This window comes from Paroedura picta, chromosome 5 (assembly GCF_049243985.1).
Source record: "Paroedura picta isolate Pp20150507F chromosome 5, Ppicta_v3.0, whole genome shotgun sequence".
Taxonomy (NCBI): domain Eukaryota; kingdom Metazoa; phylum Chordata; class Lepidosauria; order Squamata; family Gekkonidae; genus Paroedura; species Paroedura picta.
Genome location: NC_135373.1, coordinates 20,126,887 through 20,196,970, shown reverse-complemented (window position 1 = coordinate 20,196,970; position 70,084 = coordinate 20,126,887). Strand labels below are relative to the sequence as shown.

At 47.1% G+C, this 70,084-nt stretch overlaps 4 protein-coding genes across 7 annotated transcripts in view; all 4 read left to right on the top strand.

The window, feature by feature from the left end:
- LOC143837234 (phospholipase A2 inhibitor gamma subunit B-like) overlaps positions 1–2,440 on the top strand; it is a 9,637-nt gene extending 7,197 nt beyond the window's left edge. For both annotated transcript variants that reach the window (XM_077336840.1, XM_077336841.1), the window contains exons 5-6: positions 178–315; positions 2,079–2,440. In XM_077336840.1, the coding sequence (XP_077192955.1) occupies positions 178–315; positions 2,079–2,287 (347 nt within the window). In that variant the 3' untranslated portion in view covers positions 2,288–2,440. The remainder of the gene's footprint in view (positions 1–177; positions 316–2,078) is intronic.
- Positions 2,441–24,711: 22,271 nt separating this feature from the next.
- LOC143837230 (phospholipase A2 inhibitor and Ly6/PLAUR domain-containing protein-like) lies at positions 24,712–42,731 on the top strand. Of its 2 annotated transcripts, none has more exons than XM_077336835.1 (5): positions 24,712–24,775; positions 29,054–29,170; positions 33,174–33,326; positions 37,050–37,193; positions 40,556–42,731. In XM_077336835.1, the coding sequence occupies exons 1-5, from the start codon at positions 24,718–24,720 to the stop codon at positions 40,843–40,845; spliced, it is 762 nt and encodes a 253-aa protein (XP_077192950.1). In that variant the 5' UTR covers positions 24,712–24,717; the 3' UTR covers positions 40,846–42,731. The 2 variants fall into 2 exon arrangements, with proteins under 2 accessions (XP_077192950.1, XP_077192949.1); XM_077336834.1 differs by lacking the exon at positions 24,712–24,775 and adding an exon at positions 26,587–26,709.
- Positions 42,732–48,274: 5,543 nt separating this feature from the next.
- LOC143837229 (phospholipase A2 inhibitor and Ly6/PLAUR domain-containing protein-like) lies at positions 48,275–58,420 on the top strand. The gene is made up of 5 exons (XM_077336833.1): positions 48,275–48,358; positions 50,301–50,417; positions 51,875–52,027; positions 56,479–56,622; positions 57,202–58,420. Exons 1-5 carry the CDS (start codon positions 48,292–48,294, stop codon positions 57,498–57,500), a joined length of 780 nt encoding a protein of 259 aa, XP_077192948.1. The 5' UTR covers positions 48,275–48,291; the 3' UTR covers positions 57,501–58,420.
- A 1,149-nt stretch (positions 58,421–59,569) lies between these two features.
- The window catches only part of LOC143837232 (phospholipase A2 inhibitor and Ly6/PLAUR domain-containing protein-like), a 12,697-nt gene continuing 2,182 nt past the window's right edge, over positions 59,570–70,084 (top strand). Inside the window, exons 1-6 of one of the 2 annotated variants that reach the window (XM_077336836.1) lie at positions 59,570–59,588; positions 61,040–61,147; positions 63,331–63,450; positions 65,685–65,699; positions 66,840–66,884; positions 69,769–69,918. In XM_077336836.1, the coding sequence (XP_077192951.1) occupies positions 61,099–61,147; positions 63,331–63,450; positions 65,685–65,699; positions 66,840–66,884; positions 69,769–69,918 (379 nt within the window). In that variant the 5' untranslated portion in view covers positions 59,570–59,588; positions 61,040–61,098. Of the gene's footprint in view, positions 59,589–61,039; positions 61,188–63,330; positions 63,451–65,684; positions 65,700–66,839; positions 66,885–69,768; positions 69,919–70,084 lie in introns of those variants that run through there. The other variant, XM_077336837.1, reaches the window with a different exon arrangement.

Genomic DNA, 70,084 nt, shown 5'->3' with positions numbered 1-70,084 from the left:
GAATAATGGAATCCTGTGCTTTGTTTAGCCCTCAAGCTTGGCTGTTCAAATGAAGACGGAAGCGCAAAGTGCCAAGAAGAAAGATTCTTGGATTGAAATGTATTGCTCAACACCTCAATACCTCTGCTCCATGTTCTGCACTGCTCATTTTTGCTCCATTTTTCATTCTGCATGCAGTAGCCCCAGCGGAAAACGTCACGAATGGAATACAATGCCCGGCCTGCTTCTCTACCAATGGAACCTGTGATCCCCAAAAGATCAATTGTACTGGAGATGAGGATTTTTGCTTTGAGATGGTCTCATCCACACGTGTTGGTAAGTCTGATTTTGCATGCAATGAATGAGCTTGGGGAGCACTTCCCTCTTTCTTAGTCAGGTTGACTTTTGGGCAATGATTTTTATTTATAGGGACATTTAGATGGCATTTTTTCCCTCCCCGGATCACTTTGCCCCACTTCCATGTTATCTTCACAACAACCTTGTGAGGTTGGTTAGGCTGGGGGTGTGTGAATGGCCTCAGGTCACTCACCCAGTGAACTTCCATGGCAGAATGGGACTTTGAAGTTGTGCTCACAGGTCTTGGGGCTTTCCCACACTCTTGTTTTCATTGCTTGTGAGTCCCTGTTTCTTCAAAGTGGGTTTCTGTTCCACACATGTCTTGCTTCCCCTAATGGAAATTAGATTTTTCACTGCAGGTTTTTATGCTGGACATGCACTGCTCTAACATAGAATTGACCACTAGGGGGAGAAATTGAAGAAGAATGAGAGCCATTCCGCATTCGTCCAAAATAGCACAATGGTTACTAATTGAAATCGCTACAGTTTTGCCATTATGCACGTTGTTGACAATCTGCAACACTCCTGAAACTGATCTGCAAAAAGTGCTTCGTTGTAGCGCTTTCAGGAAAATCCCAAAAAGTGGATTCACCCTCCGGAAAGCGCTACACTCCTGCAACCAATCAGCAACACTAGCGGGAAAGTTCTGTGCGTTACCATTGTTGCGGTTTCTGCAAAGTCCCTCCCCCTGGCTCTCTCCTCTGATCTTCCGGCGAAGCGATCGCCATTTTTTTTCCTCCGAGCGAGTGGAGATCAACGCACCAGTGAGCCTTCGTTTACCCAGTGAGGCTTCCCTGGCTGCAGCCCCTCTGTTTAAAGACACCAAACACAAGCATCAAAGAGGCCCGTTTGCTGGTTTATTTTCACTTTATTTTTCACACTGTTTTTGGCCGAAAATCGCGCAAGTGAGGGGGGGGGGGTTTACCTCGGGGGGAGCGTGGCAACGATGAAACGGCAGCTCAAACACCACCTGCTAGCTGGATGGGTCTCTCTGTTGCAACGAATCAATGCATATTCGTTGCAACGGGTGTGTGTGTGTTTTTAAACTTTCCTTAAAGGGAAAGGGGTTGTTTGGGAGCATGATAACGGCCACTTATTGGCTGCTTGATGGCCAGGGGTGGGACACAGCTTAGCAATAGCGCTTCCTGGCTAGCGATTTTTGCAGAGACCGGAACCCTGTGGGAAACGATAGAAACGCAACTGGATTCCACTACAAAGGCAGGTATGCGTTACGCCTAATTCCACTATTTTAAATGGCGATTTTTCGTTCAGCAAACAATTTGCCACATGGATCCCGGTGCGGAATGGCTCTGAGAATAGGAAAGCCCCTAGCCAGGGGTGGCCAAACTGTGGCTCCCTAGATATTCATGGACTACCATTCCCATGAGCCCCTACCAGTGTTAGCTGCTATTGAATCAACTCTCTAAAAAAATCTACACGGATGATCAAACCACCAGTGGCCAATTAGACACCTTGCTGGGCAAATTCCAAACCAAGTCCCACCCACTTTCTCAGAACATTTGGTAGGTACTAGGAAAGGGTGAGTGGGTGGTTGCTCTGGCTTTCACAGTTGCCATGCTGGGGACCCCTGGACTGGGTTAATGGACTTCAGAATCAGAGCAGACACTCCCCCCCCCCAGTGTGATAGGCCATTCTATTTTCTTATATGTTTATGATCTTCAGGAAGCAGTTCCTGGGAATGGAGGGAGGCCTTGACTTTTCACCTTGTCTTCTGTATCCAGGTGAGAAAATCATTGATACCATCATGAAGGGCTGCGCCACCAGGCATATTTGCTTAGCAATAGAAGAAGGACGGTCTTCCCCTATCCGAGGGGCCGGTCTGGCTTTCAAAGAGGGCAAGTGTAGCCCTAAAGCTTCTAGGGGATTTCAGACCACCGGGCTCCTCTTCCCAACCTTCACTGGACTTCTGCTGATGAAGATTATCTTGTAGGAAGGCGCCTGTCGGAGCTTGTGTCACCTGCTCTCAGTCAGATCTTCCTCCCACCTGCACACGTATCTCTCCAAAGGCAACATCAGCAGTACATGCAACGGCTCTTTTCTTTGTAGTGGCCAGGGAAAATAAACATCTGCTATAAAAAAAGAATGTCAATCTAATCCGTGTCCTGTCTACAGGGAGGGAAATGTGTTTGTGTGCGTGAAGTACAGTCAGGTTGCCTTCAGATTATGGCAACCTGACTGCAGTTCATTACTATTACTATTACTATTACTATTACTATTACTATTACTATTACTATTACTATTACTATTACTATTACTATTACTATTACTATTACTATTACTATTACTATTACTATTACTATTACTATTACTATTACTATTACTAAACTAGAAATTAAGCCCGCTGTAGGGTAAATACAGCGGGCGCTAGCGGGCCTGGTGAGTTGGGTGGGGCATCTCTTGGGTTTTCGCACCCTGCACCTGCACCTGAGGCTGGCCATAGGGGGTCGTGTGAGGCAGCAGCGGCTCCCCCGTCCCCCCCGGCTTGCCTGCGTTGCATGTGCTCTGGAGGCCAGGACACACGCGATGGGCCCGGTCTTCTTTGGCCGGTGTCTCCTCCATTGCTGCGGCTGCGGGAGCTGGCTGCGCCACGGCTAGTCCTTGAGCCGTCGCCGCCGGCCGCACCTGCCAGTGTGGGGCAGTGGGCAATGTGTGGTGTCAGTGGGCGGGGCGGCGGGTGGGGCGGTGGGCAGCAGTGGCGCCGCTGGAGCGTGCATGGCCGCCGGCTGCTGCTGCCGCTCCCAGAGCTGGGGCCGCAGGCCGCTGCTGGCTGTGTGGGGCGGTGGCAAGGTGTCTTGTTGGTGGTCGTGGCCGCACCCGCCGCCGCCGTCGCTGGGTCCTCCAAGCTGGTGACCTGCCCTCTCCAAGACGAGACAGGTAATGGCGGCAGGGGGCCGCATGCGGCCGAACTCGAAGGGGGGGAAGATCAGGAGGCGCTTCATGCCTCCTGATTTGTCAGTCCGGCGGCAAGGGACCAATTATGAGCCGCATGCAATTGGTCCCTTGCCGCCGGACTGACAATCGGAGGGCCCAGTTGGCAGGTGCTTTGCATGTGCTGATTGGGTCCTCCGATTGTCACTCCAGGGGAAGGGGCCTATCGGCACCCTTCCTCATCCCGGACAGGGCCCGCCGACGGAGCCCTTACTGTTTTATTTTATCTGCTCTGCAAGGAGCGATTAAAGATTTGTTACAGATGTCCAGTTAAAATCTCCCATTAAAACCCCATTAAAATGGACAGAAAAATACAGATACAGTAGACCAACAACCCAACAACATGGCGGAGAAACCCCCCTAACCCAAACTCCAAACCCTCCTCCTACCTCTAGAGGGAGGAGGAAGGAGAGACGAGGTAACCAAAGTTGAAGCTTGACATTAGGGTGGCCCCATCAATCTTCCCTCACTGCCCCAGCCTCAACTGTAGACCTGGTGGAAGGGCTCTGTTTTGCAGGTCCTATGGCATGCTGAAAGGTCCCACAGGGCCCACAGCTCACCCGGGAGCTCATTCCACCAGATCAGGCCCAGGACTGATGACTTCCCTTATCATCAACAGACTTGCTCAGTTCTTGCAAACTGGTGGCCATGACTTCTTCAGTGGAGTCAACCCATCTCATGTTAGTCTTTTCCAGCTGCCTTCAACTTTTCCTTGTGTTATTGTCTTTTCCAGACCCGACAGCTTGTCTTCCTATCATATTCCTAAAATATGATAGTCTCAGTTTGGCCCTTTAAGCTGCCAGGGAGGGTCCATGCTCTAGAACCTGCTTATTTGTCTTTCTGGTGGTCCACAGTATCCATAAAACTCTTCCGAAGCCACATTTCAAATGAATCAACTTTCTCCCTGGCAGATTTCTTCATTGTCCATCTTCCACACAGTCATAAGGAATCTCTATTTTTCCCCCCTTGAACGGTTTCTGCACAGCCAATTAGGCTCTGATCGCTATTTATTTGTGTCCATTTTTTTTCTTGGTTCTACATCAAATTGGGCCCCTGCTGGCAGGGTCCCAGAGCTGGCCCAACTTGCCCCCTCGGTTGCTGCACATCAAGGGAACATGGAGAAATCCACATTCCGTTTTCTGCTGTGGGATCCAACGGGGTGTCTGTTGGGACAGGGCTCTCCCCAGTAGTGCTTTCCCACCCTTGCACAGGGCTCTTAAGCCCCTGATTGGTTTGGGGTTCCCTGACCACCCCAGGAGTCTGGCAAGCTCATGCCCAAGTCCCCAGAGGCAGGCGGAATGGAATGGTGAGCGAGAGGTTTCGTTTTCCTAATTCACACAAATAAAATATTTCTATTTATTTGCCAGCTCTCACTTGGAAAATTGCTGGAGATTTTTGAGGAGAGAAAGCTTGTGGAGGGGAGGGACTTTAGCGGGGCATAATGCTGATGGCCTGGTGGTAAATAAAAGGACAGCAACCTTCTGATTGATCATACGGTTATTACGGATTGGCTCTAATTCTACATCCTGTCCTGGTTCAAGTCATTGGTTCTTAGCAGGGAGAGAAAACAGCCTGTTCCTCTCCAGAATGTAGTTTTTGATAAGCTCTCTCACAAGACCAAAGTTTATGTCATAGCCGAGAGAGTCCTTAAGGCTAGAGAAATGGAAGTAGAATGTGCCTCTACCATTTATGTAAAAAATGGAGGCTGTGTGGGGGGCGGGGAGCATGTGAGCATCTTTTTGGACCTGTCAGCAGTTCCTGGAAGGCTGGCGTAAGGGCTGTAGGGTGTTCCCGGGAGGTGGAGTGGGGAGGTAGAGACCCCAGGCTATTGGCTCATCCTGCAAGCTCAACCTCCAAGGGAAAGGTATTTAATATGATGTGATTCTAGTGTTCTCCGCACAGATTTGGGAACTCCCCTGTGTCTATATTTCTTCTGCAGTAAAAATATAAAAAGGTTTTTCTCTCAGTGTGATTCACTGAGGCGGGGCAAAAGAACCTTAATTTAACAAATTGGCTACCAATGCCTTAGAATCCACCTTGCAAAGCTGTTCTTTTTTCCAGGTGAATATTCGAGTTGTAATTCCAGAAAAATGCAAGAGTACACTCCTGGAGATTTCCCCATCACTATGGCCATTTTTCGAAAAAATGTAACATTGAAGAAGAAGAAGAGAATTGGTTCTTCTATGCCACTTTCTCTACCCAAAGGAGGCTCAAAGTGGCTTACAATCACCTTCCCTTTCCTCTCCCCACAACAGACACCCTGTGAGGGAGGTGAGGCTGAGAGAGCCCTGATATTATAGAAGAAGAAATAGAGAATTGGTTCTTATATGCTGCTTTTCTCTACCCGAAGGTGTCTCAAAGCGGCTTACAATCACCTTCCTTTCCTCTCCCCACAACAGACACCCTGTGAGGGAGGTGAGGCCGAGAGAGCCCTGATATTACTGAAGAAGAAGAATTGGTTCTTTCATGCCGCTTTTCTCTACCCAAAGGAATCTCAAAGTGGCTACATTCACTTTCACTTTCCTCTTCCCACAAAAGATACCCTGTGAGGGAGGTGAGGCTGAGAGAGCCCTGATATTACTGAAGAAGAGAATTGGTTCTTATATGCCACTTTTCACTACCCAAAGAAGTCTCAAAGTGGCTTACATTCGCCTTCCCTTTCCTCTCCCCACAACAGACCCCCTGTGAGGGAGGTGAGGCTGAGAGAGAGTCCTGATATTACTGAAGAAGAAGAGAATTGGCTCTTATAGGTTCTTATATGCCACTTTTCTCTACCCAAAGGAGTCTCAAAGTGGCTTACAATCACCTTCCCATTCCTCTCCCCACAACAGACACCCTGTGGGGTGGGTGAGGCTGAGAGAGCCCTGATATCACTGCTCGGTCAGAACAGCTTTATCAGTGCTGTGGTGAGCCCAAGGTCACCCAGCTGGTTGCATGTGGGGGAGTGCAGAATCGAACCCGGCGTGCCAGATTAGAAGTCCGCAATCCTAACCACTACACCAAACTGGCTCTCATTAAAAGAATGTGTTATTTGTTTATATCTGCTGGTTTTGTGTTTAATAATGTAAACTCACTGTATTGATATTTGAAATATTTGAAATATTAGGTAATGACTATTGGATTACTATATATCTCACAGGGTTTGTTTCTTGTTTTATTGGTAAAACAACAGAAAAATAACATTTTTGACATGAGCTTGGTTTGCTATAAGGGGGCTTAAAGAGACATTGGGCTAGTGTTTGCAAATTGCAAATCTCATGAGAACTTTTTATGCAACATAAATTCATAACATGCCTCAGTATATGGATGGCTTATCACAATAATGATCAGCTTCATAGGCAACTGCTCAATTGTAGTGGCATCCGTTTATATGAGTCCCCAATGAAAGCGTGAAGTCAAAAATATACAAATTAAGAAAAATATTTCAAACGTTCTCATGAGATTTATAATTTTATATAGTTAAGATTATATATATTTGCTTTACGATTTGCGGAAGTAATCACTGAGGAAGCTCCTGGAAAATGGGTTTATTATCGGGGACTCAATTTTGCTTGCTCGTGATATTGCTGTAAATCAAACAGGTTTGTACTTTGAGGTTTGTATAATTTATTCATCAGCCTTTCGATTTCCTTTGTTTCTTCGCCTTTGACAATGTGAGAAATCGTTGGTTCTTTTTTAGCTAGCCTGATCTTGACAGACCTTGGAAACTCAGCAGGGTGAACTCTGGCTAGTATTCAGATGGGAGACCAGCAAGGAAGTTTGCCATGCAGAGGCAGGCAAGATCAAACAATCTTTGAATGTCTCTTGGCTTTCAAGCTCTAGAGGAGGGGTGGCCCAGGTGGGTGTGTACACCGCTATGCTTCCCAACCATATTCTGCACAATCATGCCACTTCTGGAATTTCTCAAAGCCGAAAGAATGTTTCAGAGATCTCAATGGTAAAATAACGGAAAAAAGCTGAAAAGAGAGAGAGAGAGAGAGAGAGAGAGAGAAAACTATCTAGGTAGCTGTTGTCTGCAGTCATTCTTTTATTCAACTGCTATTCTGGAGGCAAACAAGGAGGAATTGTGGTCAAGTGAGCAGGAAGTGCCCTGTGGAGCCAATCAGATCACTGGAAGAGATCAATTGAAATAACCAGGAAGTCCTGTTTTATCTATGCTAAATCGGCATCTCCTCTGACACACTTTATATTCTACTTAATTATGCACATTGCAGATTTTGCATATTCCAGCACATTTCCTCTACGGATTATGCATTTTAAATTAGCCAAGATGTCCCCCTCCCCCTTGATGTTACGATTACTGAATTTGGATTGCAGAAAGAGAAGGGCAAAGACCATTTCCTTAAAATGGAAGGAGCTGCAGGCAACGCGAAACTGGATTTCTGCCTGCTCGGTCCGGCGTCCTGTGGACATGAAATATTCTTCTGTAAGGAAGCGCAGAAATTGTATGTAGAGTTGTGAAAAGCTAACAGGGTTTTAGCCAAACTAAATTGTCCTGTGGTGCACAGATGCCAAGTTATTTTCAAACAGGCTCTTTCACATGCTTCAGAGTTAAGGCAGAATATTGGGAATCGGTCTGATTCCAATATCCCTTTCTCAAAAGCAACTATTGTCTTCCCAGGAAAAAAAAAAAAACCTCTCCCCCAGCCCCTCTTCTTGCCAAATATCACATAGAAGCAAGGACGTCGGTGCATTCAGGCTTTCAAACCCAGCTCTGATATTGGCTTTAGGACACATCTGGACTTAGGAAAAGCCTTCTTGACATCTCTTTTTGTGCTTGTGTTGCACTGGAGGTGAGTGTTCTAGGCAGAGGAGAAAGGAGACTTTGGGTTCTAAGAGGGGGAATTGAGGTGTCCCACTTTGAGATTCTAAGAGGAAGGGTGGGATCAAAGTGTAAGAGACAAATATATCTCCTTTCAGGTTATGAAATGCCTTTCCTGTTTTTATAGAATTGCGTCTTTAGTGAAACGAAAAGAGAGAACAACGGAACGTGTGTGTTGTGTTTATCCCCAGCTCACCCTGCCCGGCCTGTCGCCATGCAGACTTTCTTGGCTCTCTTCATCTTTTCCGCACTTCTGGCTCGAGGTAAGAAATGCCTGATAGCTGCTTCAAAGAAGGAAAGGGGAATTGATCCATTAAGACAGGGGTAGTCAACCTGTGGCCCTCCAGATGTTCATGGACTACAATTCCCATGAGCCCCTGCCAGCGTTTGCTGGCAGGGGCTCATGGGAATTGTAGTCCATGAACATCTGGAGGGCCACAGGTTGACTACCCCTGCATTAAGGTCAAGGGGTAGGGTTGCTAATTTGGGGTTGGGAAATAACTAGAGAATTTGGGGGCGGGGGTGAGTCTGGGGGTATGGGAAGGGGAGGGAACTCAGGAGTGTATAATGCCATCAAGTCCTCCCTCTAGAGCCATTTTCTCTGGAAGAACTGTTTTTGGTCACCTGGAGGTCATTGGTAATAGTGGGAAGATCTCCAGGTGCTATCTGGATGTTGGCAACCCATCTATGGGGCTGAGTAGGCTCCAAGCCATTGTTTAGTGATGACTGATGGATGCTTACACAGCTCTTCAAATCCACAGAAAGTCATTTTGTCTCAGGCAGGCAGAGAAGCAGAAGGGATTGACCGGGGAATTCTCAAGGGTCCCATGAAGGGTTCCAATAGAGACAGTGGAATATAGCAGAAAAGAATTTATTTAAGTAGCACGAACTACAAAGGGATCCTGACCAAGACACAACGTTCTCCAGAGTTCTAACAGACACATCATGCATTATATAGTAGGATCTTTAATCTTTAATCTCAAATTACCCTATGCCCTATTCAGAATGCGTCTACCATGTTTTCATGATCATCTACTATGTTGCCCAATTACATTTCTTTAACTCACATTTCAGCAACCTAACCGGCAGATAAGATGCAATTACTCACAGCAGGCAACTGTTCATGGTTTCTCTCTTCGTCATCTAACTTCTGCATCTTGTTTCTGAGGCTAGCTCGGGACAGGCATCACCTGGCAGTTATTTGTCGTATTGAGCACAGCTCTAGATCAGACACCTGCATTCTGAATGTTGTTGTTGTTGTTGTTAGGTGCGAAGTCATGTCCAACCCATTGCGACCCCATGGACAATGATCCTCCAGGCCTTCCTGCCTTCTACCATTCCCTGGAGTCCATTTAAGTTTGTACCGACTGCTTCAGTGATTCCATCCAGTCACCTCATTCTCTGTCGTCCCCTTCTGCTTTTGCCCTCAATCGCTCCCAGCATTAGGCTCTTCTCCAGGGAGTCCTTCCTTCTCATGAGGTGGCCAAGTATTTGAGTTTCATCTTCAGGATCTGGCCTTCTAAGGAGCAGTCAGGGCTGATCTCCTCTAGGACTGACCGGTTTGTTTGCCTTGCAGTCCAAGGGACTCGCAAGAGTCTTCTCCAGCACCAGAGTTCAAAAGCCTCAATTCATTGACGCTCGGCCTTCCTTATGGTCCAACCTTCACAGCCATACATTTCAACTGGGAAGACTATAGCCTTGACTAGACACAATTTAGTTGGCAGGGTGATGTCTCTACTTTTTAGGATGCTGTCTAGATTTTATGGTTGGGTGTTCACCAAAACATGAGGAACTGTATTAAAGGATCATGACATTAGGAAGGTTGAGAACCACTGCCCTAAATGATGCTAACAGCATTTCGGACATTAACAGAATTCAGACGGAGTTCAGGAATTCAAGACATACAAAGATTTGAGGTTTTAAGTTACAGGACATGGATCCTCTTTTGTTCATTTCTCCATCAGGATCAAAGATCCTCTGGTTCTACCCCCGGAAATAAGAAGGAGCCTTGGATTATTTATTGATTTATTGTATGGCATGTGTGTAGTATAGTCGGGAGATCCTAACATTGCCTGGATGCCAGGCAAGAGATGCTCAGAGTAAGAGTGGTTGAAGGATTTGTGGGGCCCATAGCACCAGAGCCAGTTTAAGGATTTGCAGGGCCTAAAGGTAAAGGTAAAGGTATCCCCTGTGCAAGCACTGAGTCATGTCTGACCCTTGGGGTGACGCCCTCTAGCGTTTTCATGGCAGACTCGATACAGGGTGGTTTGCCAGTGCCTTCCCCAGTCATGACCGTTTACCCCCCAGCAAGCTGGGTTCTCATTTTACTGACCTCGGAAGGATGGAAGGCTGAGTCAACCTTGAGCCGGCTGCTGGGATTGAACTCCCAGCCTCATGGGCAAAGCTTTCAGACAGCTGCCTTACCACTCTGCGCCACAAGAGGCTATTATATTTGCAGGGCCTAGCAGAGTGCAATTGCATGAGGATCAACCAGTTTGGGAGTGGAGGTCCCCCAACAGTGGAACAGGGTATCACTCTGAGGGTACTTCCATACCTGATAAATATAGTGAAATGCTTACCTTATGAAGACACCATATTTTTGGCATTTTGCATGACGTCACCAACCTCCTGTGTCCATCCAGCAAACCTCAAGCAACATCTGCCATTTTAAAGCGCTAGTAGGGGAATCGCATAAAGTGGATTCCCAATCCTAAAAAGTGTGAGCTACAGGAGAGCAACCAGCAGGCCACCAGCAAAAGAAATGCATGGAGGCGAAGAAGTGCCATCTCCGCCTCCAATGTCCTGTCCTCACATGTGCCTCCTTCTCCCCTATCCCGGGGAGGTTTTTTTTCTTCTTTTTTTAAAGAGCAAATTGCCTGGAGCAACAAATTGGCATGCAATTGTGCAGGCAAAGCCAAAAAGAATTCTTCCCTAAACTTTTTACACAAATCATGCTTCTCTAAAGTCACTCCCCCCCCAAAAAAAAATCCAGAGCCAGAAGGTGAGGAATGGCCAGAGGCACGATAATTTTTAGCACTTCCCTATTTTGCTGGTGTAACTCTATTTTATTTCAGTGTGTCTATAGACAGGGGGAAAGGAGGGAGTCCACAACCCTGATCCATAGGGGGGAAGGCACTGTGTGGGGCCCTTGGAAACACGGGGCCTGTAGCGTGTGCCAAGTAGATAAACTGGCCCTGATTCAGAGGTGGTTTGCCACTGCCTGTCCCCATGTCATGACCTTGATCTTCTTTGGACGCCACCCTTCCAAATGCTAGCAAGGGACATGGCTGCTTAGCTTCTGAGATCTGTCAGGATCAGACTTGCCTGGGCTTGTTTGGTTTTTAGCATGGGAAATGCTAGTGGTAAAAGAAAAAGAAAAGATCCAGGTAGTTTAAAAGAGAGATCAGGCAGCTTTGGCCCTTTACCCTGCCAGCTGAATTAGAAATCTTTCTCATTCAATATATATTTTGTGATAATCCTATTTCTTTCCTTTGCAGGTTCCTCTTGGAAGTGTGAAACCTGCACCGCTCAAGGCAAGAGCTGCTCCGGCCGGAATGTGACTTGCCTCAGTGGGGAAGATCACTGTGTGAACATAGGGGTGGAGCTCACAGTGGGTGAGTAGAGCAATGAGCCAAATCAGGCCAGTGAATGGGCTGGAGGATTGTTCAAGCGCATACGAAATACCTGAAGCAGCCCAGGCCGACTCCTGAATCAATCTGACCACCAGCAGCCCGAGTCCTAACCAGCAGTTTTGCTACCTTAGAGCTGTTGGATTGCAGCAGGACTGGGATTTAAAAGGAGAGATGAATGTAGAAAGAGGGAGACTCTTTTATTATTATTATTATTATTATTATTATTATTATTATTATTATTATTATTATTATTATTATTATTATTAGATTTATTCTCCGCCACTCCCTTGCGGCTCGTGGTGGGTTACAGCATCTTAAAACCCCATTAAAAGTCCATTAAAACAATAATTACAGTTTGACATTATTAGCTAACTAACTAACTAAGATGGCAAGATCGGCTAATCAACTTCCCCCTCCTACTACTGGCAGGTGGAGAGGGGATAGTGATGGTTCCTAATTCTAGATCCCAATCCCAAGTCCTGAATCCCGAATCCCGGGGGGGGCATAGGTGTCAGCCTTGGCCTCAACCATAAACATGGCAGAAGAGCTTCGTTTTGCAGGCCCTGCGGAACGATGGAAGATCCTGCAAGGCCCGCAGCTCTCCTGGGAGCTCATTCCACCAGGCAGGGGCCAGGACCGAAAAGGCCCTGGCCCTGGCCCTGGCCCTGGTCGAGGCCAGGCATGCTTCCCTAGGGCCGGGAACGACCAACAGATTTTCACCCGCAGAACGCAAGGCCCTGCGGGGGGCATAGGGCGATAGGCGGTCCCTCAGGTATGTGGGTCCCAACTCACGTAAAGCCTTGAAGGTTAGAACCAAAACCTTGAACTGGATCCGGGCAGCAATTGGCAACCAGTGCAGCTGCCTCAGCACTGACTGAATGTGGGCCATCCAAGGTGTATCAGTGAGGACCCTAGCAGCTGCGTTTTGCACTAGCTGAAGTTTCCGGATCAAGGACAAGGGAAGGCCCGCGTAGAGCGAGTTACAGAAATCTGTTCTGGAGGTGACCGTTGCATGGATCACTGTGGCTAAGTGTTCGGGGGACAGGTAGGGCGCTAGTAATAGGGTCTGGCGCAGGTGGAAAAATGCCTGGCCTGCTACTTTTTTGACCTGCGCCTCCAAGGTCAGGGAGGTGTCAATGATCACACCCAGATTCCTGGCCTGGAATGCGATGGTAAGGTGCGTCCCTCCCAGGGTGGGTAAGCGCGCTTCCTGGACCCGCCCCCTACGTCCCAGCCACAGGACCTCCGTCTTGGAAGGGTTGAGTTTCAGGCGACTCTGCTCGAACCATTCTGTCACCGCTTCCAAACATCTGGCAAATGGTTCCGGGGGAGAGTCCAGGCGGCCGTCCATGAGGAGATAGAGCTGGGCGTCATCAGCCCAAAACTCCGCACCAGCTGGGCCAGAGGGCGCATAAAGACGTTGAACAGTGTGGGGGAGAGGACCGCGCCCTGGGGGACTCCACAAGGAAGTCTGTAGGAGCGTGAGAGCTCATCCCCCACTGCTACCCTCTGGGTCCGGTCCTGGAGAAAGGAGCATATCCAGCGTAAAGCTGTGTCCTGTATCCCCGTACCGGCGAGGCGGTGGACCAACAGTTCGTGGTCCACGGTGTCAAAAGCGGCCGACAAGTCCAGAAGAACCAGCACTGCCTACCCACCCCTATCCAGCTGGCGACGGAGGTTGTCCAACAAAGGCGACCAGCACCGTCTCTACCCCATGACCAGGTTGAAAGCCAGACTGATATGGATCGAGTGCCGAAGTTTCTTCCAAGAATGCCAGGAGCTGGTCTGCTGCGGCCCTTTCAACCACCTTGCCCAGGAATGCCAAATGCGATACTGGGCGGTAGCTGGCTGGGTCCTGCGGGTCCAGCATAGATCTTTTCAGAAGAGGGTGAACCACTGCCCCCTTCAGCTGCTCAGGGAACTCCCCGGAATCCAGGGAGAGGTTGATAATGTCCCTGAGCTGGCCTCCTATCCTCTGGCCACCTCCCTTGAGGAGCCATGACGGACAGGAATCAAGGGGGCAAGTGGTTGCCCTAACCGAACCTAGCAACTTGTCCACTTCGGGTAAGGAGAGCCATCTGAAGCCATCGAACATCATCCCCAAAGGTGGCCAACAGGTCTCCAGTTCGTTTACTGTATTAACTGTGGTGGGAAGATCACGGCGGAGTGACGAGACTTTGTCCGCAAAATGGCTCGCTAAAGCCTCACAGCCTAGTTCCAATTTGCTACTATTTTGGCGCCCCTCAAGGGCGGTAAGAGATCTAACTACCCTAAATAGTTGGTCCGGGCGAGAGCTTGCGGACGCGATTTCCGTGGCAAAAAATTCACGTTTTGCCACTTTCACCGCCATCTCATACACCCTCATAAGCATGCGATAAGATGTTCTTGTAGCTTCGTCGCAAGTCTTCTGCCACACTCGCTCCAGTCATCTCACTTCCCTTTCTTCTCCCGAAGCTCCCTGGTGTACCAGGGAGCCCGTTTGAGTCGAGGGCAGAGAGGACGTTTAGGGGCAATCTCATCTATAGCAGCCGATAGACGGGACTGCCAGTCCGCCACCAAGGCTGCTAGTGAGTCGCCAGGAGGCATCGGGTCCTGCAGAGCATTCCAGAATCCAGTTGGATCCATAAGTCTCCGCGGGCGGGCTAAAATGTGCCCGCCGCCCAACTGGGGAGGGGGTGGCATCCTGAGCCGGGCCCGCAGGGCATAGTGGTCTAACCACGGCACAGCTAAAGCTGTATCCAGATCCACTTCTATCCCAGCACCGAAAATCAAGTTGAGCGTGTGGCCGGCGTGATGGGTGGGCCCAGCAACAAATCGCGAAAGTCCTAGTGTCACCATGGATGACACCAGGTCTCCGCCATGGACTGAAGGGGGCACATCTGCGTGGACGTAGAAGTCACCCAGGACCAGAAGCCTGGGGTACTGCAACGCCCAGGCGGCGGCCGCCTCCAGCAGGCGGGGCAGGACATCTGGCGGCGCATTGGGCAGATGGTATACCAACCAGATAGCCACACTCTTGACCGAGTCCCATCCAATACCGACACACTCCACCCCGTCGATTTCCAGCGCCGGGAGAGCCCTGTAGGTGAGAACCTCCCGGACCACGATAGCCACTCCCCCTCCCCTCTTGTGGGTCCGAGATTGGTGGAGGACCGAGTAACCTTGTGGGGCTAGTTCTTTCAGGGCCGCTGACGCACCTTCCCTCACCCAGGGCTCGGTCATGCAAGCAAGGTCCGCCTTCGACTCCGCGATGAAATGTTGCAGGGTCGAGGCCTTGTTCTTAATCGACCTTGCATTGCACAAGACCAATGTTGGACCCTGTACCCTAGCCTCCACCCTCACATTCCTAGGGATGGGCTGGAGGTTAGAAGGGGATTGAGCACACCCAGGGCGCCGGTTGTGTCTCCACGGCCGGGTCCTATACGGGACACCAGTGCTCCCACCCCTTCTCTTGTCCAACCTCCTCCCCCAGCCATAATGCCCCTGGCCAGTGATCGTTGAAATCCCGGCCCCGGTACAAGCCTCCCCCCCTGGTTGGGCCTCCCTCTCCATAATCCTGCTCCCCAGAGAGAACAACCAACTAATCTCCTATCTTCTCCCCCCACCTAGCTGCACTAACCCGCCCTAACCCCACTGCCCTAATTTAGCTATCACCACCCAACCCTCCCTCCCCCCACCCTAATCTGTACTAGCAGCTGGTGAGGTACGGGCTAAGCTGCAAGGGTGAGATCCCACCTATGAGGGGTTCTCTCAACCCTTCCTGTTCGCTCCCCAACACCGCTGAGCTTGCCCTAATGTCTAATCCTCTCTGGGTAAAAAATCCCTATCCACTAACCCACCCTGATACCAAGGAGACAGACAACCACAGGCAAAGGAAAATAAAAAAAATTGGGTGGCAATTCTTCACTTGGCCACCAGATGGTGCTGAAGAGCGATTCTCAAGCAAGACCAACTGTAATCCTTGCAGTTCTTCTGGTCGCCACTAGATGGTGTCCAAGGCCAACTCTTCACTCCAAGTCGAGGTCATAAAGTGGAAGCACCGATGTCTTCGCTTTCCTCAAGGCAGCAGCTTCACTGGTGAAGATGGAAAGGTGGAGAGTGGGCCTCGGAGCGTTGCTGGCAGCAGGGGCCCATAAAAGCCATCCACCACCAGTCGATGGATTTCGGGCTGTAAGACCCGTGTGCCGCTCCAGGGCCATGCGGCAGGGGCTGGGCTTCAGGCGAAGGCTCCCACTGTCGCTGCACTCCGCCGCAACTCGCTGCCTCGGCCGGATCAGCTGCCGTGAGCCCAGGAGACCCCCACAAGCCCAGGGAAGCCTCGCACAATGAGAAACCCCAGCAAGCCGAGCCCAAGGACCTGCGGAGGGCCGGGAAGGGCCGAACGAGGGAACAAAGCCAGCCCCAATGCCCCTCGCTACCGTGCCGAGTCTCCCGGTGAGCCGTCAGTCCTTTTCTCTCCCCTATCGGGGGGGGGGGGGGTGCACTGAAGACATTTGAGCTTCCAGGAGGAGGGTAACAGTCTGAGGGGGGGTCTGAGGGGGGTGGGTCTTCTGCGGGTGTCCCTGCTGCGGCCTCTCTTTGTTGCGCCTCGGGATTCGCGTAGGTTCCCTTTTCCTCCGCCACAATGTCTTCTGCTGGAAGGCTTCCATACGCGAGTCCGGTGGTAAAACCGGCGCCCTGGGCCGTTATTCTCCCCCTCTTTCTGTTGCTTTTTCTTTTGCCCTGTTGTGCTGGAGGTGGTCCAGTCCCATGGTAAAAAGAGGGGAGGGGGATGGAGCTAACTCCCGGTCCCCCCAAACTGTGTTGGGGCAAAAACCCCAAGACTCAGGGGCTCTCATAGCCCAAAGGCCGGGTGGGAGCTCTAAATCCCAGCGTCTGGCTGCGCTGCCATCTTGCCATTAGCTCTCTCTTCCTTGCTTCCTTGCTTCACTGCTGCACTGTACACTGCTTTTAGGAAGGTTAGGAGGCAACGGTACAATGCAAAATTGATAACAATGTATTAAAAAGAGACATTTAATAAGCACAGTGTCGGTTTATACAATCAGTGTCAAGAGACATCAAGTGAGCCATGTTGTGTGTGACGGAACTACAAATCCAGGGACTGGCACATTGTGCCCAACTACCCCTCTTCATCAATCCAGGCTTATGCTGAAGCCAGACACTGCCTCTATGGCCTGCCAAGACCAAGCTTGGCCAGACTCCCTCTTCTCTCTAGCTTGACCCAAGCCATAGTATCAACATGACAGCTGCAGCCTATGACTATGTCCTGCCTCCCCCCCCCCCCCCCGCCCTATCTCAAGTGGCCAGCAGAGTCAAGTTTGCCTAGAGGCTTCTAGGTGATCTCTTTTGTCTACACAACGCTGACTCATCCTAAGGCAATATGCCAGGGGAAATCTCTCTCCCACCCCAAAGATCTAGTCTATAGAAATCCCTGAATACCTATTGAGACATGATGGTTTCCTGTCTTTAAGCCCATTATCATCTATCTTGTCACCCAACCAGGTCATTCCCCCAGCATCTCACTCTTGGAAAATTCCATCATACTCCCATCCTGCTTCCATCACACCCCCATCATGTGCCAAGCATGACCCCCTCCTCTCAGAAGGGTACAAAGACCCTTGCTTTGCCAAGCCAAATTGTGCTTGTGATCCAGGATCTATTCAGATCACCCTTCACGCTGCTGACAGGTTATATTGCCTCTCTGCCTCTCTACTCTCCAGGACTGGTAAATATCTCCCTGATTCACTGAAACTCTTTTCCCTGTTGATTTCCCTATCTAATAGTCTGTTAGTGTGCCTGATATACGTTTGTCTATTTCTTTCACTATTTTCATATAAATAAAGATAGCTCATTATTGCACTACTATTTGTTGCCTGCCTTGAGTTCGTAAGGGTTCAATTACCTCCTAAAACATAAGCATTCGATCCTTTCGCTACGTTACCAACCACTTGCAAGCCATCCCTTACTTTGCACGTGTCCTTGACATGCACAATTTTGGTAACAGAATTGGTGTCGAATACAGGGATCTGAAAGTGTGTGATGCAGACCTGGAGGGAAGGTTCCACTGCACGGGTGGTGTGTGTGTGTGTGTGTGTGTGAGGCTGCAGTTTGTTTGTTTTTTGGGATTGCATTAGAACCAATCCCACCTTCCTGGGAAACCCCCCCAAATGTCCCAGTATGCACTGTGGCGCTGCAAAGCACCATGGAGCTGAGTGGAGCATTTTCTACCCCCCCCAGGCCTCTGTAGGATGGGGAGGCCCATCCATATGGGCCTCTGCCAGGGTAGGCTCCATTGGCTCTAGCAGCACTTCAAGGAACATAGAAAATATCCATGGTCCCATGGCAATGGGAGCCTAACGCACTCTAGGCCCAGTAGAGGGCCAGCCTAGTTGCCATGTCAAGTGGAAGTGAGGATTAGCCCCACTTCTATATGGCTGCCCTCCTGGTGTTTTCCACTCATGCGGAATCTGTCCTTGTGTCATTTATTTGCTATCATTCTTTAGCTTGCATTCTTGGTATTTCAAGGGAAGTTTGCTTTATCACTTCCCTATGGTAGGTTTGTGGCATGGGAATGCTTAATGATAGCATCTTGGTTTTTGGCCCTGAAGGGTGCTTTGGGGAGTCCCTTTGAAGCAGCAGTATAGCCATGTGGACTTGTGCTCATTTTAATTTCAGCAAAGGGCATCAAGTACCTGTTTCATTAACTCTTCAATAAAGAGAACTCTTCAACCCAAAGTCTGTTTATTTGGGAAAAACTGACTGGCACCTGACAGCGATCCCTTACCCTGAAGCTTGTCCATGGAATGATCTGATATAAATCCAAGATGAATGAACCCATTTGGATAATGGTTATTAGAAATGTCAGACTTCCCAGAACTCTCATCTTTGTTTTTCAGCTCCGGAAGGGAGGCCAGCCGAAATCATGACCAAAGGTTGCTCCACAAAGTCTGCCTGTGTTGATATAAAGTCTAAAATGCAAAAGGTCCTTCTGCGCACCGGGTCTGTGATTACCAAGGTGGAATGTCACTTAGTTGATGCAGCATCCAGATCTCGCCTCCCTCCCCTCCAGCTGACCGTCCCTGGGCTCCTTCTCCTGAAGTTACTTTTCGAATGCAGCTTTTGAAGAAAGGAAAGATGCATCCTACTCACCTCCATACAGTCTTCTGTCACTTGATCCTGTCACTTGGCCCTTCAGAGAGAACTGCTGTCCCTCCTATTAGTTCAGTTCCGTTTCACAGAGGGCTGCCAAAATTGGATTGGGAAATTCCAGGAGACTTTGGATGTTAAGCTTGGGGATAAATCTCAGGAGGGTATAATGTTCTAGGGTCCTTCCTCCAAAGTAGTTATTTTGGAGCTGGGGCATCAGTTGTCATATTGAGGGATCTCCAGGCCCCAACCCTCGTTCCATGCACACAGCAGAATTCTGGTTCTCCTCAAGGTTGGCCAAATTGTGGCTCTCCAGATGTCCATGGACTACAATTCCCACGAGCCCTTGCCAACACATGTGCTGGAAAGGGCTCATGGGAATTGTAGTCCATGGACATCTGGAGAGCCACAGTTTGGCCACCCCTGAGATGCAGACTGCAAAGTCCATAATGCAAAAGAAAGCAACAGAAAACCAACAGCAAACATTTCTATGTGCAATCCTACCAAACATCAATAAACTATCGCTTCTTGCAGATTTTAATGTTATTTTCACTTGGGGCGTATGACTTTCCAGTCAGGAATACTTAGATAATCAGTATTCCGATTTGGATTTAAACCTGAGGGGAGTATGTTACTTACCATCTTTAAAACTCTGTATTTTCACTTTGTGCCTAAACCAGGCACCACACCAATAGCTTCATATCAGACGTACTCAAGGACTTTATTGAAAGGCATTCATGATTAGAGGTGAGCATGTAGATATCCCTGAAATGAAAATACATCTGAAAAATAATGATAAGGTATTTTGGGATATATTCAGCTTCCTAAATACCAGTCTGGCTTCCATCCTGGCCATGGGGTCGAGACGGTGCTGTTCGCCCTGATGGATCATCTCTAGCACCAGCAGGATAGGGGTGGTTTGGCTATCCTCAGGATGTTAGATCTGTTACCCGTGTTTCACATGGTCAGCCAGGAGTTTTTCACTCACCGCTTTGCCAGGGCTAGGATACGTGTGACAGCCCTCCAGTGTCTGATCTCCTTCATTCAGAACTGGAAGGTCACAGTGAGGGAAGAGTTATCACATCCTTTTCAATTCCCTTGTGGAGTTCCACAGGGGGCGGTTGTCTTCCCCACACTTTTTAACATCTCTATGCACCCTCTGGCCCAGCTGGTCTGGAGTTCTGGGCTGGGTTGTCACCAATATGCAGAAGACACCTAGTTCTACCTCCTGATGGGTGGCTTGCCAGATGTTTGGAAGCTATAGCAGAGTCACCTGACACTCAACCCCTCCAAGATGGAGGTTTTGTGGCTGAGTAGGAAGGAGTCAGATCAGGAGGAGAGCTTATCCAGTCTGCCCGGGGTGTAACTTAACATCTTGCCCTCTGCCAAGGGTCTCTCTCACGATGGAGATACATCTGGTATTTCCCCACCTACGCCAGGTGAGGCTACTAGTGCCCTACCTGTCCTCAGAGCACCTAGCGACAATGATCCATGTGATTGTCACCTCCAGGATAGATTTATGTAACTGGCTTTATGAGATCTTCCCCTTCTCCTTGACCCAGAAATTTCATCTGGTGCAGAAAGCAGCTGTTAGAGTCCTCACTGGAACACCCTGGAGGGTGTATTGAAGGTTCTGGTATTAACCTTGAAGGCCCTCCATGGTCTTGGCCCCATATATCTGAGGGACCACGTATTACCGTTTATCCCCTGCAGGGTCTTGTGCTCTGAGGGTGCAAATCTGTTTGGGGTGCCCACCCCTGAGAAGTATGACTGGCCTCGACCAGTGCCAGGGCCTTTTTGGTTCTGGCCTCGACCGGGTAGAATGAGCTCCTGGAAGAACTGAGGCTCCTGATGGAGTGTTCAGATTTCTACAGGGCCTGCAAGATGAAAATCTTCCATGACACATTTGTCTAAGGCCAGGGCAGCTGAAGAAGAACAAGAGTTGGTTCTTATATGCTGCTTTTCTCTACCTGAAGGAGACTCAAAGCGGCTTATATTCGCCTTCCCTTTCCTCTCCCCACAACAGACACCCTGTGAGGTGGGTGAGGCTGAGAGAGCCCTGATATTACTGAAGAAGATAATTGGTTCTTATATGCCACTTTTATCTACCTGATAGAGCCTTCAATCACCTTCCCTTTCCTCTCCCCACAACAGATACCCTATGAAGGTGGGTGAGGCTGAGAGAGCCCTGATATTCCTACTCAGTCAGAACAGCTTTATCAGTGCCGTGGTGAGCCCAAGGTCACCCAGCTGGCTCCATGTGGGGGAGCGCAGAATCGAACCCAGCATGCCAGATTAGAAGTCCGCACTCCACTACACCAAACGGGCTCTTTATCAGTGCTATGGCGAGCCCAAGGTCTCCCAGCTGGTTGCATCTGGAGAAGGAGTGGGGAATCTATCCCGGCTCACCAGATTAGAAATCTGCATTCCTAACCACTATATTACGCTGGACCAATCATTTTGAAATTTTGAGGGAAGTCAGAGAAGAGCCTCCCAGATCTACCCTGAAAGTTTGGAGGTTGAACCTCAATCTCCCCCCCCCTCCCCGCAGGCCCCAGGAAATGTGGGAATGCCGACATTCCCATTATAGTTTATGGCGCCATTGACTTCCATAGGTGCCGAAGCCAAAGCAGCCCAGTCCTTTGATAAATGAGTAAATTAATATCATTCCTGATTTTGGGGCAGGGAAGAAAACTTTTGAGAGCCACACCTTGTTGAATGAAATATTCTTTTATTTCTGGCATTGCCTACATGCAGATCCACCTATTCGTTTCTCCAGGAAGTTTGCCATTGTTTAAAAAGTAATTCTCATCCCTGGGAACAAGGGAGAGGGAAGCAGGAGTGAGGACGGGATGCTGCAGACGACTTTAGCGTGTTTGAGCCTCCATGCCTTTCTTCTGCTGGTTGCCTGCTGGTTGCTCTCCGATCGCTAACGCTTTTTAGGGTGGTGAATCCACTTTTGGGGATTCCCAGAGAAGTGCTTTAAAATGGAGGATGTAGCAAGCAATCAGCAGGCTAGACAATGGATGTAAGCTATGTCATGTGAAGGGGCTAGAATAGTCAGCTTGGATTTGACTGGCACAACGCTACATTTAAAGGGTGCGGAAATCCCCAGCGTGTTGGACTGGAAGGGCCACTGGCCTGATCCAACATGGCTTCCCTAATGTTCTTCCAGCCTCACAGGTGATAAGTGGTATATAAATGAGGCAAAGGACATCTGTGTCATTTTCGTTTAAAATTTCACTAGCAGGGTCTTGAAATTTCACAAATCCTTACTTCTTCTTTCTTTTAACAATGACTTGTGTCATATATAGTTCCTCTCTTTGCATTATTGCAGTTACTTCCTGGTAGAGACTGTTGTTTTATCAGAAGGGTTCCCCGCGCCTTCCCTCCTGGGGCCAGAAGGCATGACTGTGTCCCCTATGAAGGTGGAGAAACATTCCTGGCAAAGTCTGGCTTTATTTGAAGCAAAGTTCAATACTGCTGCTGGGGGAGCCAAGCATTTGTAGTGCAAGTGGAACTCTGCTATATAAAAGGAAAATGTCTCACTTCGCTGTGAAATCTTCCTCAGCATCATGGGTCCCTTGGGAGGAATACGGCAGTCAAACAGATGCCTGCAATGAGGAAGTGTTGACAGCTGTCCCCCAGTTTGTTGGGTGGGGGAACATTTCACAAGGGCAAAAGGTGGTTATGATCCAAGATGATGAGGCTGGTGAGGCTTCTCCTTTTCAGTTTTTTAAAACGGTACTTGGATATCTTTGCAGATAAATAGAATATTTCAAACTGTTTACCCTTCTTCATTAAATCCTTTTCTAAGAGCCAGTTTGGTGTAGTGGTTAGGAGTGACTTCTTATCTGGCATGCCAGGTTCGATTCTGCACTCCCCCACATGCAGCCAGCTGGGTGACCTTGGGCTCACCACAGCACTGATAAAGCTGTTCTGACCGAGCAGGAATATCTGGGCTCTCTCAGCCTCACCCACCTCACAGGGGTTCTGTTGTGGGGAGAGGAAAGGAAAGGCGACTGTAAGCCGCTTTGAGCCTCCTTCGGGTAGAGAAAAGTGGCATATAAGAACCAACTCTTGTTCTTGTTCTTGTTCTTGTTCTTGTTCTTGTTCTTGTTCTTGTTCTTGTTCTTCTTCTTCTTCTTCTTCTTCTTCTTCTTCTTCTTCTTCTTCTTCTTCTTCACCTGGTTGTCACCTGGTTGTCACCTGGAGGAGGACAGGATGCTGTTTCCGTTGGCTGCAGAGGAGAGGACGCGCAGTAATGGGTTTAAACTTCAAATACAACGATATAGGTTAGATATCAGGAAAAAATGTTCACAGTCAGAGTAGTTCAGCAGTGGAATAGGCTGCCTAAGGAGGTGGTGAACTCCCCCTCACTGGCAGTCTTCAAGCAGACCAGCGACTCCCTCTCCCTGAGGGTCCAAAGTTAGCCCATCCTGCACGATTCCATCTGGGAAGCCCTGCATGCTCTGCAGCAGAGCCGCCGCAGAACCCCCTGTGGTTAAAAGAAGGAAGGAGAGAAGCAGTGAGCCAAGGGAGCAAGACACGTGCCAAAGCCTAACCTGGAACAGCGAGCAATGTGGACGCCGTGGCGATGGCAGGCCCCTCACCCAGGCAGGGCCCTCATCCGCAGTGTCCACATCTGGGGGGGGCAGTGCTATACTGGCAGTTCCTCCAGCTGGGTCCCCGCTGGGCTTTAGCGCCAAAGTTGGGGTCGCGGCAAAGAAAAGGTTGAGAACTGCTGCCTTAGACTATCTGCAGAGGCTCTGCCACGGAGCCACAGCCCTCCCCACATAGAAAACCACCTGTCCTAAGTATTGCAATCTTAAAAAAGAGATTTTAAAAATCCAGTTGTGCAATAGGAAGAAAAGTTTATTCTAATATGTTAACATCCCCTTTGTGTTTCACTTGGAGATTCCTTGGGTGAATCTGTGCACATATCCAAAAAAGAAAAAAAGTTTTTGTAACAATGGCCTCGCCGCTGCTTCTGACTCCTCCTCCCCCCGCACATGCACACGCCTCCCTACGAGGCCTTGCCACCACCGCTGCCCCCCCCCCCACGCTCACCTCGTGGATGGCGTGGAGGCTACGTGGGAGGGATGCAGACAGCGCCCAGCTTACAAAGTACTTGGGAAGGAAAGAAAGGGGCTTGTTAAATGACAGAGGGGGGTCTGCCTCCTTCGCTCTGCAGGGAAAGGTGGGGGAGAGGGCAGGAGCGAGGCTAGGACAAAGCTGAGAGGGAGAGGGCAGGAGCGAGGCTAGGACAAAGGCTACAGTGTGTTTCCCCCTCCGTACCTTCCTACTGCTGCATGAAGGCTGGTTGTATGCTAGGGGATCGTGCCTTTTAGGGTGGTGAATCCTCTTTTGGGGATTTATCAAGTTGTGAAATAAAATGGAGGACTTCGTGAGCCGGATGCTCGCCAGCCTCTGAAGGTGTGAAGTGGCCATAATATGCCACCTGCCTCCGGGGGCTCTCCGGCTACGTTTTCAAGATGCGGAAACGTCATATGTGTCCATTAGTCCTCCTGTTTAACTAAAAAAATGGCTCATGGAAGGCAAATCTCCCTTCGGCCTTAAGCGTTGCAAGGCAGGTAAAAGGAAGATGCTAACTTTTCTTAATTGCGAAAGTGTTTGATGATGGAACAATTCAGTATGGATATAAGGAAATCCTGGATTGTTATTACTGTGCTTTCATGCTTCAGTTACAAACATAGGAGCCCTGCTCAGCAGGCTACCCACCCAAAACCACTTCCCTATAACTTCCTGTGCAGACCAGCTTTCTTCACCAGAGAAACCAGTTTTGCCTGCATTCAATGCTTGGGTGATACCATGGCAGTACCTGGGTCCTTCTTCACCTTGGCTGTCCTACTTGCTATAGCTAGAACAGGTACGTGGTACAGGTGTGCAAAGGTTGACGTTTATTCCAATTTATCCCTCAAATTGTTTTCTTTTTAAATCTCTTTCGTTTCTCCTCCTACTTGTTCTCGTTTTCCTTGGAATTCAATAGGAAGGAGATGTCTTGATGCAGCTCAGTTCGAAGGAGAAGAAATCCTAGCCCTATGGCAAGGGAGTCCCCTGTCAGATCTGAGGTAGAAGGGAGCCCTTGGGTGAGGCATACAGTTTGATCCCAACGGGATGGAAACAAAATCTCACAGCTGGAAAATGAATCTAATGTGTCTTGACTTGGATTACCTTTTTAAACGGGATGCTTTCTCCAATCTCTTTGCAATTGGCCAGGCATGATGCCCGGAGGAGGAGGGTAGAATCCCTGACTGACCTCAGCAAGGGAAGGAGAACTTCAGAAATGGCTTATTTTTCTGCACGAGTCAAGCATGGTTGATCTAGTTTGGTGTAGTGGTTAGGAGTGCAGACTTCTAATCTGGCAAGCTGGGTTTGATTCTGCACTCCCCCATATGCAGCCAGCTGGGTGACCTTGGGCTTGCCACGGCACTGATAAAACTGTTCTGACCGAGCAGGGATATCAGGGCTCTCTCAGCCTCACCCACCTCACAGGGGGTCTGTTGTGGGGAGAGGAAAGGGAAGGCGACTGTAAGCCACTTTGAGCCTCCTTCGGGTAGAGAAAAGTGGCATATAAGAACCAACTCTTCTTGTTCTTGTTCTTGTTCTTGTTCTTGTTCTTGTTCTTCTTGTTCTTCTTGTTCTTCTTGTTCTTCTTCTTCTTCTTCTTCTTCTTCTTCACTTGATTGTCACCTGGTTGTCACCTGGAGGAGGACAGGATGCTGTTTCCGTTGGCTGCAGAGGAGAGGACGTGGAGTAATGGGTTTAAACTTCAAGTACAATGATATAGGCTAGATATCAGGAAAAAATGTTCACAGTCAGAGTAGTTCAGCAGTGGAATAGGCTGCCTAAGGAGGTGGTGAACTCCCCCTCACTGGCAGTCTTCAAGCAAAGGCTGGATACACACTTTTCTTAGATGCTTTAGGATGCTTAGGTCTGATCCTGCGTTGAGCTGGGGGTTGGACTAGATGGCCTGTATGGCCCCTTCCAACTCTATTGTTCTATGTTTCTATGATTCTATGAACATAGGAGCCCTGGGCAAAGTCTTCAGTTACTTTTTTTATTCCATTGTCAATCCTGTTGAATTCAGATCGCTTTGAATTCGAGTCTTCCTCTTCCCCCCCTCCCCATTGAAACAGGAAAGTCTTCTGCACGTGGCTAGGGAGGCTCAGAAGGGGGGGGGAGGTAAATGGAGACTCTTTCTTTATTTTCTTGAAGGGGGGGAGAGGATCCAAGAAGTCAGAGGAGGGAGGAAAAAAATCTTTTCTTTTCTTGAAGGGGGGGGGGAAACGAAGAAGGCACACAAAAAAATCCAAGGCCGACAGAAGTTGAGAGAACTTAGGGGCTTCTCCTTTAAGGCAGGCTTGTCACATGACCACCTGTAGCCAGTCACGGGTCCTCTACCACGGAGGAGAGCCCAGATTCAAAACAATGCGATTTTCTAAATATATTCAGGATTAAAAGCACTCCAAGATGAAGCACAATAAAGGTAGGGTGACTCCGGATAAATCCTTCTTGCTGCAGAAGGAAAATTAAAATCGCCCCAAATCCAAATGGAAATCGCATTCTGTGTAGAGGGCAGGGACTGAATCGATCTGGGGTTGGAATAGAAGCCCCGTGCAGTTTACATCCTGCTCAGCAGGCTACACGCCCTAAACCACTCCCCTATAACTTCCTGCGCAGACCAGCTTTCTTCACCAGAGAGACCAGCTTGTTTTGCCTGCATTAAATGCTTGGGTGATACCATGGCAGCACCTGTGTCCTTCTTCACCTTGGCTGTCCTACTTGCTATAGCTAGAACAGGTACGTGGTACAGGTGTGGAAAGGTTGACGTTTATTCCAGTTTATCCCTCAAATTGTTTTCATTTTAAATCTCTTTTGTTTCTCCTCCTACTTGCTCTCATTTTCCTTGGAATTCAATGGGAAGTGGATGTCTAGATGCAGCTCCGTTCCAAGGAGAAGAAATCCTAGCCCTATGGCAAGGGAGTCCCCTGTCAGATCTGAGATAGAAGGGAGCCCTTGGGTGAGGCATACAGTTTGATCCCAACGGGATGGAAACAAAACCTCACAGCTGGAAAATGAATCTAATGTATCTTGACTTGGATTACCTTTTTAAATGGGATGCTTTCTCCAATCTCTTTGCAATTGGCCAGGCATGATGCCCGGAGGAGGAGGGTAGAATCCCTGACTGACCTCAGCAAGGGAAGGAGAACTTCAGAAATGGCTTGTTTTTCTGCACGAGTCAAGCATGGTTGATCTAGTTCGGTGTAGTGGTTAGGAGTGCAGACTTCTAATCTGGCAAGCTGGGTTTGATTCTGTGTTGCTTGTGCTTGGTGACTTTAAACAGAGGGGCTGCAGCCAGGGAAGCCTCGCTGGGTAAACGAAGGCTTGTGGGTGCGTTGATTTCCGCTCGCTCGGAGAAAAGAAATGGTGATCGCTTCGCCGGAAGATCAGAGGAGAGAGCCAGGGGGAGTGACTTTGCAGAAAACGGAACAATGGTAATGCACAGAACTTTTCCACTAGTGTTGCAGATTGGTTGCAGGAGTGTAGCGCTTTCCGGAGGGTGAATCCACTTTTTGGGATTTCCCTAAAAGCGCTACAACAAAGCGCTTTTTGCGGATCGGTTTCAGGAGTGTTGCAGATTGTCAACGACGTTGTGCATAATGGCAAAACTGTAGCGATTTCAATTTGTAACCATTGTGCTATTTTGGACGAGTGCGGAACGGCCCTCAGTTTCTGGGGTTTACAGCCTGGGCTTTTCCCATTGTTTTAGGCCAAATAAATCTCACAAACAGACTTCAGTAAGAAAGTAGGTTTATGTTTGCGCAACCAGGAGCAAAGCGTAGCGTTTTTTGGTGAAAGCCAAGACTTTACTCAAAACCTGTTGGTCCAAAGCAATCTTTTATACAGTTCAACCAAACTGTCCCTCCCAGGGCAGACCTGGGTCAGGCTCATGCTCTTTTTCCTATACACCCCAAACATACAATTTCCATACATGTATGTGCATTAAAATGAGCTCTAAGTCGGTGATTCTTCTATGCCTAACTATACTTCTGAGCAAGTGTCAATATTTATGACTCTAGCCTTTTCTCCAAAAAAATTGGTTTCCTTTACAGCAGAGGGGCGCCAGGTTTCTAGTTAAACAGCTTCTTCAACCCATTTTATTACCATGAGACAATGATGGTACTCATCAAGAAATCTAATTCTGACCCTTCAATCGCAGTTCCAGCTCTGTGGCATGGGCTCTCTGAAGACAGGAGAAGGCCCCCTTCAGGAGGCCTACCTAGCTGTCAGACTTTTGTGGGAGTCTGAATTGACTGGCATCTTTTAAAGGGGGAGCTTCCAAAGTTCTGAAGGGCTTGGAAGATGGTGCTCCTACACCAAGCATTTGATTGAGGCAAAAGACCACCATTACCAAGCCAGACCCCCAGCACCCTCCATTTAGTGCCTGGTTAATAGCTGTAAATGTTTTTAATTTCCAGGTGCATAGGGATAACTGGAGCAATGATAAATGACATGATAAATACATTAAAAAAATAACTGTCATTTATGTGTACTAGTTTTTAACCCAGCCTATAATAGTATAAATGAATGAATGAAAGAATGAAAGAATGAATGAATGAATGAATGAATGCTTGACAGACAGACAGACCGATAAACTCTCTTAGAGCTCAGCATGATATTATCGTATGAGTGAAGGAAGCAGGAAGCCCCTAGAGGGCTGTTGCAAATCAGGGATAGTCAACCTGTGGTCCGCCAGATGTTCATGGACTACAATTCCCATGAGACCCTGCCGGCAGGGTCTCATCGGAACTGTAGTCCGTGAACATCTGGAGGACCACAGGTTGACTACCCCTGTTGCAGACAATATGCAGTGTATCTGGGAGATCTAAGAATTGTCTGGCTGCCAGGCAAGGGACATTCACAGGTGGTTTGCTGTTGCTTGTTTCCAGCTCCATCCAAATCTGCGGAGGTCTCCCATCCAAATACTAGCTAGGCTTGGCCCTACTTAGCAGCCAAAATCTGACAGGATCAGTGGGCTATCCAGGTTAGGGTGTAGGTAGAAAATGTACACCGGGGGTAGGATAAGGGCTCTGTTTTCACTCTGATTTATCGGTTTTCCTTCTCGTTCTCCTGGTTCTTCTAGGTTCCTCAATTGAATGTCAGACATGTTTTGCTGCAAATAGCAACTGTTCCGGCCCCATAAGGGTCTGTGGCCCTGAGTTTGATGCTTGCCAGTCCCTTGTGGTTGAAACAAAAACACGTAAGTAATCTGGTCTCAAGGCAATATGTGCCACTGAACTGGCCAGATATGATCATTCCAAGATGGCAGAATGGGAGACTAATATTGCAGGCCACTTGTGGTCCTGTTGGGGAGAAAAACGGGACATAACTATCTAAAATAAATATTGTGTCACAGTAGAGCAATAGAACCACTTGGTGCCCTTACATTATTCTTTATGACCATTCAAGTTTTATTTAAAGGCCTAATGCTAAAGTAAACAAAAATCACATTGTTATTGTTGTTGTTGTTGTTGTTGCTACTGGAGATCCAGGTCAGAATAGAGGTTAGGAGTGCAGACTTCTAATCTGGTGAGCCGGGTTCGATTCTACACTCCCCCACATGCAGCCAGCTGGGTGACCTTCGGCTCCCCACAGCGCTGATAAAGCTGTTCTGACCGAGCAGTGATATCAGGGCTCTCTCAGCCCCACCTCCCTCACAGGGTGTCTGTTGTGGGGAGAGGAAAGGGAAGGCGAATGTAAGCCGCTTTGAGACTCCTTTGGGTAGAGAAAAGCGGCATATAAGAACCAACTCTTCTTCAGTAACAGCAGGGCTCCCTCAGCCTCACCTCCCTCACAGGGTGTCTGTTGTGGAGAGAGGAAAGGAAGGTAAGCTGCTTTGAGACTCCTTCGAGTAGTGAAAAGCAGCATATAAGAATCAACTCTTCTTCTTCAGTAATATCAGGGCTCTCTCAGCCTCACCCACCTCACAGGGTGACTGTTGTGGGGAGAGGAAAGGGAAGGCGACTGTGAGCCACTTTGAGCCTCCTTCAGGTAGAGAAAAGCGGCATATAAGAACCAACTCTATTATTATTATTATTATTATTATTATTATTATTATTATTATTATTATTATTATTATTATTATTATTATTATTCACCATCATCATCTTCCCTGAGGGCTCAGAGCAGATAACAACATATAATACACAAAATTTGCTAGCATTACACACGTAAAATCTTAATGCTAAAATTTGTTGATACTGTTTTCTAAAACAGTGTGGAAGCAATACAGAAGGGCAATACAACCCCCCCCCCACCCGCTCTTTGCAGAAACGGATTTCCCCAGGCAGAGTGTTCCACCTGGCCCTGGTTGAGGCTAGTTTGACTTCTTTGGAGCCAGAGGTCCTGAGCAGATTTTGTTGGCTGAGGTGCTCTTAAGTCACAGAGGAGTGGCAGAGAAGGCCTGAAGTGATGTGGTTTCTGTCAGTTGGATTGTGCTGTTTTGTTGTGGTTTTTTGCCACTGACTGAGGTTCTGTAAAGAGGGGGTGAACCTCCAGATGTGCTTGGACAGGAAAGAGAGAAAGAAAGGGAGGATGCAAGAGCATCAGAAAGATTGGAGGTGGGGGGGGGGGGGGCTGAGGAAATCAGCAAGCCAATGTTAGGTGGGAAACCAAAAAAGGAAAGGCTGAAGAGGGAGTGAACCAGAGCAATAAGAAGAGAAGAACACAAAAAGAAGGGAGACCTCTTCTCTTCTCCTCTCCATTGCCTCCTCCTGCTTCCCCTTCTTGCCCCTCCCACTGTTAAGGTGGCTTGTAAGTTAATTGGAGCGAAGCAAGAGTACATCATGGAAACACTAGTTTGACCCTAAAACTGCTCCTCATCTTTTACCCAATTCACTAAAGGGATAAGTGTAACATGGGGATTGTTGGGTTGACAGACCGGAAATAACTACTTCTTTAAGACAGTAGTCCCCAACCACCGGGCCACGGCCTGGTGCCAGGCTGCAAAGGCCCTGGCACCGGGCTGTGGCTCCCTCTCCCCACCCCACCCCCAATAAGAAACTTCCCAGGCTGCAAGCAAATCGGCCGCAAAAGCAGCCGATTAGCTTGCGGCCCGGCAAGCTTCTTTTTGAAGAGAGGGGGGGGAGGGAAGCAGGGCCGCACATGTGCGGCCGCAAACGTGCATGCATGGGAGTGCCGCGCATGCACGCATGCCCTGGAGTGCCAGCATGTGCAGCATGCGCAGCATGCGTGGCCGGGCGATCGCCCTCCCTGCCGACGGCGGTCCACAGCCTCAAGAAGGTTGCGGACCACTGCTTTAGGAGAAAGTGTTTTATTTTGCAAGCAGATCGATACTTCCAGAGGTAGTCAAACTGCGGCCCTCCAGATGTCCATGAACTACAATTCCCAGGAGCCCCCTGCCAGCGAACGCTGGCAGGGGGCTCCTGGGAATTGTAGTCCATGGACATCTGGAGGGCCGCAGTTTGACTACCCCTGCTCCAGACGTTCAAAGCCGAAACTGACTTGCACTGACTTGCACTTCTAAAATACAGTATTTTTACCCAAAAGTTTCCCGCCCAAAGATGTTCTCACTCCCAGAGAGGGTTCCCCCTCCCAAACCCAGGTGCCGTCCAGGAAAACAGCCAAGTTGATAACCCAAACCTCCTCGACCTTGGTTCCACCATCTGGTAATGTTGCAAAGAAGAGCAAGGCAGTTCAGAATTACAGTTTACCGAAGGCCAAAGCGGACCCTGCATTACAAGCTGGTTATACAAAATCAAAGATGGTTACACTTTGGTACTCGAAGACCACGGCAGAAATCACGTGAATCTTACAGGGACGACACTTAACCAAAGTGACCAAGCTTTGTGGAAACAGCAATGGACAAAGGAGGAGACTTTTTTTTGGTTTGAAGTATAATAAACCTCTGCGCACGTGCAAAGTACATTTCTTTCAGGGATAAGAGAAGCGCCAGAAAATCCGAGGCTCAGCTGTAAGCCCCGGATCGAAACCTGCACACCCTGTTGCTTTTGGATTTTTCAAAAGATGTATTTATCACATTGGTTCTTGCCTTTTTTGCCACAGTGGTGATTCAAGGTCTTGTGCAAAACAAGCTAAATTAAAAGCAAGAAGTGAAATTGTTCCACAATTTCTAAAACATCAACAAGAGCAATTCTAATGTTCCCCTTCCCAACACGGTCATGGGTCTACCATGCAATGTAATGTCTTTTGTAATGATATAGATACAATTACTGGAACGTGATAGATTTGGGAGGAAATGAGGCAGGATTTAGGGTAGAAATTCTCAATTGCTGACCAGTAGGAAGTTCCTTAGGTGGGTGAAATGCATAGCTTTGCAAAGATTCAAAAATAATTCAGTGTGACATTTCCAAAGGTCAAATTTGCATCCTGACATCAAGTTTTACTCAGACATTCTGACTGCATCTCCCTAATCCAGGGGTAGTCAAACTGCGGCCCTCCAGATGTCCATGGACTACAATTCCCAGGAGCCCTTGCCAGCATTCGCCAGTGAATGCTGGCAAGGGCTCCTGGGAATTGTAGTCCATGGACATCTGGAGGGCCGCAGTTTGACTACCCCTGCCCTAATCATTTGGGTCTCAAAGGAGGTGCCAAATCGAACTATCAGCAATGCCTGGCCGCTTCACTTTCAATTTTTAGGATGGAGTTACTAAGCGATCCTGAATTGTGATTTCTAATTGTTTCTCATGTAAGTTATGTATTTTGTCTACATTGTAAGCTGCCTAGAGTTCCAACGTATAAAAGCAGCAAATAAATGTTTTATACCGAATACAATAAGTAAACAAATTAAAGAATTACTGTCAAATATCACCCAAAGAATATTGAACATTAACAAACAGTGGGGGGGAAGATCGATGGGCCTCCCTGGTGTCTAGATACAACTTTTGGGTATCTTGTCTCTCCTGCTTCCTCTCTTTGGAGGTAGTAGTAGGAATCGGGGATGGGGGGGTATTCCGCCATGTTGCTGGGTTGTCGGTTTCTGTATTGGTATTTCTTCTCCATTTTAATGGGTTTTTAATGGGAGTTTTAATTGGACACCTGTAACCCGCCATGACCCTGTTTGAGAGTGGTGGGTAACAAATTAAACAACAACAACAACAACAACAACAACAACAATGAAGAGCAGAACAGAATTGGGAGGGTGGGAGTCTGTATTGCTTTTAGAGGACTTTCTGAAAGCCTGATCTTTTAGAGATAAATTTCTGTTTCATCTCGATGTACAGCTAGAAAGACCCACAAAACCATCAAGAAAACGTGTACGAATCTCAGTCGGTGCACTCCTGGGGCCATATTTATGGATCTTGAAACAGGATATCAGGAGTCAGGGAACAACATCTGCTGCACAACAGATGGCTGTAACACAGACTCTCTTACAGGTATGCGTTCTGAGCATGGATGAAGTACTCGTGCTTGACAGAGTGTTGATCGACCATATCTTGTGTCTGGTTGTCTGTTATGCTTGGCAATGGCTCTCCAAGGTCTTTCTCATCTCTAATTTCAAACCAGTATCTTTTTATATATTTAAAATTTGACCACTACCTTCCCAGGCCCGATTATATCACAGAGCAAAAAGGCAAAGAAGTTCACCACGACAAAGTATAAAGTAGAAGGGCAGACTTTAATTCAGATCAGTACATAAAACTAAAATGTAGTTTAAAAGAAACGTTTTCACAGCTTTCCTCACTGGTTTAGCTACAATATGAATAATATCAGGATTACCAACCAAACATTGTTGTATAAACTCATACAAATGATCGTATTTGTGTGTTCTATTTACTACTTACTTACAAATATTATTGTTTCTATGAGTTTATACAACAAGTTTTAGTTGGCAATCCTGATTTTTTTTTTTTCATATTGTAGCTAAGCCATTGGGGAAAGCTGTGAAAATGAGTCTTTTAAACGGTCCACATTTTGGCTTTATGTACTGACTAGCTTCAAAGCCCATTTGTTATAACGGGCTTTGAAAGGGCCTCCCCCCAGCGCCGAGCACACCCAGTGGCCCAGGGAGGCTGCAGGTGTGCTCTGGGGCCAAAGGGAAGCCATCCCCAGCCCCCTCCCTCCCCGGCAAGGCCACAGCTTTCCCAGGGCCCATGGAGTACACCCGGAGCCCTCCCTCCCCGCCGAAGCCACAGCTTTCCATGGGCCCACAGGGAACGGAACCCCTTCCCCCCACCCCAGGGCACTTACATGTGTCCTGGGGTGTGTCTGGGGCAAACTGCCGACAATGGCGGCAGAAAACCCCTGGCCAGCTGGCTGGGTGGGAGTGGGAGTGGGCGTGGCCAGTCCAGGTGAGGGCCCAATCGGGGCATGCAAAGCACATCCCAATTGGGCCTCATCCAGACTGGCCACGCCCACTCTCCGCCCACTTAGCCCTTAGCCAAATATGCATACCGCTCCCTCAGAGGTTTAAAGATCTGAATTAAAGCCTACCTGTCTACTTACACTTCGTTGTGGCCAGTCTGTCAGCTTCTTCGGCTATTTGCTTTGCAACTACTGACAGGTCACTTTCTATCCAATTATATCGCATCGCAGCCTTAATAACTACCCATCTCCCATTTGTGTGCACTCATTATCCTGATCAGTTTTTCCACATGGTTTGCCCAGTTTAACTTCTTCCAACATCTGTGAGATACTGCTACGGGATTGAAGTATTTATTTTTGGTTGAATACTTTTACAATAGTATTAACAGCTGCTGGTGGGATGGCTGACTATTGCACATTCAGAGAGCTTTTGTCCTCCTTTGTCTCTGGAAGGTGGTAGAGTCCAAAGGTCTCCTCTGGGCCACCAATGGAATGGCTGGTCTTTCTTCTGCAAGGGGTACCATGTGATCAGCGATCTCTATGATAGATGAATGTGTGTTTCCCTAAAGATCCACCAAACAAGACTTTACTTGGATGTTGCCTCTTAGTCCTAGCACCGGGTTTCAGAGGCTTACTGCTTCTCCCCAGGTTCTTGGGAATATTCCAAGTCTATTGATCTAAAATCTTTAACCGCTCTGCGGGAGCGGTATAAATAAAACAGTAAGGGCCCTTGGGGTGGGCCCAGTCCGGGATGGGAAAGGGCACCCATGGCCCCTAACCCCTGGACTGACAATTGGAGGGCCCAATCAGCAGGCGCTTCGCACCTGCCGATTGGGCCCTCCGCTTCACAAGCTGGGGCCAAGGGGCCAATCAGCAGCCACTCGCAGCGCGACTGCCGATTTGCCCCTTGGCCCGGCCTGATGAGTTGGGAGGTGCTTTGCGCCTCCCGATCCCTCCACTCCCCAATGTCAGCCGCTTTCCCCCTACTGCCACCCTTACCAGGCTGCCCTGCACAATGACAGGTAGCTGCCTGGCTGGGCCAGCCTGGTGGAGGCGGCGAGGGGGGGGAAGGCTTCGCCCCCCCACCAAGGGGACAGCCCTGCTGCGGCTGTGGAGCTTCGGGGCCAGCAAAGGGACAGCCTTGCCCCATCACTGATGGGGCAGGGCTGTCCCTTTGCCAGACCGGAAGTCCCGTGGCTGCCCGGGAGCCAGTGTGGCTGGGAGCCTTTGGGGCCAGCAAAGGAACAGCCCCACTGCATTGCTGACATGGCAGGGCTCTCCCTTTGCCAGACCCGAAGCTCTGCAGCCGCCTGGGAGCCGGCCGGGGCCGTGAGCCTTTGGGCCGCAAAGGAACAGACCTGCCATGTTGCTGACGTGGTGGGGCTGTCCCTTCGCCGACCCCGAATCCCTGCAGATGCCTGGGAGCCAGCCGGGGCCAGGAGATTTCGGGACTAGCAAAGGGACAGCCCTGCCGCATCAGCAACGCGGCGGCCCTGTCCCTTTCCCACCCCTAAAGCCCCGCAGCCGCCCAGAACCCACCTAGTGCCCACTGTATTACTCATACAGCGGGCTTGATTTCTAGTCTAATGTAAAACAGATTTAGATTTGAAAGCATGACCTTTGCTATTGTCAGAATCCTGCGTCTTCTGCCATGAAATAGGTTTGTTATCTTTGGCCTGACCTGCCATCAGCTATCCATTTTCCTTGCTTTTGGCCAGCTTCTTGCATTTAGATGCTGCTCACAGCTTCAAGGTCATGTATCTCGTTAGTGCTGCAGCTTCTCAAAACATCCCACATTGGCATAATTCCCAGAAGCCCCACCTGACACAGAGATAGCTCCATGTTATGTCTCACCCTTACACCCGAGTTGCCACCTGCCCAGTGGAAGAGTGATTGGCTTTTATATTGTAATGCAGTAATGCAGTATCTGGGAGATCCAAGAATTGTCTGGCTGCCAGGCAAGGGACATTCACAGGTGGTTTGCTGTTGCTTGTTTCCAGCTCCATCCAAATCCGCAGAGGTCTCCCATCCAAATACTAGCTAGGCTTGGCCCTACTTAGCAGCCAAAATCTGAGAAGGCTATCCAGGTTAGGGTGTAGGTAGAAAATGTTCACAAGGGGTAAGATAAGGGCTCTGTCTTCACTCTGATTTATTGTTTTTCCAATAAATAAAGTGGTCCCCAACCTTTTTATCACCGGGGACCACTCAACGCTTGACAATTTTACTGAGGCCCGGTGTGTGTGGGGGGGGGGGTAGTTTACTCCTCTACTCTCAACCACTGCCCTAACGCTCTCTGATCGCTCTGGTAATGTTTAAACATCCCTTCAAAATAAGATACAGACACGCCACACCAATGAACATAAGGAACATTTTATTTTCATGGAAATTTTAACTCATGACAATGACAAATCAATGGGAACCCTGAGCTTGTTTCTCTGCAACGAGATAGTCCCATCTGAGAGTGATGGGAGACAATGACACCCAAAGTGTGTTGTAAAGGGCCGGGGGGAATGAAGTAAAGGGCTGGAGGGGGGGGGGAGGCGTTCCTCCGCCTCCAGTTAGTTGACGGACCACATGTGGTCCGCGGCCCACAGGTTGGGGATCACTATTGTAATGCGTTAACTGTACTATTTAGTTCCGTCTATGCAATGCTAGATGCTGCAGCTTGAAATAAATAAACTTTCTACAAAGACGTTTTCTTGTTTATAAGTCTGGAGTTCTGAAAGCTATATACTCCAGTTCTTTGTCTCACCCATGAAACTGTTAAAACTGATTCCTAGTTTTTCCATTCTCAGTGCCAACCAGGAACGAAACCCTAAATGGGCTACGATGCCCTTTCTGTTTTGCTGAGGAATCCGAGCCATGCAAAAAGGACGATGTCATCAACTGCAGAGGATGGGAAAATCAGTGTTTCACCAGGGGAGCAGGAAGACAAACAGGTAATTCTGAATTTTTAAAAGGATGCCGATATCAAATATTGACATGCAACTTGAAAAAAAAAATTCTGATAGGAAAGCTTACAATTTAATGTGAAACACATGGGAGGCAATAAATGCTATGTCATAATTTTGCATGCCGCACTTCTATAGCAGCCCAGAGTTGTTTGTGTTTCTTCCTCCTCCATTTTATCTTTACAATGATATTTAAAGGTAAGCTAGACTGAAAGAAGGAGCCTCTTGTGGTGCAGAGTGGTAAGGCAGCCGACATGCTGTCTGAAGCTCTGCCCATGAGGCAGGGAGTTCGATCCCAGCAGCCGGCTCAAGGTTGACTCAGCCTTCCATCCTCCCAAGGTCGGTAAAATGAGTACCCAGCTTGCTGGGGGGTAAACGGTAATGACTGGGGAAGGCACTGGCAAACCACCCCGTATTGAGTCTGCCATGAAAACGCTAGAGGGCGTCACCCCAAAGGTCAGACATGACTCAGTGCTTGCATAGGGGATACCTTTACCTTTACCTTTAGACTGAAAGACTAGGGTAGGTTTTCCAGGTTTTCCTGGCTGAATGGGGCTTTGACTATAAGTCTTCCTTGTTTATTCTGAAACTAGAGCTTCCCTATATCTCACGTTCCGGGGCTAATTTTTGCTGTGACTCTTGGTGAGCAGTCAGAAAAGATTGCTGGGTATAAGAAAAATCAGTACACAGAGGGAAGGCAGCCGAAGGAAGAGAGATTAAGGGAATTAGAAGGGTAGTCTGAGGAGAATGTTTGGAGGGCAAGGCAGTGGAGGAGATAGAATTCTGAGGTGATTCATCTTAGGTTAGGGTTATGGTTGCGATTGAAGTCGGGTTGAGGGATGGCCAAAGAGATTTCCTATGCTCTCCATTCATAATCATAGTCAGAAAAAGATGTTTGGTTGACTGGTGCTTTCCCCCGGTGGCATCATTCCCCCGGAGAGCCAGTTTGGTGTGGTGGTTAGGAGTGCAGACTTCTAATCTGGCATGCCGGGTTCAATTCTGCGCTCCCCCACGTGCAGCCAGCTGGGTGACCTTGGGCTCACCACGGCACTGATAAAACTGTTCTGACCGGGCAGTGATATCAGGGCTCTCTCAGCCTCACCTCCCTCACAGGGTGTCTGTTGTGGGGAGAGGAAAGGGAAGGCGACTGTAAGCCCCTTTGAGACTCCTTCGGGTAGAGAAAAGTGGCATATAAGAACCAATTCTTTTCTTCAGTAATATCAGGGCTCTCTCAGCCTCACCTCCCTCACAGGGTGTCTGTTGTGGGGAGAGGAAAGGGAAGGCGACTGTAAGCTTCTTTGAGCCTCCTTCAGGTAGAGAAAAGCGGCATATAAGAACCAACTCTTCTTCTTCTTCTTCTTCTTCTTCTTCTTCTTCTTCTTCTTCTTCTTCTTCTTCTTCTTCTTCTTCTTCTTCTTCTTTCCCACCATCCTTGAGAAAGTCAGAATACTGTATATACTTGCATATAAACTGAGTTTTTCAGAACAGTTTTAACACTGACAAAGCCCACCTTGACTTATATGTGGGTCATTGAAATAACAGCCTGCTCCCAGCCAGCCAATCATAGCATTGCTTTCTGCAAAGGTCTTGAAAGTTGATCTTGCTCTGGCAGCTTGTAGGACATCAACGGTTTGACTGAGGTTTGATTCTCCCCCCCTTCTTTTCCAAATAACTTCTTCCAGATCCTTTTGGTTTCTCTGTGTGGGGTGGGTTTTGGGGGTGCTTCGCTTTGGGGTTTACTGTTTCTTTCTCCTAGTGTTTCTTTCTTTCTTTTTTATCTGAGGGCCAGCATTGTTTGCCTTTTCTTCTTGGGGTTGTGTTTCTTTTAGAAGTTGATTTTTACAGTTCTTTCTTTCAGTGTTCAGTTTTACAGTTTTTATTTCAGTGTTTTGTTCTGGGGAGGGCCCTATAGCTGTAGTGAGCGTAGTCCATTCTCCCAGTTTGGTAGCTGTTGTAGTTGTTGCAGTGGGTCGCCAACTTTGGGTACTGTTGTTCTGCTCTGATTTGTTGGCCTGGGGAGCACTGTTTGCTTCTCCTACCAGAGCTGTTCTCACAGAGTAGTTCTGTCAGAGCTCTCGCAGGGTGTCTGGCATCAAGAGAGAAACGGAATGCAATCTTAAGCCACTTTGAGACCCTTTTAGTTAGTGAAAAGCGGGGTACAAAAACCAGCACCTATTCATCCTCTTGACTTTTCTGTATTTGTTTTGGGGGGGGGGGAGGTTGGATGGGAGAGCCTGGGATTATGGAGCATGGATTAATCGCTTAGGCAACCCTGTAAATTTCCCAGCAGCTGCTGCATTTCCCACCTTCGGTTTATATGCGAGTCAATAAGTTTGCCGTGATTTTGTGGTAAAATTGGATGCCTCAGCTTATATGCAGGTCAGCTTATATGCGAGTATATACAGTATTATATATATACGGTCACCCCCTACTGGAAAGGCCCCTACTGGAAAAGTGTTTGGGCTAAGAAGAAGGAGGCAGTGCTGCCGTAATGCTGGAGCCAACCTTGTTGTTCAATCAATCAAACTTTATTACAGTCATTCAGACCAAGTGATATGAAGTCGATACATAAGAGACCAAGAGAATATGGTCATTTAATGTAATGCAATTCAAAACAGATCGGCACAAAACTTAGCCAGCTGAGTTGTCACCTGGGGTAACTCATCACTTAGCAGCCTGTCTGTTTGATCTACATCATGATGTTATGGCAACTTTTTAAGGAGTGGTTCAATCAAGCTGCTACGAATGTCTACATAAGCAGGGCAGTGGAACAATATTGGCTCTCTTGAATCAATTCCGCCACTCCCACAAGAACATTGTCTCAGTGTAAGGGGAATGTACTTATAAGAGCTCTACAAGAGCTGAAGGCAAGACGGAGCATCTTGCAAGGGTAAAAGCCCTTCTTTGTTTACTTATTAGCAGCTGAGTCAAATATGTGGCAGGGGCCAGAACATATCTTCTTCAACCTTAAAGGTAAAGGTAAAGGTATCCCCTGTGCAAGCACCAAGTCATGTCTGACCCTTGGTGTGACGCCCTCTAGCGTTTTCATGGCAGACTCAATACGGGGTGGTTTGCCAGTGCCTTCCCCAGTCATTACCGTTTACCCCCCAGCAAGCTGGGTACTCATTTTACCGACCTCGGAAGGATGGAAGGCTGAGTCAACCTTGAGCCGGCTGCTGGGATTGAACTCCCAGCCTCATGGGCAAAGCTTTCAGGCCTTACCACTCTGCGCCACAAGAGGCTCTTCTTCAACCTTGTTGTTTCTTAAACTCTGTTGGAGTTGTGCTTCTGATGAGCAAAGTGGTCTGAATGTTGTGCTGATTCTCTGATTTCTCTCTTGGGCTTCACAGTGACCACCATCAACTCTGTCACTACCGTCTCCTACGAGTTTACGCAAAAAGGCTGTGCCACGAAATCGTTCTGTTCCCACGTTGCAGAAACAGGAACCTTCATTTCAGGGGGCAGCACTATTTTGGGTGCTCAGGTTATACAGTGCAGAGCTGCCTCTCATGAAGCAAGACCCACAGGCTCTGAAGAAGGAAACTCCGGAATGAGCATCACACGGGCACCAACTCACCTCTGCCTCCAAGCCTTTGCAGGCCTTTTAATGACGACCTTTTTCTATCGCTGCCTTTTTTAGGACACACACCATGACACTCTCCTCTAGGGCTGTGCAATTTGGCTTAGCGGAGGTAAAAATAACCCCCTGAATCAATGCTGATTCAAGGGGATTTTGGTGTGGAATGTTTAAGCGGAACCACGATTCTCCCGCTTGATTCGGGAGCCGAATCGCTAAACCCAAACCAACGGGGTTTTTGAACTAGCAGGGTTCGGCATTCCCGAATCAGCTCCATTACATCCTGTGGAGCCATTCAAGTCAATGGAAAATCTAGCCTGTTCATCAATCTGGTGATGGCGGCGTTTGAAGTAGGGGTGGAAAACAAAAAAACCTAACTGGAATTAGCTAGGTCCCTGAAAGGTTGGATGCCTGTGCAATTGTTTACAAAATTATATAAGCATTTATTGTGTGCAGCTTTAAAAAAAAGTTAAGGTTAAAATGTACATGAAGCCCACAGGCCATTTTTGAAAATTATCATACACACTGTACAATCTATTAGGTCTTAGATCTGATGCATTTCAACCCTTACTGGGTCTTCCTCAGAGGTCTAATTTTGACACATATACACTGATAAAATATAAAATATACAAATCAGCCAGTAAAATAAATACATTATAAGAACTTATTGTGGGAGGGGTGGCAAAAAATCAATCAAAATGGATCAGATGGAAAATGTCTATTTATCCCCTTCTTTCAGGCTGCCAGGAAATTCTGATGTATCGCCATGAAATCAGTGCATGTACAGAGTTTGAAGTAGGGGCACTATTTTGGCAGCATAGCTTCTGGAGTCCATCCTCAAAAGAATCCCCACATTTCAAAAAGATTGGATCAGGGTGCCCCTACTTCAATCCCTGCCCCCACCAAAGCGCCTTTCTCTGGAACTGGACTCAGAGGGTGGCTGTGGGGAAGGAGTTATCACATCTCTATCAATTCTCTTGTGGAGTCCCACAGGAAGCGGTATTCTCTCCCACATTATTTAACATCTTTATATACCCTCTGGCCAAACTGGTTTGGAATTAACAGGCTGGGTGGTCTCCAATATGTGGATGACACCGAGCTCTATCTCCTAATGCACGGCCACCCAGACTCCTCCCCTGGATACATTTGCCAGATGTTTGGAAGCAGTCACTGGATGGCTAGAGCAGAGTTGCCTGAAACTCAACCCCACCAAGATGGAGGTTCTTTGGATGGGCATTTTACCATCTTCGCCAGGCGAGACTAATAGTCTCCTATCTGCCCTCAGACTGTCTGGCTACAGTGATTCATTCAACGGTCACCTCCAGATTAGACTTCTGTAACTTGTTATGCGTGGGCCTGCCCTTGTCTTTGACCCGGAAATTACAGCTGGTGCAAAACGCAGTTAATAGGGTCCTCACAGGTACATCTTGGAGGGTCCATATCCAGCCTGTCCTGAAGTAGCTGCATTGGTTGCCAGTTGTGGCCCGGATCAGGTTCAACCTGCCACAAGTCTATGGAAACTGGCGGGATAGAAATCTAAAGAATAAATAAATAAACAAATAAAATTGAATAGACAGGCTAGATTCCTGTAGATTTTAATGGCTCTATAGCAGGGGTAGTCAACCTGTGGTCCTCTAGATGTCCATGGACTACAATTCCCATGGGCCCCTGCCAGCGTTTATATTTCCCATATACACAACTAGAAGATAGAACCCTGCATTTGCTTGACAAATAGCTCCTTTCCTATATAATAGCTTTTCATTTTGTATTTTTTTTCATATTAACTATTTGTCAAAGTAATATTGCAGTACTGAGCATGCTGTAATGGTGAAACTAAGAATTCAGATCAGTTATGAAATTTGTATAATGTTGAGTATTGTAAAAAAGTAATTATTGTAATAAAGTAATTAATGCAATTAAGGGGGTGTTGCCTAGAAATGTTCTCTATTTCTTATGATATGTGATCGCTTTTTGCTAGATATATGGTATATAATCACTTTTTCTTTTCTGTATTTTTTAAATATCCATTTTCCAAAAAAAAAAATATATATAATCTACAAATAGCTCCTTTCCTATTTTTCGTCTGGCCATAACCGCACAGCACAGATAATGCCAGACCAATTCAGTGGTGCTTTTGGTCTCGTGTAAAAATGTTAAACATTTTGAGATTCTTGTGTAAGAGCTTCATGTTAGTTTATAACATTTAGATACCCTATGTATTGTCTTCCTTTCAGCTTGGGATTTATTTTTTATTTCCAAGCACTCCTTCCTTTCCCTTATTAATGAAATTTTTCAAGCTCAAAGTTTCAAGATCAAAGAATTTCAAGGTCAAGGCTTCAAAAAGTCATGCTCTCTAAGAACTGTATAAGTTCAAAAGGTACAGCCGGATATTCTTAATATCTTAACACCGCCCGTGGCACTGCGGGCGCCACAGACTAAATAAAACGGTAAGGCGTTTTGAGGCAGGATGTGTTCGTGATGAGGAAGGGTCCGGATTGGACCCTTCCTCCGGACAGACAATCGGAGGGATTGGTCCCTCCGATTCCCAGCCTCAAGCAACTGCAAGCCATGCGCAGCGCAGCTTGCAGTTGCTTCTTTGCCGCCGGCCTGACGCGCCGAGAGGCGCCAAGCGCCTCTCGCCGCGTCAAGCCGCCGGCCTGGGAGCCCCCGGCAGTCGCGCACAGCGCGGCTGCTGGGGGCTCCCTGACCTCATTGCTGCTGAAAAACAAAACCTCCGAGGAGCCACCAAAAACAGAAAGAAAAAAAAAAGCCCAAAACCGCCGAGGAACGCGTCAGGAGCCACCCAGGAGCACCCGTCCTCCGACGCGTGCTCACAGTGCGGCTGCCGCTTCCTCCCTGCCCTCATCGCCGCTGAAATAAACACCTCCGTGGAGCCACTGATAACAGAAGAAAAAAAAACAGCCCAAAACCGCTGACGAGCCACGTCAGGAGCTGCCCAGGAGCACCCGTCCTCCGATGCGTGCGCACAGTGCGGCTGTTGGCGCCTCCCTGCCCTCATCACCGCTGAAACAAAAAAAACAGCCGAGGAGCCGCCAAAAGAAAAAAAACCCGCAAGCGCCACCAAGCCGCCGAGGAGCACCCATCAGGAGCCGCGGAACCGCCAGCAGCCTCCTCTTACAGGTAGCCTTCCGCCCCTCACCTGCCCCTCACCTGCCCCTCGCCGTCTGCTAGCGCCCATTGTCTCCTTTATACAATGGGCTTTTTTACTAGTTGTTTTATAAGTAGCAATGTTTTACCAATGGGGGAAAATGCAGGTTTCCTACATCCGCCCAATGGAGTATCAATTTTAGCCTCAAAGATTTTATGTAACATGGCTATTCAAGGGTTACAAATGTCAACCGGATTGTTTTACTGGCATTAGAATATCGATATCATTTTATGACTTCTTTTTCTTCTTATTACTATTATTAACTATAATATTAACATAAAGCCTTCCCTTGCCTTCAGCCATGAACCAAAATACTAGAATCCCCCAAACCTCCTTTTTAAAAGGAATGTTTGTGCCAGGCATAAATACAGGAAGCTGCCTCATGCTGAATCAGACAGTTGGTCTACCCATGACAGCTGTGATTGACAGTAGTTCAGTGTCACAGATCAAAAGACTTTCACACCTGGTCCTTCTTTTAGCTGGAGATGAACCTGGAACCATCTGTGTGTGAAACAGATGTTCTGCCACTGAGCCATGTCCCCTCCTGGCATCTTCTTCTTCCTCACCTCACAGCTGGGGCAAGGCTGATGTTGCCTTCATCAAGGTATTGTCTCAAGTGTGACCTTCCAGGATCCTCATTGTCCTTGAGCTGACAACAGAGTTTCCCTTCCCTCACTTTTGCAGTCCTGGGTAACTGGCAGTTACTGTTACAGATATAATATGGAAGGGGATACTAGAGAACATAAGAAAAGCCACGTTGAATCAGGGAAATGGCCCATCCAGCCTGTATCACCCAGTGGCCAAAACCCAGGTGCTATCAGGAGGTCCAGCAGTGGGACCAGAACTCCAGAAGCCCTCCCACTGTTGCCCCCCAAGCACCAAGCACACTGCCCCAGACTGATTGTTCTGTCTATGTTGTTGTTTGTTGCGAAGTCATGTCCGACGCATCGTGACCCCATGGACAATGATCCTCCAGGCCCTCCTGTCCTCTACCATTCCCCGGAGTCTATTTAAGCTCATGCCAACCGCTTCAGTGACTCCATCCAGCCACCTCATTCTCTGTCGTCCCCTTCTTCTTTTGCCCTCAATCGCTCCCAGCATTAGGCTCTTCTCCAGGGAGTCCTTCCTTCTCATGAGGTGGCAAAAATATTTGAGTTATCTTGTGGCTAATATCCACGGATGGACCTTTGCTTCAAATGTCTATCTAATCCCCTCTTGAAGCTGTCTATGCTTGTAACCACCGCCACTTCCTGCAGCAGTGAATTTCTCATCATCTGAAGAAAAATACCTGTGGTCCAATTATTTAGAAAATCGTTGCTGGTATTCAAAGGTGCCCTCCAAAAATGAGAAATCTATAGCTTAGCAGGTATAATTTTAACCCATTAGATGACATTTGTGTTAGACATGTTTTTCACTTCTCTGACAGGTTTTCTTTGCCTTCAAGACCACATTCTCCAAATAGTGGACCTCCACAATAGGCAAACTGCCCAGGGAAGAGAAAAAGAATTCCCTTCTCTGGACATGCCATGTCCTTGGACCCTCAGACCCGCATGCACTGCCTCAGGAAACCCTGAATGACCAACATGTGCGTGTTCATAGAATCATAGAATAGAATCATAGAATCATAGAGTTGGAAGGGGCTATACAGGCCATCTAGTCCAACCCCCTGCTCAACGCAGGATTAGCCCTAAGCATCCTAAAGCATCCAAGAAAAGTATGCATCCAACCTTTGCTTGAAGACTGCCAGTGAGTGGGAGCTCACCGCCTCCTTAGGCAGCCTATTCCACTGCTGAACTACTCTGACTGTGAAAATCTTTTTCCTGATATCTAGTCTATATCGTTGTAGTTTAAACCCATTACTGCGTGTCCTCTCCTCTGCAGCCAACAGAAACAGCATCCTACCCTCCTCCAAGTGACAACCTTTCAAATACTTAAAGAGGGCTATCATGTCCCCTCTCAACCTCCGTTTCTCCAGGCTGAACATTCCCAAGTCCCTCAACCTATCTTCATAGGGCTTGGTCCCTTGGCCCCAGATCATCCTCGTCGCTCTCCTCTGTACCCTTTCAATTTTATCTACATCCTTCTTGAAGTGAGGCCTCCAGAACTGCACACAGTACTCCAGGTGTGATCTGACCAGTACCGTATACAATGGGACTATGACATCTTGTGATTTTGATGTGATGCCCCTGTTGATACAGCCCAAAATGGCATTTGCCTTTTTTACCGCTGCATCACACTGCCTGCTCATGTTTAGTTTACAATCCACAAGTACCCCAAGGTCTCGTTCACACACAGTGTTACCTAGAAGCGTATCCCCCATCCAGTAGGCATGCTTTTTATTTTTCCGACCCAGATGCAGAACTTTACACTTATCTTTATTAAATTGCATCTTGTTCTCATTTGCCCATTTTTCCATTGTGTTCAGATCTCGTTGAACTCTGTCTCTATCTTCCGGAGTATTTGCCAGTCCTCCCAATTTGGTGTCATCTGCAAACTTGATGAGTAGTCCCTCCACCCCCTCATCTAGATCATTAATAAATATGTTAAAAAGTACCGGGCCAAGCACCGAGCCCTGAGGTACCCCGCTACTCACCTCTCTCCAGTCTGATGAAACACCATTGACAACAACTCTTTGAGTGCGGTTCTCTAACCAATTCCCTATCCACTTAACTATCTGAAAATCCAGATTGCAGTCCTTCAATTTATCTATCAGAACATCATGGGGAACCTTGTCAAAAGCTTTACTAAAATCCAAGTAAATGACATCAACCGAATTTCCCCGATCCAGCAAACCTGTTACTTGGTCAAAAAAGGAAACCAGGTTGGTCTGGCAGGACCTGTTGGAGACAAATCCATGCTGACTTCCTTGGATCACCAAATTGTCCTCCAGATGTTTGCAGATCGCTCCCTTTAATATCTGCTCCATTATCTTCCCCACAACAGAGGTCAGACTCACTGGTCTGTAGTTTCCCGGGTCATCCTTCCTCCCTTTTTTGAAGATCGGAATAACATTTGCTCTCTTCCAGTCCTCCGGGACATCTCCAGTCCTTAAAGAGGTTCCGAAGATGATGGACAAGGGCTGTGCAAGTTCTCTGGAAAGTTCTTTGAGTACTCTCGGGTGCATTTCATCCGGACCAGGGGATTTGAACTCATCCAGTGCAGCTAAATGCCTCTCGACAACCTCTCTATCCATGTTAACCTGCCACCCAGACAGTATCCTTTGGCTACGGCCATCTCTAGATGTGCCTAAACACTTTGACCTGTGGGAAAAAAACAGATGTAAAATAGGCACTAAGCCTTTCTGCTTTCTCTGCATCTTCCGTTAGAGTTTGTCCATCTGCACCCAACAGTGGGCCTATTCCCTCCTTTACGTTTGCTCCTCACATAACTGAAAAATCTTTTCTTGTTACAATGGGCTTCCCTGGTGTTCTCAAGACCTCATGGAATCTATGAACTGACCTTTTGAAAACAAATCCTTTTTGAACTGTATATACAGCAGGGCTGCTAAGTGAACAATTAGCAGCCGGCCTTACCACAGCTGCCACTGAAGAAGCGGGTGGCGGCCAATGGAGACGGCGAGTGGGACACCGGGACGCACGTGGCTGCAGCATGCATGGGAGGCGGAGCAAGGTGGACTATCTAGACACCGCATGCTTCCACCTCTCATTCTTTGTGCCTTCACAGTGATCAATTCATGTTCATCGCAGCTTCGGCTTAGGCATGGTTGGAGCCTGTTGGCAGAGAGCCCAGTTTGCATACTGGACTCTCTGGGAATTGAGGGTCTCCTTTACGAGACTGGCAGAGATGTGAGCACGGCCTGCCCGGCTGGAAAGTCAGGGGCTCATAGCCTAGTGACCAAGTTGAGGTGGACGCCTGGTGGGCCCCGTTATGGTCGTTTCCCAGTGAGAGATTCTGGATGCGCAAATCCTGCTCTCCCGGCTGGGATGGAATGGGCCCAGAGCATCCCATGACCCTCGGGTTCAGCAGCCGGATGGCTCCTTCACATGCTGGGCCACTATGGAAGGCATAATAAATCGGCTGAGGCCATATGTACTCCAGGGAAGTGAGTTGAGGATTCATTGGCAGACGTGCCACCCTGCTCATCAAACATTCATCGTAAATATTTCTTAACTGAGGAAAGAGCTGGGTAACCGAACACTGCAATTCATGTCAGTTATGAGGTAATCACAGACTGCTATTGCATTCCTGTTGGGTTCTGCCGAGAAATGCAGAGGTTCCTGACGAGCAAGGTTTACCTCAGCCAAGAAGCCACTTGCCTATAAATGCCATCATAGGCCAGCTTCTTTAATCAGAGAACGCAACCTGATGGGTCTGTCCTGATGGGCATCATGGCTGCTCCTGTTTTTTTCTTTCCCTTGGCCGTCTTGCTTGCTACAGCTAGAAGAGGTATGTTGTCCGAGTGTGCAAGTTTCGTTTTTAAAATTTCATTTTGCCGCTGGTGGATTGCCAGCATTTGGAGTCCCCTACGGCAGGGGTAGTCAACCTGTGGTCCTCCAGATGTCCATGGACTTCAATTCCCATGAGCCCCTGCCAGTGAATGCTGGCAGGGGCTCATGGGAATTGTAGTCCACAAACATCTGGAGGACCACAGGTTGACTACCTCTGCCCTACGGCACTCTGGGAGGCTGGGAGGTCTGGAGATAATTTGCTGCTAGAGTATTTTTTAATGGGGATATTATCTGTCTGTTTTTATGTGAGGTTTTTATTCCGTGACCCACCATGAGACGGCTTGATTCACTGCTCCTCCACATGTAGCCAGCTGGGTGACTTTGGGCTTGTCACAGCCCTGATAGTGCTTTTCTAACTGAGCAGTCCTGACAGGGCTCTCTCAGCCCCACCTCCCTTGCAGGGTGCCTGTTGTGGGGAGAGGAAGAGAAGGTGATTGTAAGCTACTTTGAGACTCCTCCAGGCACTGAAAAGCAGGGTATCAAAACCAATACTACTACTTCTTCTTCAATCTCTCTGCAATTGGGTAGGCATGATACCTGAAGTGACAGGTGCAGTCCTGGAAGAATTGGTGGACCTCAGCAGGTGAAATATTGGGGAAGGAAAATGTCAGTTATTGCTTGAGAGCCACCTTGGTGTAGTGGTTAAGAGCAGTGGCTTCTAATCTGGAGAATCAGCTTAGATTCCCCACTCTTCCTCCACATACAGGCAGCTGACTGACCCTGGGCTAGTCAAAATTCCCTCGGCGGTCTCTCAGCCCCACCTACCTCACAGGATGTCTGCTGTGAAGAGAGGAGAGGAGAGGAAAGGTGTTTGTAAGCTCCTTTGGGTAGTGAAAAGCAGGGTACAAAAAACAGTTGTTCTTCCAGCTTCTGCACAGGTTAAGCATTGGAGGAGGCAGGATATATAAAGGTAGTAATGGAAGAGTTTTCCTTTTGAGTTGCAGGCTGGCACTGTGCCAAGTAAGACATGACATGGCTGCAGCTTTATTAATACCAACCAATAACAGAGGGTGGGCTCCAATTTGAGCACATAGGAGGAAGCCCGTCACCCACACAGCCGTCTAGCTGCAACAGCCCGGAACCCAGAGGCACCCTGGTACCGCCCTTCCCAGCCGGGAAAGACAGCCCTTGCCTCTGGAGCTCTCCACGCGGGAAGCAAGAGAGCTTTGAGAGAACTGTGAACGACCCAAGGTTACCAGCAGACTTCTTGTGGAAGAGTGTGGAATCAAACCCAGCTCTCCAAATTAGAGTGTACCTCTCAACCTCTGCATGTCTTAACATTTTCCAAAATGACTAAACATTCCCATAGACCAGCCTTTCTCAACTTTTTTATTGTTGAGAAACCCCTAAAACAATCTTCAGCCTTGGAAAAACTCCCCAGAAGTGGTGCAGTCATGCAGAATAGGGTTGGGAAGCATTTCTCAACCCCGGGGTTTCTTCACAGCCTTGGAAGAGTTTCCCAAATGGCTAGGAGTATATAATATTTAGTAGGTGATATCAGCACATATGTCATGCCAACCAGCCTCTTTCTCTCTTCTGCCCCCCCCCATGGCCAATTATGAACCTAGAGGGGGTGGGAAGGGGAGGGTTGAGAAAGCCTGCTATAGACAGCCAACTTTCAAACAGAGGCTGCCTGCAGTGGCTCTGCATGACTTCCTGGCCTTGCCTCCTTTCAACAAACCAGTTGTTGCATGGAACAGGTCTTTTCCTTCCTTGAAAGTCTGAAACACTAGTTTTCCTCTCAGACTCGAGAAATGACAGTGTGGTTTTGCCTAAAGATTATAGTGTGTGTGGTGAAAGTAGGCCGGGGACTACATGAAGCCTGTCTTTGCTCTGCCTTATATACTATTTCCTCTCTTCATTCTCTTTTTTTCTTCCAGGGTCTTCAATTCAGTATCAGAAATGCAACCACATAGATGGCCCCTGTACTGATCCGGTTACAGCCTGTGAGCCTGAATTTGATACCTGTGGGGCCATACTGATTGAAACAAGGAAGGGTAAGTTATCAGAATCTTAAGGCAACACTTCCCCTCAAATTGACCAAACATGCTAATTCTAAAATGGCAAAAGGGGAGAATGTTGTTGTAAGCTACTTGGGGAGAAAAGGAAGGTATAAATGTCTAAACAAATGTTGCGCAGAGGCAAAGAATTTAGACCACTTGTTGTCCATGTATTGATCATTATAACCATTCAGTGTGCTGATTTGGAGACTAATACTCAAATGAAAGTTCAAGTAATTAATTGTTTAGAATGTTTTCCTAAGTGAAAATGGTTTCCTTGCAGAGTTGATATGATGGCCCTATCCATTTCCCTCCCTCAAAGGGAAGATTTTTCCCTCCTTTTTTTCTTTCCCTTCTCTGACTGAGCCACCTTAGTTACCTGTTTTCTTCTTTGAAGAATTCTGGCTGTCTCACCATGTCATATTTTGGATTTTTGCTCAGTCCTGGAACCCAAGGGAAGGAATGGAAGCCACCTTGAGCTTATATGACTTAAATGGCACTTTAGATGTTTTTATATCTCCATTTAGCAAAATATTTTATTCAAAATAGAGGGGAAGGATCAGGTGAAATCAGGGGTTGAAATTTCTGAAGTAATTAAATATAACTCCGAGGTAAAACCAATACATACACAGACTTGAGTCCTTATGTTTCAGGCTGAGAGTTTTTTAAGCTATTTAGAATGACTTAATTCTTTTGTTCCAGTGTTTTCCTCAAAGACTTCAGTACACTTTCTTTGAGTATTCTCTCTTTTGGTCTCCAGTAGGTTGGAACACTGTCTCCAGCACCCCAATCCGTTCTCTTGAAACATCAGTAGTCTTGAGATTTGAACTGATTCTTAAAGTCCCTAAAGGCAGTTTCTAACCAGACCAGAGATCTCTATACTCTTCAGAGCTATCACCCCATTTAGACTGTGTAGGGAAATTTCTTCTATATAAGATCTGTCCCCTTTCCTTGGCCCAAATGTCTTCATCGAACTTCCTAAACTTCCTCAGTTCTCCCCCAGTTCTCCTGTCTGTGTTAAACTGCTCTCAGTCAGGACTGAATTCTGAAATTGTTAGTACTTGACACTTCTCAGCTAGGGCTGAAAACAGTAAATCCTCATCAACATCTAAATCTGAAGTTTTCCTCTGCTCTGCTTATGCTAACCAGTCTGATCTCTTGGAACAGCCTGTTACTCAAGGCTTTCAGGCTCTGTGAATAATTAACACTTCACAATCCTTTATTGTTTAGACAGTACATTGATTGTCTCCATTGACAATCTTTTGATTATTCTAGACTCAAATGTACAGCCAAATCGCATTGTGTCATATGAAATAGGACTGGAATACTATCTATTGCCCAAAGAATATTGAACATCAACATTTGCAGAACAGAATTTTTGAGGAGCGATGTGTTGCTTCTGGTGAAATCCTCATGTCTTAGAAATATATTCCCAATTTCATCCTAATGTATAGCTTCGATGAAAGTGAAAATCACCAGAAAATTTTGCACAACTCATCATGAATGCACTCCTGGTGCAATATTTATGGATCTTGAAAACGGATTCCGGGAGTCGGGCAACAGTGTCTGCTGCAAAACAGATGGCTGCAATACAGCAACACTTACAGGTATGTGTCCTGTGCAAATGTGAATTATTTGTGCTGTGTAGATTGTTGATCCACATTGCTTAGTGTTGTATACTCTGCTTTTCAGTAGCTCACCCTTTAATGAAGAAGAACAAACTGGTAGCCAACCCAGGATGCAGAGTATGGTTCTGTTCACAAATCTGCCCACCCGCCCATCCACCCACCCGCCCATCCATCCATCCATCCATCCATCCATCCATCCATCCATCCATCCATCCATCCATCCATTCAAAGCATGATCACTTTGGCATATCCTTCAAAAGAGGCATCCATTTAACTTCAGGCCTGGAGGGTATATAGGTGATGTGGCTCTTTGGGCCTTTCCCCAGGCCTATCGTATCATAGTCTTAATAACTATCCATCCTTCACTCATTCTCATTATCTATTTCTCCAAATAGCTCTCACAATTTAACCTATTCTCACATCTATGAGAGTGACACATTTGGCAATGCATAAAGCACCTTTAGGTAGCCCCTAAATTGTGTTTTTTTTTTACTGAGTATATTTATCAGTTGCTTTTCCACTTGAAAAGTTTTCCCAAGGAGAAGAACCCCATTGATAATACTACTGTTAGTAGAAAGGCTGCCTGTTATACCGTCAGGGAACGTCTGCCATCCTTAGTCCTCTTGAAGGCGGCAGAATCCAAAACATGTACTCATAATCTCCTCAGCAGCCTTAGCTGGTATGGCTGGCCTTTTCCTGCAAGGGATACCATGTGAACAGTGATTTGTGTGGCACACGAATACAGTGGCTAAATATATACAGAGACACAAAGTCTCTTCTCTTCAAGAAGTGCTGCCAATTTGCTGCCTGACAATCATACATTCACCAAGAACACTTAGGCATGTTGTGGAAGATATATCACCATGTCTGAACCTCTGTGATATCTTTGAACCTCTGAAGCAGTGATATCAGCGCTCTCTCAGCCTCACCCATCCCACAGGGTGTCTGTTGTGGGGAGAGGAATGGGAAGGCGACTGTAAGCCGCTTTGAGCCTCCTTCAGGTAGGGAAAAGCAGCATATAAGAACCAACTCTTCTTCTTCTGGTCCGGTTCCTCACTACATCCTTTCACTCATATTCTATCCCCAATTGAACTCCTGCGTGTTTGATCAAGAGAGACAAGGAAGATGAGTGACAGGATACAGCAGTGGAGCAAGAGTTTCCTGCACCTAACTTGGAGCATTGTCATTGCTAAATGTAATAACATCAACTTCATGGTGCATCCTAGCTACCATGCCTTCTATTAATGTTTCTTCCAGGAACTGTCCATATGAGTTCAGTGAACCACACTGGCCACTTGCTCCATGCCAGTTTGAAGATTTAAGCCCAGAAGCTGTTGACCCAAATGCAACCCCCAGTGGTCCAAGAGAGCTTTCACAGAGCTTTTCCATTTTGCATCTCTTAATCTTCTCTAATAGAAGCATAGTTGGAAGAGGCCATCCGGGCCATCCAGTCCAACCCCCTGCTCAGTGCAGGATCAGCTTAAAGCATTCATGAAAATCCAAATTTAAATCAATGCAGGCAGAGTTTAACTTTCCAAAGACGGGTTAAGGACCAGTCTGCTTAAAAAAATTAAATATTTTTATTAAAAAGAGATACAACTGTGCTTAGAAAGATGAGAGAAGAGAGACCTAACTAACTGTCTAACTGTTGTCTACAGTCATTCTTCTGGAGGCAAGCAGAGAAGTGTGCTCAGAGGTGCAGGAAGTCTCCAGATGAGCCAGTTGGGACATAGGAGGAAATTATTTGAAAAATACCAGGAAGTACCTGGTCTAAATATGCTTAATAACTACACATCTCCCCCAATGCCCCCTGTAGGAGAATCTTTATATGCTGTTGAATCATGCACACTACACATCTTGTATATTCCAACAATCACGTGATGCTTCCCCATTTAGCATCTCTTAATCCTCTCTGCTCCAAACTCAGTCACATGATGCCCCTGTATGTGACTGGATTATCATGTCAGGTTCCTGAAGGGCCAGGTGGTTACCTGGCTGAGTCACGTGACGTTTTTATCAATCAGATCCTTGCATCACTTCATCATCTTATCGGCAACTGCCTGTTGCTTTCAACCCAGGTTGGTGATTGCTGCAACTTCACACAATTTCCACTTTGAAAAGCAGTAGTGAAATATATTGGGGACACTGCTTTAACAATAAAAAATGTTTATTATAACAACAACTCGGTCCACTCACAAATGGCAAAAGAGAAACCACCACTCCCACTAAGTATAGGCTCAAAGTTTTTTATTCTTGTTAGAAGAAGTGTTGGTTTTTATATGCTGCTTTTCTCTACCCGAAGAAGTCTCAGAACGGTTTACAATCCCCTTCCCTTTCCTCTCCACTATGAGGGAGGTCAGGCTGACAGAGCCCTGATATTACTGCTGGTCAGAACAACTTTATCATTGCTCTGGTGAGCCCAAGGTCACCCAGCTGGTTGCATGTGGGGGAGGAGCGGGGAATCACACCTGGCTCACCAGATACTCCTAACCACAACACTAAACTGGCTCTTAAAAGAACAGTACTCCCTTACTCAGTACATTACAGCCCTCCCCCCTATTTCAAAAAATCCTGTAAATATTTCAGCTTAAATCTTAGTGGATGGGACCTACAAAGTGTATCCCCAGTCTCCTCTGGAGAGCCTGGGCTAACTGGGTGAGCTGGGTAGTGTCCTTGATCTCCTGCAAAAGGGGCCAAGATTGCATTTTCAGCTGGAGTGTTACTTGCTACACCAGGCTGTCTCTCCTCCTCTCGGTTGGCCACCCCTAGTTCTGGGGCCAGCTTGCCAGACCTAAGCCTATTCTACACACAATAGATAATGCACGTTCAATGCACTTTAGAAGTAAATTTTCCTGTTCTGCACAGGAAAATCCAGCTGCCAAAGCACAATGAAAGTGCATTATCCTATGTGTGCGGAATGGGCCCTACTCACATTTCCTCCCATTGCCCTGTGCCTCCTCTGATCGACGTGGAGACGGAATGCCCTGCCCTCAGGCATTACTGCCCAATCAGAAACTGTCATAATGTCCATGATAGGAGTTGCCGATAGTGACGCCAGGGACACCAATGCCTTGGCCAACTTGTGAGTCTTGAACCTGCAGGTACTAAAGAAAACAGCTCCCTTGGAGCCTGTATCTGCCGTCATATTTGCAGTCACGTAGAACTCGAATTGTTCTGCATTGCTTCCCCACAAGCTGGGTTCTGCCAGGTCAAACTCTTCTATGCAGCCTTGCCTCACCAATTCTGCTCTGCTGGCACAATGATGTCCGTGGGTGGATTCCTTCGGCTACTCCTTCAGGCTTTAGAATCCTATTCTCTGTTTATTATAACAGCAACTCAGTCAACTCACAACTGGTAAAAGAGAAACCAACACCCCCCACTATATATAGGCTCAAAGGCACCAAAACATCCCATGCACAGGGACCAAGTTTCTTCTTCTTAAAGGAACAGTACTCCATTATACAGAACATTACAAATAGATCTCTAAACACAAGCAGCATAAAATAATGTAAAAAAAAAAAAAGTAAGGCTACTTTTGCATATGGGATCCCTGCCCTCCTCAGAAGAGCCATGCTGAACAAACTAGTGGCCCATCCAGTCATAGAAAGAATCAAAATCATAGAGTTGGAAGGGACCTCATGGGTCATCTAGTCCAACCCCCTGCACTATGCAGGACACTCACACCCCAATTGCTCATCTATTGTAACCTGCCACCCCTTTGCCTTCATAGAATCAGCCTCTCCGTCAGATGGCTCTCCAGCCTCTGTTTAAAAATCTCCAAAGAGGGAGAACCCACCACCTCCCGAGGAAGCCTGCTCCACTGAGAAACCATTCTGTCAGGAACATCTTCTGGATGTTTAGATGGAATTTCTTTTGAATTAATTTCATCCCATTCATTCTGGTCTGTCCCTCTATATAACTCTGCTCCATCCTCTATATGAAAGCCTTTGAAATACTTGAAGATGGTTATCAGATCCCCTCTCAGTCGTCCCCTCTCCAGGCTAAACAGACCAAGCTCCCCCAACCTTTCTTCATATGTCCAAACCCCTCACCATCTTTGTTGCCCTCATCTGGACACACTCCAGTTTGTCTCCATTCCTCTTCAACTGGGGTGCCCAACACAGTACGCCAAGTGAGGCCCAACCAGAGCAGAGTATGTTGTCCAGCATGTTGCTTCATGCAGTTGCCAAACTGTTGCTTTGGATGGCCAGCAATTAAGGCACAGAGGCCAAGGTCTTCACCTGATGTTGCCTTCTGCCTCTGGGTTTTAGATACTACTCTTCACAGTTCCTTGGGAATATTCCATATCAATTGATCTAAAATCCAGTGTTAAGCAGATTGAAGTGTGGAAGTGTAACCTTTGTTCTATACAGCTCTTTGCCTCATTCATGAGATAGTTAGAACTGATTCCTGGCTTTTTTTGTTTGCAGTACCGACCAGGAATGAAAACTTTAACGGGCTATGGTGCCCTTTCTGCTATGCTGCGGAACCTGCCACATGCAAAGAGGAGGAGATCATCAGATGCAGAGGATTGGAGAATCAGTGTTTCACCAGGAAAGAAGGAAGAGAAATAGGTAATTCTGATTATTTTTTTAAAGCACTGTTGTCATATCAAATAAAGACAAGTGGGTCCTTTGAATCATTGCTGAGAAGATACTTAGAGCAGTGTACAAAGTTGGGCATAAAATACAATCATTGGAATGATAAAATTAATTAAAAATAGGTCATCAACAGATTAAAATTGGCAACAGCAATTCCCCTGCAGCACATCTATTGCGGAATCCTTTAAAAAGGGTCAGGCTAGTATAGGGCTGATTCTGCACTTACTTTGTTTATTCCATTGTGTATCCTGCTGAATTCAGATCGAATGAAAAAGCCCTGGCTCGGTTTGAGGGCCGTTTTGCTTCTTGTTTTGTCGTCCCTTAAACTAGGGGTAGTCAAACTGCGGCCCTCCAGATGTCCATGGACTACAATTCCCAGGAACCCCTGCCAGCGAATGCTGGCAGGGGCTCCTGGGAATTGTAGTCCATGGACATCTGGAGGGCCACAGTTTGACTACCCCTGCCTTAAACCCTAATGGCGTGGCGCTTTGAATGCACAGGGAGGCTTGAAATGCTATGCTGATCCTCTGATTTCTCTCTTGGGTTTCCCAGTCAAAACAGACTCTGCTGACATTAAGATCTTGAACGCGACCACTCACAAAGGCTGTGCCACTGAATCGTTCTGTGCCAACGTAGCAGATACGGGAGTCAGCATTTCTGGAAGTACTTTGGTAGTGGGTGGTCAGACCATAGAGTGCAGAGCTGCCTCGAACAGAACAAGACCAGCGGGCTCCAGGGAACAAAACGCCGTGAACTCTGGACCAAGGATAGAGTTGGAAGCAACCCAGCTCTGCCTCCAAGCCTTTGTGGGACTTCTGATGACAACATCTTTCTATCGCTCTCTTTTTTAGTACGCGAGCCGTGACACTCTCCTCAGGACCCATAATCCCGCTATTCTCATGGCGCCATCTTCCCCTTCTCCTTTCCTGTCTCTTTTGCTTGGTTTTGTTTCAGTCTTTCTCTTTCCTCCCTCCCTCACTGCGGGTCTCAACCTTCCTAATGCCGCGACCCTTTAATCCAGTTCCTCATGTTGTGGTGACCCCCAACCATACAATTCTGCAAGGGTTCTTTCACAGAAATTAAACCGAAGCTGACCAATGGCGTGAAGATCCATGGTTCATCATTGTATATAAATTAGGTTTTCCCCAGGGTTTCTCAATTCAGTTCTGCCTCTTGGCCCACCATGCCGATCTCGCTCTTTTCTACTCTATCTCGATCTACCCTGCAAGGCTGTGGTGTGGATGAAATGGAAAAGGAGCAATGTCGGCCACTTTGGGACCCCCTTGGATAGAAGGGCTACTCGCCATGCTGCGACCCCTGTGAAAGGATCGTTCGACCCCCAAAGGGGTCCTGGCCCCCAGGTTGAGAACCACTGCGAGGACTGCAGAAGTCAGAGGCTGTGATCATCCTGGAAGAACGTGAAAGCATTTACACACCACTCTGAACACCACACTCGCAACAATTAGTTGCCATCTACACAGCGGAAAGTAAAACCCACACTGGCACATCTGCATGCTCAATGGACAAATGGCTCCTTTCCCATTTTTTTTTCTAGCCATAGCTATACATGGCACAGGTTAAAAAAGAGGTTTCGTGTTAAACACATGGAACCATTTGTTCCCATTCCTGTTTTTCAACCCTGGCGTTTCTTGAGGGCCCAGGAAGGATTTCCCAAATAGGTGGGAGTTAATTTTTAACATATTTTAGACATTTGCTTCTGCTAAATATTAGTTTTGGGAAACAGCTTCATGCACCTTTGTTAACCTTTCAATAAAGAGATTTCTTCAACTAAGAGTCTGCTTATTGGGATAATTCTACAGAAATGTGACAGATTGCTGAAACTAACTTCAATCCAGCTTGTGCCTCCCAACTATGCAACCACCATGGCTGACAGTAACAGAGAGGCCCCAGAGACCAAACACACTGATGACCAGGGCAATGGCATGCAGGCTGATAGTGGAACTCATTCAGACCTAGAAAAAGACAGGTTGAAGGTAAGAACGGTCAATGGCAGCATAGCGCTGGGGGTCACCCTGTTAGTCTGACTGGAGACCGGATCATGATGCCAAATCCAAAAGGTTTTTTGGGTGGGGTTTCTGTGCACATTCTTTCCTCATCCTTTCCAGAGAGCAGATAACACTGCTAAACAGCTGAGAAGGGGGTAAGAGAGTGCCTGCTAAACAGCTGATAATGACAGGCATACCGCACCCTTTAAATGTCTCCCCAAGCCTTCCAAGCAGCACTGCCTGCAAAGGCTTGGGGAGGCATTTAAAGGGCATGGTGTGCCTGCCATTATCACTTCTCAGACATAACGGTGATCTGGGCAAAGCAACTGGTCTCCTTCAGCCCTGGCTGGAACTGTCTCCTCTGGCAGCAGAAGCAGAATGTAGGCAGAAATTCTCTGTGCAGAAATGGGCAGAGAATGGGTAGAGTGCCAGGCTGAGGCGGGAAGATCAAGCCTTAGAAGGGACCTGGGGAGCACCCAGAATTAATGATCTCCAGACTACAGAGATTGGTCGCCCAGGAGAAAATGGCCGCTTTGCAGGGTTAACTGTATGGCATAAGAAGCCCGCTGAAAACTCTCCCTGCTGTACCCCAAAATGTCCAAGAATTTCCCACGTGAAGCTGGAAACAGCTAGGGGCCCAAGTGAATGATAAGTGCCAGGGAATAAGTGAGTGGCAGGCTGCTGAGTGTTCTTGATCACCATGGAGACAAGAGAACCCGGAGGAGGGAGAGAAGAGTTGCCTAGGCAACTGAAAGCCCACAAAGGCCCATAGAGATCCCACGAGGTTTCCTCTTCAAATGACCACACCCAACCCAAGCATAATATGAAAATCCATCACAGAACTTGCTCATTTCCTTGAGCCCCTGCAATTCGGCCTGGCGTCCAGGGAGATGGGTATCGGATAACTCTCTGCCTGGTACTGTCCATATCAAGGTAATGTTGGATGGAGGGGGTGTGGAGGTTGATTTAGTATCCGGGGAGCACTTAAGTCTGGAGAAGGACTGTCTATTTATATAGGGTAGGTTAATCCGCCGCAACCTACTGGGAAGTATTGGCATAGTTTTGATAAATTTTTACTTAGAATCTATGCTTAGTTACCCAGTCTTTGATCCCTTTTGTCCAAATATTTTGTCCAAATATGTACTTTCATTGGTGGACAATTCCATCATGTATTACAGTCCTGCACAATTACAGCTTTCTCAGGCACGGCACTATAACCCTGGACCTTTTTTGTTTGCCGCTCCCTCAGTAATCCTTAGTGCTTAGTTTTAATTGGTGCTTTAATGTTTTTTGTATGTTGTTTTATGTCAGATGTTTATGGTTTTAATGATGTGTTGTTTGATGGTTTTTATTTTGTGATTTTATAAGATGCGATTTTATTTTGTATGTAATCTGTCAGCTGCCTTGGTAGTCCTCATGAAGGTTAAACAGCAGACTTTATATTTTGTCCATTGACCTAGGATAACCTGTCATCATCAGATACCAGAAGTTAAGCTAGCGAGGTGTTGTGGTTAAGAGGGACAGATTCTAATTTGGCAAGCCGGGTTTGATTCTCCACTCCTCCACATGCAGTCAGCTGGGTGACCTTGGGCTCCTCACAGTCCTGTTAGTGCTGTTCCCCCAAAGCAGTAATATCAGGGGTCTCTTGGCCCCACCTCTCTCACAGGGTGTCTGTCATGGGGAGAGGAAGGGAAGGGGATTGTAAGATGCTTTGAGACTCCTTTGGGTAGAGAAAAGCGGCATATAAGAACCAACTCTTCTTCTTCTAAGCAGTGTCATTCCTGGTTAGTGATCAGATAGGAGACTGCTATAGAGGTCCCTTCCAACTCTATGATTCTATGATTCATTGTGATCACACTGGTTTGATTGTAAGGGCCTAACCATGCGTTATATTTTCCCCCAGAGTACCCAAGTATAGCCAGTTCTCTGCTGGGAACTCAATGTCCAGGTGTATGAGGCCCAGTTTTGATCAGGACCACAGCAGGCAGGGAGAAGAAGCTGATGCTTTCACCCCTTATCAGTTTTTTTGACCTGGCTATGCGGTATCGGAAATGGTTTAAGGATTTGGGAGGCCCATAGCACCAAAGCCAGTTTAAGGATTTGTAGGGCCTTAGCAGAGTGCAATTGTCAGACTGGGTGGAAGCCCCCCCCCCCCATAGTGGAAAGGTCCTTAAAGAGGGAAAGTGTCCTTAAAGAGGGAGGGGGGGGAGAGGCTATGGTCTTCCACCTGATCCATGGGTGGAAGGCATCATGTGTGAACCCTAGAAGTGCAGGTCCCGTAGCTTGTGCTCCATGGATAAACCAGCCCTGTGTGGTATGATCACTCCATTGGTGGAGAATTGTATGCACCCTCATGGAATTTTTTTTCATTTTTTTATTGCCAGGATATTGCATTTGATCAAATAAAAGCAACACTACAAGGAAGATCGGCACGCCCTTGGCCATGCATACTCTCTTGGGACTGCTCTTGTTCTCTGCATTTGTCACTTCAGGTGAGAAGTAGGTGATGTTCCCTGCCGAGGAGTGGAGAAGGTTGGTTTTATTGAGGTTAGCAGAGCCAATGAGATCCAAGCTGCCATTGTTCAGGATGTTTTCACACAGGCTAAACAATCCACTTTCAATCCACTTCCAATGTATTTTGCAACTGGATTTGACTGTGAGATGGCAAACTCCTCTTGCAGATGGTCACTGGAGGTGGCCTGAAAGGGCATTGTTTAGCATCTGTGAAAATGCCCTTAGGTGTTCCTGGCTAGCACCAGTGTCATTCCTCAAGACTGTTTTATTTAAGGCGGGATATAGTGTTGGATGGCATCAAATATGTGAAGAATGAAAGGACTTTGCCACCATTCATTCCTGCCCCATTCATAATTCCAGGGCTGGCTGCTGAATTCAAATATCATGACAGGACTTGGCTGCTGAATTCAGATTAATCCCTTGATGCAAAGACATGGCCATCATCCTTCTGTGCGAAGCCAAATAGCTGACACTGTAGGAAGAACTTCTCTTCAAGATGCCTTTATATTATTGTGCCTAGCCATTAATACACAGTTTGTGTCTTTCTTTTTTTTTTTTGAAGCCAAATAGAACTATAAGACAACCAGGCTACATGACGAGGACCTCATGCCCGTCTGGTGGCTGAGGATGGATCCGATTCCATAGGCAGGCATGTGCAATTCGGTTCAGATAGTCCAAAACGAGCCTATGTCAAGGTTGATTCAGACACTTTTTGGACGAATCCAGTACGAGTCGCCCTTCCCCCATAGTTAAACTGCTGAAATCGGCTCTGGCTAAATCACCAAACCACAATTCAAGCATGATTTGGCCATGCGGAGGTTGGGCAGTAGGCATATGCATTTTGGACCAATTTGGACAAAAATTACCTTAATCAGGCTTGATTCGGACATGGATTGTCCAAAAACAGTCTGATCTGAAAGGTGAGGTCCTGTCGAGTGAGTAGGGACCGCTATACTCGTTAATCCCTCAAGCCACATGCTAGCCAGTCTTGGAGTATGCCTTCAAGGTTGGGGAAGTTGCAGTGCCAATTGGCCTGTCTCAGTGTCATGATGGACATAGCCACTGATTCAGTTGGGCCTTGCTCTCTCTTGTAAAATTTACGTTGGTGGGCAATCTCCACTGATTGTAGAGCAAAGTGCTTTCTTTGCGTTGGGATGATGGCATCCTGGTTCACCATGTTTTCTCACCACCATCAGATCTTGCTGTAGTTTGAACATGGCACCCTTCCCTATACACACACTGAGCAGCATATCTTGCTTCAGTTTGGGTTCCGAAATCTCGTTTGCTGCCAGGAAACACCTGAGGCAGGCCATGTAAGAGTCCCATTTTTCAAGAGGTCGAACTGTTTAAGGTGGCCTCTGGAGGCCATGACCTCAGCTGTCTCGTTGATCTCCACCATGGTTGGACAACAGTGATTTCAGCTCAGCTGCGGGGTACTGGCCCTGGCAGTGGGGTTCAGCTCTGATGAAGAATGTCCTTGTGATTTCAAGGGAATTAGCCTGGGCTGCCTAACTACCCTAGTGTCCTGTCCTTGTCACCAGTATTATCAATGTGGGTCCAAATGTGATGCCAGAACACGTCAGCTCCAACATGAATGAAACTTTATTAAGGCACTAGCTTCAAAGCCCGTTTCTAAGAATGGGCCTTGAAAGGGCCCCCTTCCCTGGCCCCTGGCCAGGCAGGTAAGGTGGCTTTGGGCTGCAACTCGCAGCCAGATTGTGGGGCAGGCGGGGGCTGGTCAGCTCACTAGCAGGGCCAGGACAGAGCTCCTTAGCAGGTAGTCAGCAAGGCGGGAGGCCCTCGTCAGCAGGCCCAGCCTAGCAGGCCAAGAGGCCCTCGTTAGCAAGCCTTCCACCACGACCCTTTGCCCAGGGCCCTCTCCCGTTACCTGCTGCTGGCTCCAGGCACTGAGGCATTTGAGAGCAAAGAGGCTAAAGTTCAGGGATGGAGGGCGGGAGCTGCAGGGGCAGGGCCAATCAGGTCAAAGCTGGCTGCACCCTGTTTGGCCCTATTCTAACTTGGACAGATCTAAAAGATCTGTTGTCTGCTATGATATGAACGTATACTTCCATGATTCAGATTCAGAAGAAAACAGGGGAGGGGGGAAATCAATCCATGTCTCTTTACCACCCTCCCTCCCTCCCTCCCTCCCTCCCTCCAGGTATTGCTTTGGAGTGTGAAACTTGCTCTGCACTTGGTAGTAACTGCACAGGCATCATGAAAACTTGTGATTCTGACCAAGACACCTGCGCCATCACCTTAGTGGAAAAATCACTACTAGGTGAGAGAGAGAATGCAATCTCATCAATGTATTTTATTTTCGCTGTCTTTCCTCCACTGTCCACTCTGTCAGAGTGGCTATTGTAACCTATTAAACTCAAAGGGCTTAGAAAAGGTGTAACTTAGCTGTGGGAGACTTTGCAAATGTACCCTCTGGAATCAATCTGAAAACCTAAATCTGTCTTATGAGCCTCACCTTTGTGTCCCATCCAAGTATAACTCACCTGAATAATCCAGGCTAGACTGAGCTGAATCTGCTTGGGGCTTTTATTCCAAACCAAGGTCGATTCCATCCATGCCGTCTACACTGAATGCGATTTCCATTTTGGTTTTGGGTGATTTAAATTTTTCATCTGCACCAAGCATGATTGATCCAGAGTGACCCTACCTTTCCCTCGTGATATCCTGGAGTGGATATAACCTTCAATAGTGGGAAAAATCAGCATGAATAAACGTGCAACTGTCTGTTTTCCCTGAAATAACTTGCTGCCAAGCCTCCAACACTGTAGTAAAGCCTTGATTGGCCAGGACGTCAGTTCCTAATACCCAGGTTGAAAGGCTTCCCTTAAAGGGGAATCCCTAACCTCTCTTGACAGAGATTTGCCTCTTGGATTTATTCCCCCTCCTCTGCTGTCTCAAATCCCCCCCCACACACACACACACATTCAAGAAACGGAAGAAAGAGGCTCCTGTTGCTCTTGGATCCCTCTCTTCTGAGCTCCCCTAATCACCTGCAGAACCCTTTTCTGTTTCAATGGGGAGCGGGGCATAGAGGAAGACCCGAGTTCAAATCGATCTGAATTCAGCTTGATCCACAACGGAATAAACAAAGTGTGTGCAGATTCAGCCCTGATCTCATCAGAAATGAAATCTAAGGCTAGTTAGCCTTTGCCAGTATGTGGCTGGGCAATCTCCAAGGAACACTGGGGTTTGTGGTGTGGAGACAGCCAATGGCAAACCACCTCGTAACCTATCTTGCATAGAAAACTCTACAGGATTGCCATAAGTCATCTGCGTGGGCAGTTTCCACCACCATCATGAATTCAGACTTCTATGGGCCTGACGTGGAGCTAGACCAAACTATGACCCTCTATCACCACCACCCCTGAACCTCCACAGACTAACTCTTCACATGACCACATGGCCTTGAATTTGAGGCCCTGGCAGTGAACAGGAACAAGGTTAAAGCAGGTCCTTCTTCCACCCACACTCTCCTCCAAGCCCTGGAGGCACCCAGGGTTGTGATGCTGAGGCAAATAATGGCCAACCAGGTCTGAAGTCTCTTGGCTTCAAACACTATGCAGCCATCTTAAGTCTGCTGAGGCTTGTGAACGAAATAACACAAATATGAAATCTAATTAGTCTATGAATCCTACTGATCATAAACCACCTTCCTATGTTCAAAGAAAATTTAATCTGTGAGGCAAAGGTAGGATGAGTCATGTGGGAAAACGAGAGCATGCACAGCAGGGAATTTGTTTTCTAAATGTATTTTGTTTTTAGCTGATGTTTAAAAATAAATACTGGGCTGTATCCAACTTTCCTTCAGCGTAAATGGCTTTCTTCCAACAAAAAGAAGAGACAGTTAAGTGGCCAGAAATCTCCTTAGGCTGCAGGAATAGGTCAAAACATTGCTCACGGGAGAGGGAGGATAGCTTGGGAAATTCCTGGAAATTTTTTTGCGGGGGCGGTACCTGGGGAAGGGAGGGGACTCAGCAAGCATGTGATGACGTCTGCTGCCATTCCCTCCACAAGAACTGGTTTCTCTAGTCTGGTGATCAGTTTGTAACTCAGTCAGAATTCCAGGCTGTATATGGAAGTTAGCAATCTTCGAGGATAAGGGGTAAGATCCACCTCACAGTCTGAGAAACGTCAGCAATATTGAGGTATATTTAATAATATGTAATAATAGAATTACCTGACTGGTCCATATCCAATTCTTGTCTTAACTTCATATATTAATTCTGGCAAACTTTTGCCCTGCAGTTCTTCTATACACTTAGGATTTGGAGAGAGGTATGGTGTCTCACAGTGCTTCACAAATTATCAAAGTGCCTTTGTCATATGTAACAAATAATCCATCTTCTCTTGGAATGCTACCGATAATTTCGTTATAACCTCTCTTTTTTGTGGTTTGACTGCTATTAGTTTCCTACTATTTCCAGTAGCATTGTTTCATGTAAAGCATATTTTTGTAGAGTTGTTTCTAATTCTAGTTTCCTTTTGTTTTTCTAGGGGAACCATCACATGGTAAGATTTTCCTTGCAATATTTTAATGATATTCCTTATGATATTTTCATGCTGTTGTCATTTTCACCTTTTTCTTACTTTTCCAGAGACATGTTTGTAAGACACTTTGAGACTCCTTCAGCTAGACCGTTTATGCACTGGAGGTTTCATGCCAGGCTGCAGGCTGGAGTTTTAGTCGTGGCAGGTTGCCCCACCTGTTCCTGCACCCACATGGGGAAGCATTTGGCCCGGTGTGCCCAAATGGCTACATGTGGAGGAGTTGGGAATCAAACCAGATTACAAGCCACTGCTCTAAACCACTACGCTGGCACACATATAGCACTCATTCCCAACCAGGTACTCTGGTGGTAAGAGATTCATCATGTTGAGACTGATCATATAGTATTAATAATAGTGCTAGTGCTGCTTGTGTGTGGATGCCACGACCTCACCACCCATGACCTTGGTTAAAATTATCTTGGGTTCTGCACAGATTAACCCCCCGGTAAAGCACGGAAAAATAACTCCGCCACACAGGAATGAAACACCCACATACCTACTGTGCAGCTGCAAAATGATCTGAGGGGTGTTTGTGGTGGATGGTAGACAGATAAATATATAAAATATTTGACTAATGGTCAACACAGCTATGTCCATCATTGAATGTCTTTGTTGCCAAGTTCACAGCAGCCCTAATTAGCCTAAAGAGGGCCACATCTTAAACCAAAATGTAACAAAATTATTAACCTACTAATTGTGATCACAAACATTCAAAGGTTAAACTTTAATGCAATCCATTTTGGAACAAGATTTTACTGTGGAATCCTTTTATTTAGCTACACATGCTTACCTAGGCAGTGTGATTTTTGTGGCTGTTTTCAGCCAAGGCATTGAAGTCCAAGTCAAGGGCTGTACAGAAAAAGGTCAGGGGCCACACGTGGCTCTTGGGAATCAGGTTGGGGACCCCTGGCCTAGATAATCTTAGTAACTGTGTGTTGATTTTTAAAGTAGAATGTTCTCCTTTGAGTTGTAGCTTTGGTTAATGTCATTTATAGATCACTAAATATTTCATCTATATTTGCAAATCATATATGTGTGCATGCATAACTGTATTGCTTTGGCCTTTCTTTCTGTGATCTATACTCAATGTTCTCATTTTAGACTTACCAAACCCATTCACACTGAATCCAAGGATCTCAAAACCTGGTAATGTATCAATTATCAAAACATAATTCTACTAAAACAAGGTTCTCTATTTCTATCCATTAAAAAAAAAAACTTCCCTTCCTTCAGCGTTAGTGTGATAGCAGTTTTCTTCGAATCTCAATATAAATTTAGATTCCATACCCTCTTACAAGGCTCACCTAAGTCCCAGAGTCCTTAATAGAAGACGCAGCAGCAACTCACCGTGGGTGCAAGTTGACGTCATGGAGAGCGGGGCCGAGCAGGGCGTGATGGGAACAGACATTGCTTCAAGTGCCACAGGTGGGGAGGCAGGTGTGGACAGCTATAAATAGCCACCATGTGCGTGAGGCCCACCTCTCCATCTGCAGTGGCCACAGGGACAGCTTCCCTCTCTCCCACCCATATTGTAAAGTTTGGAGTTTACTATAACAATTTGTTCTGAGTTTTTGTTCAAAATTTATTTAGTGCATGGGGAAAAGCCTGTCGACAAGGAGTCTGATTTGCGTGGCAGACTCCCTGGTGGTTTGGGGAACCTCAATAAGAGGTTGGCTGACAGCAAGTATGGCTGACCCGGCTGGGAGGCCAAAGACTTGTTGCCCAGGTGGCTGCAGGGAAGCCAAATGAGGTGGGGCCCCCATTGGAACAAGGCTGCTTCCCCAGGATCAAGATTCATTAAGCAAGGGACCTGCTCTCCTGGCTGGGAATGCTGCGGGTCCCAGGGCACTTCAGGGAACTAGATTGAGCATCCAGATGGCTGTTGGTAAGGCTTCACCCCTCATGCTGGGCCAATCTTCCAGTGGGAGGATGTTTGTATGAATAAAGCTGCGGTCTTATTTAATGCCATTAATAATGAGTTGAGTCCCTTTGGGCCCTGAACACTATCCTGCCAGTCAATGGAATCCTCTGGAATCATTTCTTATCATTTCTAATGGAAGTAGTTGTTCATATGAAGCATCACGTCATTCTCATACATAGATGATCAAGTACTGCTATTGTGTGGGAATCCATCCTCTTTACCTATTGTCACAGCCTTGTGAAAATTTGAATTTAATACTCTGGTAAATAATTTCTAAAGACGTCCTGTCAGCTGTCCTTCTCTGTTCTCTTTCATGCCACACATTACTAGGTTATATTTTCCAGATGCATTATCGAAACCTTCTATTTTGTCTTCCATATCTCCACATCTTTTATTTTTTTCCATCCAAGTCGAACAAACACTCGATTTGCAGTCATTTAGACTAGTACAGTCCATGCTGCGATATTAAAATAAGAGTTAAGTGCTGAATGAATTTAAAACTAAGAATAATCAAATCATAAATCAACATTAATTTGTATAAAACTTATGTTATAAAAATGCACAAAAATTATTTCTCTGTGAGCTTCTCGCTGTGGGGGAGGGGGGGAGGCAAGCATGGCCGCCGGCGGCCCGCTATCAAGGCCTTCCGGGCCTCGGACCGGGGGTTGATGACTCCTGGGTTAATCAATTGTGAGTTCTCGTGCACGGGACATTTAGGAGGGAAAACATTATATAAGGGGTTTTTCCAGGTTTCTCTTTTGTCAGTTGTGTTTGGAGTGTTAATAAAAGTCTTGTTGGTCAGTGATCCGTGGTTGTAGCACTGTATTGCTGTCAGATGCCTTACCCTTTTTCTCTGGATCCCTCCCCACAAGTTCTCCTGGAGGGAGGTGGTCTCCTCACTCCTGTATGTGATTCTCCCCTTCTTGGGTGCCTCTTACTATATGCTGATGTTCTGTTGAAAGTGTGAATTCAGTTATCTCTCCCTGCATCTTTGAAAAGGAAAACTAGTGTTGTGTAGCCTAGAGGAGGACATCTGGCCAATTTTCCCAGCCTGCTCGTCTCTAGATTTTGCACCCAGCTAGGATCAAAGTTCTTTTATGGGAAAGGTCTTCCTGTGTCTTAGGAGGGACCAAGGTGGTGATGTCTTATGCCTATATTATCCCAGCTCGAACCCAGGGCTTTGTTACAGTCAATTCTTCTGTTTGGGTTACCTTTGGGAAAGGGATCTCCTGTAGGTCTCTTATTCAGTAAAGTAACTTTGGTTAAGTACCTGAGCCATGGTATTTGCCATGTTAGGGGATGGAAAGGGACTTTACAGTGGTGCACACCTAAGGTTGTGAAAATTGCACATTCTATTATTCATTTTCCTCCAGTCTTTTGATCTATCTTCCTCTTATTTTCTAGAGATGCAGAAGATTGGGCAGAGGGGATAGATCAGGAACACAGAAGAACCTAAATTCCCATTGATCCCTGCAATCAGCTGAAAGTTGGCTCCTGTCCTTTGTTAGGTACACAGTAAAATTTTCAAAGCAAGAGATCTGAAGCTGACTTCCAGCTGATTCCCCATCAGCAGGCAGTGGAGTTCTGGTGACAGCAGGTAGCTTCTTCCTGCAAAAGGACATGACAAACACCCTTTCAGTTCTTTGGCTGCATAACCATTCATGGCAAACAGGATGTGAACTGGACTGGCAGGTCTTTGAGACTCCCTGGTTTTATAGCTAGGATCTTTGCTTATCATGGAAAGAACACTAAGTAACTGGGCACTGTTTATTCATGTGCAGGTACCAGAGACCTAACATTATTGAACCAATTTCTGTACATTCTCTTCTTTCTCTCCAAAAAAGTACAATCAGGGTGCCTCCTCATAGTTTCTTAAAGTTTTCTCTATGCAGATGAATCAATTTAGATACCAGAAAACCAGCTCTTTGGTAAGTGTAAAATGTCTTGATAATATTTTCAAGTTTCCTGAGCCCCCTGGGAGGGAGGTATATAAATATAATAAATAAATAAATATGCCAGAATTTGATGTCAGGGTCCAGACTGAATGAATCTCTTCACCTCTTATGGAGACGTGGGAATTACTAAATACATCTTCTTCTATCTGTGCAGGTAAAATAATCCAGAATATAGTAAAGGGGTGTGAATCCTCTTCCATGTGTACATTTAAAACAATTTATATGAATATTGCGCCAAACAGGACCCTCAGGGCAAGTACCTTCTGTTGTAAGGGGACCGACTGTCAAAAAGTATCTCCAGAATGTAAGTATTTTTCTCCCCTTGGGTCTATCATCCACTTTGTTCCTCTTTCTCTCATTCTTTTGTCTTCTTCGTCCTCTTTGCCAGTGCTGATTACAACATTTATATGTTGCCACTACAAAAGACTGATCAAGGTAACGGACAGTTAAAGCAAATAAAGCCGTCCAAA

Bases quoted from the DNA above. Each gene is read 5' to 3' on its own strand.
- LOC143837230 (XM_077336835.1), top strand. From the start codon at position 24,718: ATGGCAGTACCTGGGTCCTTCTTCACCTTGGCTGTCCTACTTGCTATA. The intron at 29,171-33,173 runs GTAAGTAATCTG...CTCGATGTACAG, and splicing joins TGTGGTTGAAACAAAAACAC to CTAGAAAGACCCACAAAACC. The intron at 37,194-40,555 runs GTAATTCTGAAT...TGGGCTTCACAG, and splicing joins GGGAGCAGGAAGACAAACAG to TGACCACCATCAACTCTGTC.
- LOC143837229 (XM_077336833.1), top strand. From the start codon at position 48,292: ATGGGCATCATGGCTGCTCCTGTTTTTTTCTTTCCCTTGGCCGTCTTG. The intron at 50,418-51,874 runs GTAAGTTATCAG...CCTAATGTATAG, and splicing joins ACTGATTGAAACAAGGAAGG to CTTCGATGAAAGTGAAAATC. The intron at 52,028-56,478 runs GTATGTGTCCTG...TTTTGTTTGCAG, and splicing joins CAATACAGCAACACTTACAG to TACCGACCAGGAATGAAAAC.